General features: G+C 45.2%; 1 protein-coding gene across 1 annotated transcript; it reads right to left on the bottom strand.

Annotated features, from left to right (window-relative positions):
• Positions 1 to 2,043: 2,043 nt before the first annotated feature.
• Positions 2,044 to 48,168, bottom strand: LOC120028022 (collectin-12-like). The gene is made up of 10 exons (XM_038973142.1): positions 47,687 to 48,168; positions 41,897 to 41,947; positions 14,993 to 15,115; positions 5,010 to 5,096; positions 3,745 to 4,788; positions 3,132 to 3,629; positions 2,866 to 3,002; positions 2,654 to 2,763; positions 2,341 to 2,486; positions 2,044 to 2,198 (listed from the first exon to the last, which is right to left on the bottom strand). The coding sequence occupies exons 1-10, from the start codon at positions 47,691 to 47,693 to the stop codon at positions 2,179 to 2,181; spliced, it is 2,223 nt and encodes a 740-aa protein (XP_038829070.1). The 5' UTR covers positions 47,694 to 48,168; the 3' UTR covers positions 2,044 to 2,178.
• Between the last annotated feature and the right edge of the window lie 6,134 nt (positions 48,169 to 54,302).

Here is a 54,302-nt window from a genome sequence, read left to right as displayed (position 1 = left end):
TGTTGCTTTAATGTTTACCAAGAGCTCAGTCAAATGTATTTACAAGTGTACATCTAAAACAAGGTTGAATCTTTGCAGACAAGCGCTTTCTTTTGAAAGTTCAAGACAACATAGGAGACACGCAGAAAAGATACGAGATACATTACATCTGAGCACTCACAGTCTTCAGTTAGTCAGTGTTTTGTTCTTTAAGTTTAAAAATCTGTGTTCAGGATCCATTGTCCTTGTTGGTAATGTGCTGGTAGTTAGCGTTAGATTCCCTCTACTAAAAGGTGCCACTGTGTCAGATCGTTTCAATCTTCTGTGCAGCTGAAAGGATAGATTGGGATTGGGGTCATCTAATTGTATGCACTGCGATACCTAGCCCTGTGCTACAGTGTGCTGAATGAATCAACATCATGCTATGAATCAGGGCTAGACAAGAAGGAAAGAAACAATCAAATTCAATGTCAAAAATGACTGGACTATTATTGTTTTTCCAGTCACAAATGTACGTGTGAAGATACAGTACAGTATCATGGATCCGAGGATGGAATCATCTTCCTGGCACCATAAAGGCAAATGAGACCTCTGGTAAGAGCTACAGTAAAACAGACGTGCTGCGTTCCAGGCGGACTACATTGCACTGCCAGAACTCACAACACCCGGATAGGTTTTCAGCAGCCACGTCATAACCATATCATGTGATGTAGCAACCTGACTGCTCAGTCGATGACGTGGCATTGGTTGATGTAACGCAATGCCTGCAATGTAGTCATCCTGGAACACGACCAGTAGGGTTGTGATGGTCATGGAATTGTGGGATGCTGTAATGGCCAGGCAAATGACCACGGTCTCCGTAATAACCATTAGAATAGTAACAACATTTTTATTTTAAAAAATTTAGACCCACATTTTCTCCTCACCATCGTTACTCCTGATCACATGTGCTGCCATATAAATACAACGACTAGAACGGGGTGTCCTCGATCAAGTCAATGATGGCATAATGGGTGGACTGGCGGCCATTGTGAGTGTACAATAGGAGCAGAGCAGGAAGTAAAAGCAGGAAGTGCTGTGATTTGCTGATTCAAACTAAACTGACGTTACAAAAAAATACATTCCATCGCATGAGCCACATCAGTTAACATCATTTGAATTAACATTTTAAATTACCATGACAATTATTGCATCACAATACCAGGCGGCCATTGCGAGTTTACCCATGAGTTCATCAGTCAAATTGCCAGGGTTAAAGGTTCCAAGCCCGTTCTATTCTTCCTATTTCTATATGTGCTGCTGCTGCATTTTGGGGGGCGTCGCGCGCAACCATTGGTTGATGCAATGCAACGTTTGCAATGTAGTCAGCCTGGAACGTGACCACAGACTATTGCTACTTTGTGGAAAGTTCACACTCATACAACGACACAGGCGCCATAAGCAAACATACAGTACCGTAAAGAAACACTAACACGTACACTTGTGCAATCTTGACTTATACAACCAAGCAGACTTTCTGACTGTTATGTGTAAATACATCATTTATTCAAATCCATGTGTATAATAACGTAGTTATATATATATAGCTAGACAGTTCTTGAGGTTTTGAGAAAGGACTGGTGTTCCTCAAGGATAGCATATCAGCGACATTTCCTAGCTTTTTTTGCGCATCATTTTGCACCTCACATAATTGTGGAACTAGACTTTAAACCGTGAAAGGCACCGTGGTGATTCCCATTGGCACTGCTAAAATAATGATCTACATTGGAAAAAAAAAATGAAATACGAAAATATACATTCAGATAATCAGATATAAATGGACTTAAAGTCGTACAAAAAAAAACAGCATTAAAAAACAACGAGACCAATCTATGAGTCAATTACTTGGGTCGTTATGTAAAAACAATATGGATCCTCTCAACTCTTGATTGTCATGTTGTTGTAATGCAAATGGTGGAAGTAATGGTCTGGATTCACTTTGGAGGATAGCTGAATCTGGCCACTAGAGGGTGAAAGCTCAGTGAATGCAGCCTTAGTCCCGATTCAGGCATGTGCAGTTTGTCCCTCGTCTCTCTCCATACAGCATATCCATGCAAACGTGTGTCAGAGGGCTAGTTACACTTGTGGGTGGAACATAATGCTGCTCACCACACCGCCTCTGACTCAACCGTGCTTCTTTTTCTTCTTCCCCAGAGGGTGCTATAACCCTGGAGTTTTTGCTGTAGAAAATGATATTACGTATAGATTATACAAATATTTTTGAATGCAAACAATATAACTTAGACAGAAAAACCGATGCGGACAGAAAACTTCAGAGACAGACAAACAGACACACGACGAGACAGACAGACGGATACTCACAGCTCTCCATGGCTTTCTCGCAGATGTAGCTGATGAGATCTTCACAGAAGAAATCATTCCACAGTCCTTCGTGGATGAGGCCTGCGCAGTCCTCTCCTCTCTCATGCCCGTGGCTCCAGTTGTCTGGCTGGCCCGGCTTCCACTTCCTACAACCACACAGCAGAGGGCACTCACACACTGAATTCCTTCCAACTATAGATACAAATTCAGTGAGGACTGAAACCGAACTTCAGACACCTTCCCTTCAGTCACACATTGATGTCAATGCGAGGTCTCACATGGATCAGTCTGGTCACTGAGGTACTATACTCACGTGAAGGCAGGTTCAGTTCCATCCAGCCAGTGCCAAACATTCTCCTTCTCCCTATCTGTCAGACCCATCCAGAAGTAGCCCTTTCCAGAGGTCTGCTTCTGCAGCCATTTCTGAGGGGGAAAAAAGTAAACATGATGTCAGTAATGTCACTCATTTTATGACTGTTCAAACAGATGTGCATTGTATTACAAAAGGCTTATAAGCACTGTCACCTGTTCAGCTATGTCGTTAATGATCACCATTGACGCAGTCTGGGCATCACAGCTTTTCTTTGCATCGTCAAAGTTGTGCAGCTCCCTGGAGAAGTGGTAGCATTTGTCTCTGAAGCCAACCCACTCATGAGGACAACCTGAAGTTAATATGGTTATATTGTCAAACTATCACCAATTAGCTCATGTCCTGTCAACTCATAGATGGTGTTGACAGAGTGATACAGAGATATTAATGGTGTATAAAGAGTATTATGAGTGAGTCTTACCTGGGGCCAACACTGTAGGGGCGGGGAAGTCACTCTTCAGAGAGACATAGGCCAAAGGCACTGCTGCTACTGCTGCAGGTCGGGCAGGATGTCCTGGTAGTCCAGGTGGCCCTGGGGCCCCCACAGGCCCCATCGCTCCCCTGGGTCCCTGTACCCCAGCTGGCCCCACCTGTCCTAGGTCTCCCGGCGGGCCCTGGGGCCCCTGAGGACCGGGCTGTCCGTCTCTCCCAAGGAGCCCAGCCGTTCCTGGCTCACCCTTCGCCCCCGGAGGTCCTGCCCTGCCGCCTGACCCTCGGGAGCCCTTTGAACCTGGGTTGCCCCGTGAGCCTTGTTGACCTCTGGAACCTGTTAGTCCCAGTGGTCCTGGAGATCCCTTCTCTCCACGGAGCCCCTGCACCCCAGGCCCACCTTTATCCCCTTTCTCCCCCTTCTGACCAGCCTGACCGGCCGCTCCCTGGGGTCCTTTGTCTCCCCGCGGGCCTCTGGGACCAGGTGGACCTGAAACAAGAACCAATATGTGTTCTTTTGAAACGTGTCTGTTCAACGGCATACTGTTTACAACACACTTCTACGTGAACAAAATAAAAAGCTACTATTTAGTGTGTGCCCTCACCCTGGAGAATGGTGAAGTTGGTGATTAGCTGTGAGTGCTTGCTGTCCACCAGTTTCATCTCCTCCATGACTATGGAGAGGCTGGTGACCTCCTTGTCGAGGCGGGCCGCCAGGTCGTCCTGCTGCGACCTCAGTGTGGTGGTGTCCGACCTCACGTCCAAAACCGTGGAGTTCAGGTCAGCCAGGTAGTCGGAGTGGCGTCCCACTGTTTCAGCGCAGGTGCGCAGCTCGTTGAGGTTGAGATTGATGGCGCCCAGGAGTTGGGTTGTAAAGCTGATGTTGCCCGTCACACGGTCGATGCTCCCCTCCGACTCGTCCAGGCGTATCTCCAGCTGGTCGAACTTGGAGGAGGTGAGGTTGTCATGGTCCCTCTGCTGGTCCATGATCTCCCTGAGGGTCTGGTCGTGGTTCTCCGCCAGGCTGGAGGTGTTCTGCAGCTGTCCGGACAGCGAGGCCAGCTGAGAACCCACGTCCTCCAGAATGTCGTTGTTGGCCTTGGCCAGGACAGAGGCGTTGGAGGCCAGCACCTGGAGGTTCTGCACCTTCTCCCGCAGCCAATCAGCGTCCGACTTAGTCTGCCTGGCCGTCTGCTCTATGCTCTGGAAGTCATTGCGGATCTTCTGGATGGCCTGGCTGGTGTCGTCCACTGACCTCTGCAAAGCCAAGATCAGGCCCCTTTGTTGGGCCTGGGTGAGGTTGAGATTCCCGATGCTGAACTTGGCCTGGCTCTGCTGCCGAACCTGCTCCTGAAGCTCCGTCTGCAGCCGAGCCGTGTCGTCCTGAAGACCCTCCATGGTGCCGCCGTAGGCCCGCAAGGTGCCGTTGACGGACCTCAGCATGGCTGTGTTGGCATCCAGCAGACCCTGGATGGAGCCCTGGCTGCCTTGCATGTCCTGGCCAGCATCCTGCAGACGACCCAGGGCTGCCCGGTTACTACTGCTCCTTTCAGCCACCTCGGACAGCTGCCTCTGCAGAGCCCAGATGTTGTTCTTAAAGGCCTGGATTTCTGTGGTGGTGTTCTCCGACTTCTCGCCAGTCTGGTCATCTGGGAACATGGGATGAAATTGACGTGGACTTTGTAACTGAGAGTTGGATGAAGTTACACTTCTCTCAATGATGAATGTTTCTAAAAACAGCTATTCTGATTCATTTGATGTATTCAAGATAATGCATAGCCCCATAGTACAAGGGATACTGTATGGTCAACTGGCTAGCGTATATGCTCCATACTGCTGTGACCATGTGGTAGGTAGGGGTGAAACTCACCTAGCTTTTTCAAGTCTGTTTCCACAGCAATGATCTTCCCTCCATAGCTCTCAATACCTTCGGACACATTGTCAACCTTTTGCACCACTGCAAAACAAACAAAACAACAGAGCACAACACAGAAAAGATCAGGGTTAGGTCTTCAGCACAGTGGTTGGCTCCATACAATATTAACAGTCTGAGAAGGATGGGCAGAATAGCCTGAAACTATACAAAAGGGATCAGAAAGGATACTTATGAAAACTCACTCAGACACAATATATCATATATCATATAAGATGTATATTTATCTGGCGGGTATGTAATAATGGTTGCCTCAGCAATCACAAGCTCTAAGATTAGGAAATGGTCATGTGATACACAATAATGTCTCAATGACTTGGTGTGTCCATGAAGACCGGGCACGAGACACTGAAGACACTGGAAGATGAGTGCAGATGGGGTGGGTGGTCAGAGGGAGTAGGATCTGGAGATGATCAAAGTGGGACAGGGGGACCCTGTGGGACAGGAAGCGACCCAAGTGGGGGTCCTCAGTAAACAGGGGGTTCAAAGCGTACCCTCAGGAGACAGACGCTGTGTCAGGCATGGTCTTTACGCCCCCACAGGCGACAGGACCCTTCATTTCCTATGGAATGTGTCTGGGAATCATCCCACCACCACCACCACCACCACAGGCTATGGAGGCATCTCGAACCATCTAATTGGAGACCACAGGGGTTCCAACCAGTGGTGAAAACTGCACACCATGCTATTTCTGTTATTTCTATCCTCCACAGGTAAAGACCAACCAACCCATCAAGCTCAAAGAACCCACCAAGCTCAACCTTTAATGGGTATAATCATCTATTTTCTATCATCTATTCAAGGGCCAAATCATCGTAAAGACACAGGATGAGAAGATTTAGCACTACCTCATTCATTCCCTCCCTCTGACTGAGAGCATGGGAGGACATGGATAGATAGATCCCACTGTTATGACTGGGTGTATTTCCCTGGGCACGCTGTATGTGCTTATGATCTTCGTAGCTTTCAATGTGTACGGTGTAGTTGCAGAGTACTTTACATCTACTGTATGCCAGTCACAGACAGTGATGGGGTGAGGAAGCTTTCCAGCAGAGTCCCGCCTGTTTTTCATGTTATTTTGGCATAAATACGTATCACATATCAGTTTGCAAACAATGTAAAAATAAAAAAAATAAAAAAAATGTAATCTTTGAGTTAATAAAGCCGCAAACAAACACAATCTCTTTTTTGCTTTCTTGAGTAAAGTATCTCCAAATGGAGGCGTTTCAGCCTAGCTCAGTGCTTTCTGTGGTGGTGGGGCTGCCAGAGGAAAATACGGAGCGTAGGGGTTGGTAATGTTCTTTAGTTGTGCCGTAATTGGCTCAGTGTTCTGTCACTCATGGGGACACTATGTCATTGCAAAATCTATGGGTAGAGCTCGAAAACTCAAGCCCCTTGGGTGCTGCCATAGACTTACATTAGAAGTGCCCATCCAAGAAGGCTCAAGGTCATTGGCCACAGATAAAATTAAATCAAATCACGTTATATCTACCGTAGCTTTGATTGGACTGATCATGTCAACATCATACTTTCAAAATCTTAGCTAGCAAGCTAGACAAGCAGTCGTCGTCATGCATGAAGTCAGCAATCTACTGGCAAATCCTTTTCAATCATTGTCACATGAAGAGAAATGATAGATAAAACGTATCGGTGCTCATCGGCCATTGGACATAAACATTACACAACAAGTTGGAAATCGCTAATTCAAAAATGAGTGGTAAGGCGCCACTTCAGCCACAGGTTCGATCCCAGGCCGTGTTACAGCCGGCTGTGACCGGGAGACCCATGAGGCGACGCACATTTGGCCCATCGTCATCTGGGTTAGGGAAGGGTTTGGCCGGCCGAGATGTCCTTGTCTCATCGTGCTCTAGCGACTCCTTTTGGCGGGCCGGGTGCGTGTTTCCTCTGACACATCGGTGCGGCTGGCTTCCGGGTTAAGCAAGAACTAGTGCGGCTCTCGACCTTCTCCAAGTCCGTAGGAGAGTTGCAACGATAAGACAAGATTGTAACGACCAATTGGATATCACGAAAAAAAGGGTGACGCCATGGGCCAGAAAAGTTTGAATACATTGGCCATGCTGTCAATCCAGCATGACTTCTGCCGTGTTCAAAACTACTGGAAACATTTCAAGTCGTGATTTCGGTCCTCTTTCTAGAGCCCAAAAGAAGGACCGTCGCGCCACCGTCCTGTTTAAGTGAGCACAGCACAACAAGGTGAGTCCAGAAATGTCTTGTATGCTGCTGCATAAATGATGTAATATGCCAGGGTGATGCTGTATGTATACTTGTAGCCAAGAAAATAATACTAAGTGTATGTTGTGTAGTAAGCTGTTCGTAGACCATGTGCCTCACCCTAATCATTTGGTAGAAACCACATTTGTTTAAGCTAGTCAGCCATATCAGCTATGTTCTTTTTAAGGCAGTAAATGAGGCTGAATGAACTGTTTTGTTTCCAGACAAGGCTCCGCTGATAGCCAGGTTTTGCAGTGGTAAGGTGTTGGGACTGTTGTTGGGACTCTGCTGTTGGGACAGCTTTCTGTAGGCCCTAACAGTTTGTGGGTGTCAACGTTATAGTCCAATGAATTTATTGTTTGGTGTTGTGTTGTGTAGTGGCTTTGCTGGCATGCATCTAAAAAAAGTTTGCCCGAACAAGATTTATGCTAAAATCCCCACTGAATCGTACATGTCTCTATGGCACAGTTGTAATAAAAGGAAAAACAAATACGCTACAACATTGCAAGTTAAACGTTGTGATAGCCACAACAACGTAGAAGAGGGCTCCGCAATTAAGGAAGTATAGTGATGATAGAGCGTCTAACTGACAATGAAAGGCGACTTCGACTGGAAATGAGAGACGAGAGACAGAGAAGCATTCTTCAAACCGCCGAGGATGAGTGCGCTTTTCTCATTGTCAACAAACAATAGGGGGGAAAAAAATGCCTTCTGAAAATAGAAACCCAGAAGTTTCATGCAAGCTTTTAATGACTTGCATGTGTTCCATCTGTAATTATGGTAAACAAACATTCAAGTAGACTGAATCTCTCAATCTGTGCCATATTCGCTTGCATGCATAGCAGGGAATTCATCCCAACAGTACAGTATGTACATTTAGATGTGATTTGTTTCAGGTGAGTGTCCTGTGTTAGAATCATTCCGACTGTAGCTGATAGCGTTGACTGGAGTCCATATTCACAAAGCGGCAGATCAGTAGCAGTGCTGATCTTGTTCATAATGATTAAAGGCAAAACTGATCCTAGATCAGCATTCCTACTCTGAGACGCTTTCTGAACACGGGCCTGGTATGGGTAGCCTCATAGACGTGTGTAGTAGTGTGTGTGGAACGCAGGAGTAAATGCTTCCACATGTTTGAGAAACCGTTTACTACATGCACTCACTGAACGTCTAATTCTCCCAGCATCCCTCTCTTTCCAGTACAGGAAACAAGGGATCAAAACAACATTCCCTACCATTCACAGACATGTATCCAGACTTGAAACAGAGAGAATGTAATTCTGATGGAAAATGGTTTTGTACGGAGTAGACGTCCTAATGGTTTGGGAAACTCAAGATGCCTGTATACGGAAAACAAATGCCACTAGGGATGTACAGTAGCCTTTTCATGGTGGAAAGATGTTTAAAATGTTTACCCTCATAGATGACTATCCGTCCCCCAAATACTCTCAAAATAAAAAAAAATAAAAACATATGAACTAGAAAAACGCCCTCTCGATTGAAAGAGTAGTATTAGCTCAGAGTGGAGAGGCATGGCCAGTCTGAAATGAAACGTTCCACTGCAAACTAAATGAGACACATTTCCAGACACCACAAACTACTGTACCACACAGAGCACAAAAGACGCATTCAGCTCAGGTCTGCAGACCAAACCGTACATCTACTGCACATTGTTTCTCTCTATAACAATTACACACACACACACACACACACACACACACACACACACACACACACACACACACACACACACACACACACACACACACACACACACACACTTTTACTGTTGTTTGTTTTGACTTGTTTCTATGTCTGGGGGACAAGCCATGGGGGACGAGACTCAACGCTGTGTTTTTAATTGCACTCATCCTCTCTGTTAAACTTTAATCACTTCGGTGTGATGCTCTCTGTACTAATGTATTACTTCCTCTCTGTCTAGATGTTGGATTCAAATAGATGTTAATGCAGAATGCTGTGGATAAAAACACAACTTTGGGAAACTTTCTTCCAAGTTATGAAACAATTAGCATCCTAAATGGCCCACATACGCTGCTAGCCTGCTACTCTGGAACAACAGTGATGCTTTACATGGTTTAGCTGAACGCTGGAGAATCACAGGGAGAGTACACACACACACACGCACACGCACACACACACACACACACACACACACACACACACACACACACACACACACACACACAGATGGATGCTCTTCGTGGTTGGAATCCATTTTATCCTGCTCAATTATATAATTAAATATTTAAATATCTTTAATACTATGTTGATAGACGCATGCACATACACACATGCGCTCACACACACATGCGCTCACACACACATGCACACACACACATGCTCTCACACACGTATAAACATGCGTATGCACGCACGCACGCACACCCACACACACACACACACACACTGTATAATATCTGGTCCCCAGAGCTATGCCCTAGGCCAGCTGTGCTGCAGCTGTGGTTTCTGGGTGTCATCCCTTCCTCACAATACACACAACACACGCAAGCACACGACAAACTCACACACACACACCCTGACACCTCTGCTTATTTTTGCTAAAGCTCAATATTATAGCCCAGAATGTAGTGACAGATTCCATGTACACAGCTGGAGCAGAGGGAGAGAGAGGGAGAACGCAGCATGAGTGCTGAGTGAGGCCAAAGAGAGGGCGAGACTCTCCCTACACCCTCTTATTCTCTTCTATGATTCCTCTCCCTCCTCATATTCACCTGTGTCTAATCCCTCCCTCATATAGCCTGGGTCGTGTCTCAAATGACACCCCATTTCCTATACAGTGCGCTACTTTTGTCCAGGGCCCCCATAGGGGACGCAACCCTAGTCTTTCCTGCCAGGACAATGTCCGAGAGCTGGAGAAGAGGTTTTACCAGCCTATCATGGAGGTTCTATACTGTAGCTCAGAAGAGATCACATACGCACCATAAAGAGATCAAGTGATGAAGCGAGGACATTGCTATGGGTAAGAGTAGAGAGCATAGGGTGGGCTAGATGTTAAGATATCTGTCCACACTTCATCATACACTGCATCCTACAGTACAGAATATAGATGTGAAGTGAATAGAACATTGGGGTCTCACTTGCGGCTGTTGCGGTGACTGTATTACCGCCACACGGGCAGTCCCGAGTCATGAAGGCGGTCAAATTCCACGTGACTGTTTAGTCAGTGTAATTAGGCTTCTCCAAACTCTGATGCTGCTGATGGTCATTAGTAGCCTATCAAACTTGCTAACTGCCTGGTACTCAGCACTCTATTGTCCCTCTAATCACTCTGACATCAATGCAAATGTAATCGAAAATCTAATCAAACACTTCATGAGAGCCCATGACCTCTAGTCGCGCAACATTTATATAGCCTATGCAATTGAGCGATAAAACAGAGTGATGGCCTCTATTAAAAAGAGGCGGATCGCATCAGCTTTCTATAGGTTAGGCCTACTATATTTATTTCTCAACTTTCTTAATAATCAGCACACCTGGCTGGCTTGAAAATGAACCACAGGAAAACCGTCCTCCATTCTCTATTTAAGTGCATAGATGACATGTATTTTTTCCCGCTGCCCCGGTTTTGAGACAGGTCATGATAATAGTCCATTTTAAATCAAAACAAATTTCACACATGTGTTATTTGGTATACAGTTGAAGTTGGAAGTTTACATACACCTTAGCCAAATACATTTAAACTCAGTTTTTCACAATTCCTGACATTTAATCCTAGTAAATCCCTGTCTTAGGTCAGTTAGGATCACCACTTTATTTGAAGAATGTGAAGTGTCAGAATAATAGTAGAGAGAATTATTTATTTCAGCTTTATTTCTTTCATCACATTCCCAGTGGGTCAGAAGTTTACATACACTCAATTAGTATTTGGTAGCATTGCCTTTATATTGTTTAACTTGGGTCAAATGTTTCAAGTAGCCTTCCACAAGCTTCCCAAAATAAGTTGGGTGAATTTTGGCCCATTCCTCCTGACAGAGCTGGTGTAACTGAGTCAGGTTTGTAGGCCTCCTTGCTCGCACAAGCTTTTTCAGTTCTGCCCACAAATTTTCTATAGGATTGAAGTCAGGGCTTTGCGATGGCCACTACACTACCTTGACTTTGTTGTCCTTAAGCCATTTTGCCACAACTTTGGAAGTATGCTTGTGGTCATTGTCCATTTGGAAGACCCATTTGCGACCAAGCTTTAACTTCCTGACTGATGTCTTGAGATGTTGCTTCAATATATCCACATAATTTTCCTCCCTCATGATGCCATCTATTTAGTGACGTGCACCAGTCCCTCCTGCAGCAAAGCAACCCCACAACATGATGCTGCCACCCCCTTGCTTCACGGTTGGGATGGTGTTCTTCGGCTTGCAAGCCTCCCCCTTTTTCCTCCAAACATAACGATGGTCATTATGGCCAAACAGTTCTATTTTTGTTTCATCAGACCATTCAACATTTCTCCACAAAGTACGATCTTTGTCCCCATGTGCAGTTGCAAACCATAGTCTGGCTTTGTTTATGGAGGTTTTGGAGCAGTGGCTTCTTCCTTGCTGAGAGGCCTTTCAGGTTATGTCGATATAGGACTCGTTTTCCTGTGGATATAGATACTTTTGTACCTGTTTCCTCCAGCATCTTCACAAGGTCCTTTGCTGTTGTTCTGGGATTGATTTACACTTTTTGCACCAAGGTACGTTAATCTCTAGGAGACAGAACGCGTCTCCTTCCTGAGCGGTATGAGGGTTGCGTGGTCCCATGGTGTTTATACTTGCGTACTATTGTTTGTACAGATGAACGTGGTACCTTCAGGTGTTTGCAAATTGCTCCCAAGGATGAACCAGACTTGTGGAGGTCTACAGTTTTTTTCTGAGGTCTTGGCTGATTTCTTTTGATTTTCCCATGATGTCAAGCAAAGAGGTACTGAGTTTGAAGGTAGGCCTTGAAACACATCCACAGGTACACCTCCAATTTACTCAAATTATGTCAATTAGCCTATCAGAAGCTTCTAAAGCCATGACATCATTTTCTGGAATTTTCCATGTGTGCATTGCTGCGCTATAATGTGAAGAAACAGCCTAATAGCCTAAACAGCCTAAACAGCCTAATAGTTGATCAACATTTAAAGCTAAACATTCTGATCTGCTGCGTTAGCCACATTGCGTTAACATATTTTGGGGATGCTAGTGTTTGTATTAATTTGGGATCTATCGCATCCCACAACTGTCCCAGACTATGTTTGGAATATTTATTCTCGCACAGAATAGGTCAACTGTTGTACTATGGGGGATAGTAGATTGGCATTGGCTAGTGCTTTTGCTGTTCGTTAGGCCTACTCAGCTTGCTGGCTGCCGAAAAGTAAATGTGGACAGTTCTTTCAATATCTTCACTATGTACCTCGGGATTAGATAAGGATGCGCGCAGTTGCGTCCCCGATGTGTCTGTCTTCACTTGTAGCCTGTGAGAAAGACCCGATCCCGTGATGGAGAGCCATGTGAGTGAGAGGTGCTTCGGAGCATGCAGCACTCAGGGAGAAGGGAACAACGCAGCACTCCAGTCCAAGGACACAACGGCTACTGGCCGCAAAAGGTATGAATTTTTGGGGGGGTGCATTACGGCCACACAAAGGGATGTCGCCGTGAAATTCGAGCCATTATCAAGTACTTGCCAAAATGTGAATGAGAGACTGATAAAGTGTGTGCAGCCTGCGCAAAAAAACTCATGCCTTTCAAGCGACTTTTTTCAAATCACCATTAGAGTCGCATCATGCAGCATTACAATGTCTTAAAAATCTAAACATATAGACTAGAACAACTTAAGTTACACGAATAACTCTTAATTAAGCATATAGGAGTACATACACTACCAGTCCAGAGTTTTAGAACATCTAGGACCTAACATAAGGATCAGGACCTAACATAAGGACAACTCGGAGTATGCTATTCTGTTCTTCTGAAATAGACTTAAATAATGGATCTTTTGTGAACGTGTAGGCTATATTACATGGATTTATTCAACTTTTTAAAATGTAGATGTTCCAAAGGTCTGCATCAGTGTATGTGGAAGCCAGGAGATGCTAAATGTGTTTATGTTAATTAACGTCAATTACCGTGAGACCAACAGATATTTGCTTGACAATCACCGGCTGACGTATTTTCGTGACCGCCACAACCCTAGTCTTACTTCACATAACCATCTAGACCTGACTGCATGGTTAGGCTGTGGAGCTGTGGTTCCCTGGACAGCCCACTACTACAGCTCTGCCAGTAAAGACCAATTTTAGTGGGTTTTGCTAGAGTTACAGTGAGTTTACCGCTTATCTGGTCTTAATTAGGGCTGCATGAAATTGTGCAGTGTGGAACAAGGATGAGGATTGACTACTGACTGACTGAACCCAATTGTGAGTGTAAAGGACATCACTTTTAATTTAGTCGAAAATCCACAACAACCACGAGCGATGATAAAACGGTTATTTGTGCACACATATGAGAACGGTTAGCGTAATTATCACAGGAACAGTCTAAGTTCGGCCTTTGGACCGTTGCGGAAAAAGCTGGAAAAATCGGAACACAGACCAGGAAGTGGAGCTCCACAACCGCGGGCCGGTTCCTTGAGGTGTGAGCGTGGGGGTGTTGGTAAAATAAGCGGAGAGTAAGTCCTTGGGTCCCGAGAGAGGGGGAACGGGGGTGTGCAGGGGTGCAGGAAGGGTGCAAGGGGGAGAACATACAACAGTGCTGAGGTTTTCAAAGAAAAGCAAAAAAGGGGGAGGGTTGCGGCTGAGTTAATGTCACTTTGGAGAGAACAGGGCTTGTTTTGGTTTCAGAGAGTGTGATGGTCTTACAGTCAGTGGGATCGCTCAGAGTTTCCATGACTCTTCCACTAGCCTGAATTAATAACAATGAAACATTGCCCAACAGCATCTATGTCATGTTTGGGCAGACCGTAAGGAGTCACTGGGGACATTAGCCCACACAAACACACACGCCCATACGTACACACGTACACACGTACACACACACACACACACACACACACACACACACACACACACACAAACATACACAAACATACACCAAACACACACACACACACACACACACACACACACACACACACACACACACACACACACACACACACACACACACACACACACACACACACACACACACACACACACACACACACACACAGCCTCACACTCCAAAGCAAACAAACACACTGTGCTCATGGTGATCAAACAGGTGTGATCTTATTTCCTGGCAGGATGTGGAGAAGGACCTCACGCACAGTTTGGACACTCACTTTCTCAATGTGAAGGCGTAATAAGGTTTGGTTGAGCAATGCTGGTCACCACGGTCCCAGTCAGCTCACACAGTGACATAGCTAGACTTTCCATTCTATGTCTCTAAAGTAGCAACCACTTTGACAGATACACAAGCATGAAGAGATGTCTCCCCCTACCTTACAAGTTGTAGAGCCTTAGTTTTATTATGACTTTTGTTTTATGCATAATGTATTGAGTCATTGTAATTGTCTGTACCCTGGGGACTTTTGTTTTGAAAGCAATATTATGTCCATAGACACCAGTGAAGGTAGTGTAAACTATCTACAGTCAGAAATACAGTTTACAGAAGCATGCACTTTGACTGACAGGTGTCCTTGCTTACCTTTATACCCGAGGACAGCAACAGCGATGGTGAGTAGAGTGCACAGCACGTAGAGCAGTGCTATGGAGATCTTCAGTGCCCACTCATTCTTACACTTAGTACACTGGGTACCCTCCTGGATACCTACACAAGCGAGAGAAATGCAGACGAATAAAAATGTGTATGTAAAAACATATTAAAATGAGTTCTCGACAGCATCATAGTTAGTTTGTTCACACTATTCAAACTGTAACCACACACACACACACACACACACACACACGCAACAGGTGGCCCGCCGACAAAAACAGGCCCCCAAGTGGGGGAGGTATTCCCACAAAAAAAAAAGATATTTGATCATGTCTCAATGTAATCAAGGTATACAATTATTGTTATTTTCAAATACAATTTATTTTTGGAATTGTGGCCAGTTGTGGCCAATTTGCAGTGTACAAATCATAATTATTATTTTCCGGCCCCCAGACAATTCGCTCCAACAAAAAACAGCCTGCAGCTGAATCTAGTTGACTACCCTTGCCATAGGAAGTGAAAGGATTTTAAGTGCCTTTAAACAGTGTATGGTAGTAGGTGCCAGGCGCACCGGTTTGTGTCAAGAACTGCAACAATGCTGGGTTTTTCACGCTCAAAAGTTTCCCGTGTGTATCAAGAATGGTCCACCACCCAAGGGACATCCAGCCGACTTGACACAACTGTGGGAAGCATTGGAGTCAACATGGGCCAGCATCCGTGTGGAACACTTTCTACACCTTGTAGAGTGCAACTCAATATTAGTGTTCTTAATGTTTTATACACTTAGTGTATATTCAATATATTATATCCTATGACTGTATATCCTGCATCTCTGCACTCTACCTAGGGGTGCGTCCCAAATGGCACCTATTCCCTATATAGTGCAAGTGCACTACTTTTGACCAGAGTCCTATGAGCCCTCGTCAAAAGTAGGGCACTATAAGGGATTAGGGTGCATTTGGGTATATTATGGCTCAGGTGGCTACAGTCAGGCTATGTGGAGACAGCAGAGAGCCTGGTCAAAGTGTGGCCTGGCTGGCCCTATGTGGGCCGAGGTCTGGGCTTCTCCAGGCCCTGGGTCTGAATCTCCAGGTCCCCACATCTGGACAAACAGCCTGGAGGCCACATTAAAGGGCCCAGTTGTTCCCTGAGGCCCCGGGTGGTGAGGGGGTGAGGGACACCATAACAAGACCCCCCCAAACTGTTTACACTGTGCCACAGGCTTATTTTCCTGGGAAAGCCTTCACTTGGCAGACTCTATGACACACACACACACACACACACAGACACACACACTCTCCTCATAATGAAACATAAACAGACAGTTCCTGGATTCAATAATCAACATCAATATGTAGGAGTATGTATTCGCACCAGGGACCTTCAAGTGCCTCCAACCAGCGGGGAAAGTCATGGAGGAATGTTGGCATTCTCTTACATTTTCCTGGAATATTTCTTTCCAAGGATATCTTTCCTGACAGATGAGTGGCGAGATCCACAGTGCTGACGGGAACACAGCTGCATTACATTTGAATTCAGGAAGTGGGTGAAAAAAAGAAAGGTCCAGCGTTTCATGTACCTGAAACAAAACGTATTTGCATGCCCAGCTCAAGGAAAGCCACTTCCAACATTTCCATGGCAACACAAAGATGGCCTGTGCCAATGCAATCTTTGTGTTAAAACTTCTTGACCTATGGCTGATAAATGCCTGTAGGGCTTGCTGTCTCATGTAATATGATTATGATAATGAATTATATAAGTGATAATGCCCGAGAAGCCGTTGTTTGGAGGATATATTGGCACGGTTGTTGTTAGGCCCAAGACCCCGTGCCAATATATCCTCCAAACAACGGCTTCGAGGGCATTATTACTTTTCTACAACGGGTTACCAACATATTCAAATAATGATTGACATATTTTCATATGTTTTTTTTATTTTGATGAATTTATTCATACTATTTCATCTTTCCACGAGATATAGTCACACCACGAATCTAGGGTTGCTACCCAAGCCGGCTGGTCAGTCGTTCTATCGGTTCCTTTGCCAGAGACCCGACCCAGTCGTTCTGTTCTAATTCTATGGATGCCACCCAGTCAAATGTTTCATTGCCATGACAGCTGGCAATGTTCTTATCCCTTGCTTGCTAACACAGCCTCGTCCAACAGTGCAGTCAGAATAACAGCGAAAGGAGCTTCATTTGCGTTTGTTTTAAGCTGTTTGTTTGGGGATACATCCATAACAATGAGCTAATGATGCACGATTTCACCTGGCATAGAACATTTAATATCTCGCCAGGACACACAGCTAACACAATCACTTCAAACTGAAGTGGCATTTCGTGTTTTTCCTTTGACATTTCTTTGTATATATCCATAAAAATGATGCTGATTCATGATTTCGCCTGGCAGAGAAAAGCTGCCTGCCTGTCTGTCTCGTCCTGACTCCTGACAGGTTCATTACCGTAGGACAGCTGGAGATCGAATTTCAATATTGAAACAATATTGCAAATGTCAGTTGCAAATCTCCGCTGTTGAAAACCAAATGCCAGTCTAAACAAAATGGTAGATAATGTCTAGATGCTTTTTACATAGTATATCTAGTATATAAATGAGCTGGCTGAGCTGATGAGACAGTCGATTGTGCCGTATCAGATGGAACAGAGTAAACAGGCATTTTAACGTCATAGATTTAGCCGATGGTAATTTGTGGAATAGACACCGGCTGGAATGCGGTGTTAACCAAACAGCATTCAGGATTAGACCCACCAGTTGTATAAAGCCTAATCATTTCCATTGTAGAAAAGCATTGGTGTAGAATAGACTCTGGCACTCAAGTTCTCTGGCACCAAATAGATTTTCTAATTGGCTAAAGTTATCCCTCGCTAGCTATACTGCTCTTCAACTGCATAGGTGGCGACTCAAGTGCTCTGGCACCAAATGTGGCACCACAAATGTGGCACCACTCAAGTGCTCTGGCACCACTTGAGTGCCAGAGCACTTGAGTCGCCACCCATGCAGTTGAAGAGCTAGCGAGGGATAACTTTAGCCAATTAGAAAATACTGAAGTGACCAGCTAGTCAGGTTGCTCTGCTGCTATAGGGCCGCAGTGGGACTTTGACCAGGATACCAGGCCTCCTCTTTCTATAGCTGTCCTGGGACCTGTAATGATCATTGGCAAGCAGACCTCAGTTCAACACCCTTTCCAGCTGGAAGATGTATTCTGTCCACTCAGCCAAGTCAAAGTGAAAAGGAGATTTACCGGAAGGAGTGTTGAGGCATTGAGCTGCCAAGAATATCTCTTAATATCACTGTGCCGGTTCTTTGTGTGCAGCCAGTCATACAGAATCACCTCAGACAGGCCTTATAGCAGCTGACCAAAGTATTGGTCGGTGAGATGTAGTGGCCAGTGACAAAGCTCCTCTTCAATTTGCCTCTGTGCATGGATCATTGTAGAACATGGCAATGGTTATTCAGTTTGTTAGGGCGAAACAAAATGGATTTCAAAGCTTCAAGAACATTTATAACGACTGACGTGTTTGGAGTGCAAACCCAATGCCGGCTTCCACTGCTAAAAAAGAACATGATAACATGCATCACTTCTAAGTGATCAAAAAGACTTGGGCCAGAAACTGCAGACCTATCTAAATATGTTGACAGATATTTTATAAATCTATTGTGCTAAAAGTAAATCAAACACGACAAAAGGAATGTTTTACAATACACAGACAAGGCGTTCCAACTCCATCATCACTAGAGAATGTCGACAGGATCAACTAAGCTCTCAGGGTTAGCTGTCCGAGTATCCAAAATGGAGGACAGCTGTCAAAACACAAACATGGCCGCCACCAACAACAAACAACAACAAAGCAAACTCGCTACCCCCTCCATTTCCTGCACTCCCCCCCCCCCCCCCCCCCCCCCTCCCATTGATTGTCAGATTCAGAGTCAAGGGGGCAGACTAGGCCGGAGGTTTCAGATGAAGCAGCTGTTCTGTTGGACCTGTGTTTTTTCCTCAGTCCAGAGACCGTCTCAGTCCACGGTCATGATCCATATGTCATGGCTTAATTGTTGGTCTCCCAGTGGGTGACTTCCTGGATGGGCCCTGGGGTCTGGCAACAGGACAACAGACACAGACCCATAGGGCTCTATATCACTGGGAAAGCATCTGTATGTTTACTACTATAGGCGCCTGGGATACATACAAGGCCTCTAGATTCTCTGGTTGATTAGAGTGATCGCCATCTGATAGATGGACATTGGACAATTCAAACAAACAAAGTGAAACAAAAAACTGTCTGTTCTCATATCAGATCACAGAAGCAAATCCTCAAAACAGACCGCAAAACACTGAGGACAGAACCTCTGGATAGCTGATACTATTTAGACATTAAGGTTTGGGTGTACTGGACTGCAGCTAAATGTCTTCTAGTCTATGCATATCTGGACTGAAGACTGAGACAATTTTCTCAGTGAAAATCATTAAATGGATTTCATTATAAACATTTCCGAGGAAGGATCTGAGAGAAATCAGAGCAGACTCCAGATAAATGGAGACAAGAGTGAAATCGGCGCTTCCTTGTTCACAGTTTGACGATAACGCGTTGTCTATATGTGGAGTTTCATGGTTCCTTCAGACTGGCTGCTGCTCATTCAACTGGACAGTGGTTTGTCATCACTTCCCTCAGCTGCGAGGTCAAACCTAGTTGAGCCTGGCCAACCACAACCACAAAACAACAGGCTGACAAAAAAAAAAAACTTTTACTGCTCGTAGCAAAACACAATGTTGCTCCAAACACAAATAACTTTTCCATGACAAGTAATGAACAACCATCGTTTTTCAACACTACAGTAGCTGGTTTTCCTGACCGTGGACGTTTGGGATAAACAACGTATGCTATTGGTCTCCTAATGCTATTGAGTTGATATGACATCCTGACAATGTCTACCTTGATCACATTGGATTACGCTTTTATGTCCCAGAGCTTTCTCTTTGACCAATGTTTGGTACATATACTGGAACTGTATCATCAACTTGTTCTCTTCTTCAAACTGACCATTAAAGGGGCACTCTGGGATTTTAAAAACATCCAACTGGTCAGGTGGTATCATTCATTTAACTGTCCAAAAACGGATCTAACAAATCCCAGATTTCCCCCTTTAATTCTTGCCTAGGAGGGCAACCGGGTGTCCATGGTGCAAACGTCCGAGCAGAACTGATACGGCCTTGCTCATTAGAAGACAGTGTTTATTTACAGTAAATATGAGGAGGGAAGCTATAGTAACCGATGAGAACAGAGTGCTGTGAGCTGAGGTCAGTCCGAGAGTGTTCTGGAACTGTGCCCTGCCTAAAACACACTCAACCCTTGGAATCAGCACAAATCAGCTCCAAGAAAGCAACCATTGCGTTGTTATGTGAAAGTGAATTTCTGGTTCTCTATTTCTCAACCATGGTTTAGATGGTTGAGAAATGGACTAGTTCAGGATAGACTCAGGAAGACAATGGGCAGTCATGGATAACCTCGTCGTGCCAAAAATACCAAAATGGTGTCCAATATGGTTGGATGTTAAATTTGTTTTTGTAACTCATGCTAAACGCTGGACTTGTTCAAAGCAGGTTTAACATATCTGAAATCCAGCAGCCCATCTGTGGCTCGTTACTCCAAACAGAAATTAGAAGTTTAATAAGATCATTTGATATACTGTAAAACAAGCCAAGATCTTTTTACAATTTGGAAGGGGAGGATGGCTCAATGAATGACTCTGATTTCCTCAATAGCATAAAGAAGTAGTACAGAGTAGGAGACAAAGTGTGTGTGTGTGTGTGTGTGTGTGTGTGTGTCCGTCCATGTGAGTGTGTACAAGTGGGCGTGCGTGCTTACAGTATGCGTATGTATCTGTGTGTGAATGAATAAACATGAATAAATGGCTTACACCAATGTGAAATCCTGTCATTAAATGAAAATGCAATAAAAGACTCAGCCAATGTATCTGTGTGTGACTGACTGGGAGGTATCACTGGGGTTGGCACAGCAGAGACTCAGCTCTGCTTCCCATTACCAGGATGCTGCTCTGTGGGCAGGGGGAGGTGACCCACCGTGCCTTAGGTTTATGCCCAGGCTCCAAACTGAGCCTTCAAGCTAAATGAGCTTAATGTGCTCAAAATACAATTCAGTCCAGCTCTCCCTACTACAGGGGAGGTCCTGGCAGTACGGCCTGCCTAATGACGGACTGTTTAACAGCTTGGATTGAATGTGATCCAAAACATGCCCCCTGTGTTCACTTAGTTTCTACCTGTGAATTACGTAATACATAGGGAGTGGAGAAACCAAGCGGCCAGAGGGCTCTGAGTTCATGCGGTGTCTCTTGGGGGCCCTAGGAAACTGACAACATCTCTGACACCATGTGTGGCCTGATTTAGGCTCCATCTCTTTTATTGCATGTGATGGAAACCATTCGCATCCACCACACGAGACAGGCGGACGTGATGCGAGTGGTTATGTGTGGAGAGGAGGGAGGGAGGGAGGGAGGGAGGGAGGGAGGGAGGGATTGACATACAGACGCTGAGGGAAGAGAAAGAATTGGACAGGGAGAGAAATGGGGAATGAGACATGTGGAGAGGGAGGATAGAGGGGAACAGAGAGGGAGGAACATGGAGAGAGGTGGAGAGAAAGCAGAGCGGCTGTAGCAGTGACAGTAAAGAACACAGACAGTAACTCCTGCCACACCAAAGGACAGTACGAGGAGCCAAGCAGGAAGTTTGACAACGTGTGACACTGTGACAGAAAGCTTAGGAGAGTCTGAGACAGGGATTTGCCACGTCCCCATAGATGAAACCACTGCTCCTCCTATCAACCCACAAAGCCATTCTATCACATATCTACTGGTTTCTACTGGTCACATACTGGCCACATACTGGTCTACTGGTCTCTACTGGTCACATACTGGCCTCTAATGGTCGAATGGTCTCTACTGGTCCAGACTGGTCATATACTGGTCTTTACTGGTCTACTGCTCACCTACTGCTCTATACTGATTTCTACTGGTCACATACTGGTTTCTTCTGGTCTCTACTGTTTACCTACTCGTCTCTACTGGTCAACTACTGGTCTCTTCTGGTTTCTACTGTTTACCTACTGGTCTCTACTGGTCACATACTGGTGACCACATAAATGGTGCCTCTACTGTAGATATAAAGGTGGTCAAATTCTTCACTCTTTACCATGCCTAATTATCCAGTAGAGGTAAATAAACATGTACAAAATGGTTCTCAGATGAGTTCATTAAGCCATGCAGGCAGAGAGGAAGGGAGGCAGGAAGGCATGCAAGGAGGCAGGCAGGCAGAGAGGAAGGGAGGCAGGAAGGCAGGCAGCAGTATATACTGGGTTCCTGCTTAGCCAACCCCCTCCCCACCCCCAACCCCATCAGAGGCCCTCCCTGGGTCTGTACAGACTCAAACTTTTTGCAGCAGTTACAAAAACAGGTCATCTTTCCATAAAACTACATCAACAAAGGTGTGGAGGGAGGGGGTGGAAAGGCCCCTTTCAGCTTTGGGATTTGAGATCCAAAGGATGACTTGGATTTAAGACCTGTGTGTGAGTGTGTGTGTGTGTGTGTGTGTGTGTGTGTGTGTGTGTGTGTGTGTGTGTGTGTGTGTGTGTGTGTGTGTGTGTGTGTGTGTGTGTGTGTGTGTGTGTGTGTGATATTAAACTCCTGTCACCATCACTTGTAGGAGTTTAATATCATACTCTCTAAGAAACAGAAATACCTAACATTAGCAGAAAGAACGAGTGGAAGTAGTGTTGATGACAATAACATGACATAGCCAGAGGTAACATGGACTGAAGCACAGAAACTTGCCATGAATTTCATCAGAAAAGTTAAGAAGTCCTTGGCTTAGCCTAAAAGAATGTCTTGCCATACAACTGTGGTCTAAAAAGACGTCTGCTAAACGGCAAAAAATGTCAAATTTATATGTCCACACTTGATTCAGCATCTTCTTCAATAAAGGCCTCGAGAGAAAAAGCTCAATCTGAAAAAGTGAGAATCAGTGATCCACTTAAAGTCATCGTTTTCAACAGTAATATTTGGCAGAAATGTGTCTCTTTCCCCTTCTCTTTCGTAACCATCACACTGAGTTCCATGCCTTCCTGCAGTGTCTCTATGCTCCGCTTAGTGTTGTTGTAATGCTTGGAACCGGGTCTATGTCTCTGCCTCTTTAAAATGGACTCATCTCATTGGTCTCCGTCCCCCTGGGCCTCATCTCGTACTGGGTCCTTCAAGGGCCAATCAAAATGAACCGAGATGCCACAAAGACCCCAAGTGACGATAGAGAAAAGCCAGAACGTCAAACAGAAACAAACAAGCTAAATGTAACTAGAAAGGAAAGAAAACAAACAAGAGGACATTTTTTCCTCTGATGCACACAGCTGGAAAAATAAACCATGACCTGGTATTTGAGGCATGACATTTTCTGACTGGCTCCTTTTGTTGTCGTTGCTGGACCTTCTGTAATGGCTACACTAGGAATAGCACCTTCCAGTGTGCTCTCTCCCACCTCTGTTTCTCTTGCTCTCGGTCTCTCTCTCTCTCTCTCTCATTCTCTCTGTCGCCTCCTCTCCTAACTACCTGCCCTTCTCCTGACAGTAACCATGGTAGTATCCAGAGGCCTTGTTAGCCATGAACTATGCGCTCTGTGTCCAACAGTTCACGTTTACTTCCTAATACACCATAAACAAGACGCCGGTGGTCGTAAAGCATGTTTTATTGAGTAGCGCAAATAAACTCCCCCCTGTGCAAGATGACAACATTCACATGTCCAGGCTGAGCTCATACCTCATAAAGAGGAAACGCATGCTACTCTCTCTCCCAGCCCTCCTGACCCAACCCCACTCAATCTTAGTCCCGGTTCAACTCTCGACCCACTGTTACACTGTGTGTCTATCTATCATGGAGCACGTTCTATTGAACCATGGTTGCACCCCAAATGGTCTACGGGGTCGTGGTCAAGAGTAGTGCGCTACATAGGGAATAGAGGGTCCCATTTGGGACACAGCCCATGAAAATGGCATACAGTATCTCACACTGCCCCAGTCAAACCCAACACTCATTACATGAATGGTTATGTCATAAGGTAATTAAATGGGTGAGTGTTTGACTTTAAGACATGTACAGTATGTGCGTGACCCAGGGAAATGGATGGAGAATAAACTCCTAACACAGCTCTGCCAGAAGTGAATTAACTTCAGAAAGAGCCATGAGGTTCTACTTAAATCACCCCAGTCACACACACACACACACACACATTCACGCACACATTTTTTGGTTATTTTCTTTAAACTGCATTGTTGGTTAAGGGCTTGTAAGCAAGCATTTCATTGTTGTATTCGGCGCATGTGACAAATAAAACGTGATTTAATTTGATTTGACACACACACACACACACACACACACACACACACACACACACACACACACACACACACACACACACACACACACACACACACACACACACACACACACACACACACACACACACACACACACACACACACACGCTGCTGTGGATAGTAGCCATTTTATGGGCTCCTGACCAATTCTGCTAATTTGTGTGTTTTTTTACGCTGATCTTAACTTTTTTTGTACATAATGTCTCCCCCATCATTTCCTATGAACGAAAACAGCTTCTGGACATCAGAACAATGATCAGTAAACTCGATTTGAATGAACATTTCTACTTCAACGAGTTGGCAGCTCTGGACGTTCTGCTTACTCCAGACCAGGCCCTAATCCATGTGACTTGAAAGAGGAAGCAGCGGCGAAAGAGAGGCAGGTGAGGCGGCACCCTGATGAGACTACCTCGGCAAGCAAATATACTGCCATTGCCCTCTGTTCTTTTGGCGAACGTGCAGTCACTGGAGAACAAACTAGATGAGCTCCGTTTGAGACTATCCTATCAACGGGACCTGAAAAACTGTAATAGTATATGTTTCTCAGAGTCATAATATACATCTAGCTGGTTTTCTATGCATTGTCAAGACCGGACGGCAGACGAGGGTAAGACAAAGGGAGGTTGTGTCTCTTTGTTAACAACAGCTGGTGCGCAATCTCAAATTTTATTAGATTTTTATTTAACCTTTATTTAACTAATGTTAAGAAAGTCTTGAGTTTTTGCTTGCCTGAGTTAGAATACTTCATGATAAGCTGCAGACCATACTATTTACCAAGAGAGTTTCATCTATATTTTCGTGGCTGTCTATTTACCACCACAACCGATGCTGGCACGGGGCCAGTGATTTTAATACAGGGAAACTAAAATCCGTTTTACCTAATATTTACAAACATGTAACCTGTGCAACTAGAGGCGACACAACTCTAGATCACTTTAACTCCACACACAGAAACGCATACAAGGCCGTTCCTCGCCCTCCCTTAGACAAATCAGACCATAATTCTATCCTCCTGCTTCCTGCTTACAATTCAAAATTCAAAAAGGAAGTACCAGTGAATCGCTCAATATGGAACTGGTCCGATGAAGCAGATGCTAAGCTACATGAATGTTTTACTGTTTTTCATCCGCTAACATTGAGGAGTTTACCACATCAGTCACGGGGTTCATTAATAAAAGTATTGGCGATGACGTCCCCAAAGTGACCGTACAGATATAGTTGAAGTCGGAAGTTTACATACACCTTAGCCAAAAACATTTAAACTCAGTTTTTCACAATTCCTGACTCCTTAAAAAAATTCCCTGTCTTAGGTCAGTTAGGATCACCACTTTATTTTAAGAATGTGAAATGTCTGAATAATAGTAGAGAGAATGATTTATTTCAGCTTTATTTCTTTCATCACATCCCCAGTGGGTCAGAGGTTTGCATACACTCAATTAGTATTTGGTAGCATTGCCTTTAAATTGTTTAACTTCAGTCAAACATTTCAGGTAGCCTTCCACAAGCTTCCCACAATAAGTTGGGTGAATTTTGGCCCATTCCTCCTGACAGAGCTGGTGTAACTGAGTCAGGTTTGTAGGCCTCCTTGCTCGCACATCCCTTTTCAGTTCTGCTCACACATTTTCTTTAGGATTGAGGTCAGAGCTTTGTGATAGCCACTCCAATATCCTGACTTTGTTGTCCTTAAGCCATTTTTCCACAACTTTGGAAGTATGCTTGGGGTCATTGTCCATTTGGAAGACCCATTTGCGACCAAGCTTTAACTTCCTGACTGATGTCTTGAGATGTTGCTTCAATATATCCACATCATTTTCCTGCCTCATGATGCCATCTATTTTGTGAAGTGCACCAGTCCCTCCTGCAGCAAAGCAACCCCACAACATGATGCTGCCACCCCCGTGCTTCACGGTTGGGATGGTGTTCTTTGGCTTGCACGCCTCCCCCTTTTTCCTCCAAACATAACGATGGTCATTATGGCCAAACAGTTCTATTTTTGTTTCATAAGACCATTCGACATTTCTCCAAAAAGTACGATCTTTGTCCCCATGTGCAGTTGCAAACCGTAGTCTGGCTTTTTTATGGAGGTTTTGGAGCAGCGGCTTCTTCTTTGCTGAGCGGCCTTTCAGGTTATGTTGATATAGGACTCATTTTACTGTGGATATAGATACTTTTGTACCTGTTTCCTCTAGCATCTTTTTTGATGTTGTTCTGGGATTGATTTGCACTTTTCGCACCAAAGTACGTTCATCTCTAGGAGACAGAATGCGTCTCCTTCCTGAGCGGTATGACGGCTGCGTGGTCCCATGGTGTTTATACTTGCGTACTATTGTTTGTACAGATGAACGTGGTACCTTCAGGCATTTGGAAATTGCTCCCAAGGATGAACCAGAATTGTGGAGGTCTACAATTTTTTTTCTCAGGTCTTAGCTGATTTCTTTTGATTTTCCCATGATGTCAAGCAAAGAGGCACTGAGTTTGAAGGTAGGCCTTGAAATACATCCACAGTTCCCCCACCAATTTACTCAAATTATGTCAATTAGCCTATCAAAAGCTTCTAAAGCCATGACATCATTTTCTGGAATTTTACAAGCTGTTTAAAGGCACAGTCAACTTAGTGTAATTAAACTTCTGACCCACTGGAATTGTGATACAGTAAATTATAAGTAAAATAATTTGTCTGTAAACAATTGTTGGAAAAATTACTTGTGTCATGCACAAAGTAGATGTCCTAACCGACTTGCCAAAACTATAGTTTGTTAACAAGAAATGTGTGGAATGGTTGAAAAACACAAAGTGTATGTAAACTTTCGACTTCAACTGTATACCCCAACCAGAAGTCATGGATTACTGGTAACATCCACACTGAGCTAAAGGCTAGAGCTGCCTCTTTCAATAATTTGAACGCTTATAAGAAATCCCGCTACGACATCTGACGAGCCACCAAACAGGCAGAGCGTCAATACAGGACTAAGATCGAATACTATAACGCCGGCTCTGACACTCGATGGACGTGGCAGGGCTTGCAAACTATCACGGATTACAAAGGGAAATCCAGCCGAGAGTTGCCAAGCAACGCAAGTCTACCAGATGAGCTAAATGCCTTCTATGCTCGCTTCAAGGCAAGCAAAACTGAACCGTGCATGAGAGCACCAGTTGTTCTGGACGATTGTGTGATGTGTAGTCGATGTGAGTAAGACCTTTAAACAAGTTAACATTCACATACGGAATACCAGGACGCGTTCTCAGAGCATGAGCTGACCAGCTTGTAAAAGACTCCAGTCACCCAAGCCATAGACTGTTCTCTCTGCTACCAAACAACAAGCAGTACCAGTGCACCAAGATTGGAACCAACAGGAACCTGAACATCTTCCACCCCCAACCCATAAGACTGCTAAACAAGACTATTAAATACTGTAGCTATGGCTACCCGGACTACGTGCATTGACACTTTTTTTTGCACTGGACTCTACCCACACACTCACACATACTTACACTGACACACACACACACACACACACACACACACACACACACACACACACACACACACACACACACACACACACACACACACACACACACACACACACACACACACACACACACACACACACACACACATTCCTACTTCACACCACATATGCTACTGCTACTATCTATACTGTTGTCTAGTCACTTTACCCCTACCTATATGTACATAGCTCAATGACCTCATAACCCTGCACATCGACTCGGTTCTGGTAATCCCTGTATATATATTATTTTTACTTGTTATTGTTATTGGTTATTCACTGTGTACTTATTCCTCATGTCACTATTTCTATTTTTTATTTCAAATTGTGTATTTTTATTTAATCTTTAATTCTGCATTGTTGGAAAAGTAGCATTTCACTCTTAGTCTACACTTGTTTTTTACGAAGCATGTGACAAATACAATTTGTTTTGACACACAAATACTGTATACAGTAAATATCCTTGGTAACAAAGTGTAATGTTTTGAGTACACTGTTGGGACTAAAAGTGTGCTACACTTCAGCCAAAACAGCTCCAACAACGTAATGTCAACATATACAGGCACTGTGTACTGTACAGTTGATGTATTGTTCTGAAAGACTGTAACATAGTCCAAAAACACAGAAGGTCTGTGTTGTGTTCTGCTGCACTACCCAAGTTGACCACTAGAGACATACAGCTAATGTATTATATGTATTCTGACACAGAATGGAAGATTTCAGATATGGAGAAGAAGAGTATGCATGTGCTGATGATGTCTGCTGTGATGGAGTGCTAAGCTTGCTGAGTAAACCTACCCTTAATTATATCCATTGTATCCTCATGTTACCGAGCCTACTACAGGACAAAACTGACGACGAGGATGGCGGCAGCATTAGCATCATCACCTACTCCGTTCCTGCCCTTCCCTGGTCAACCTACGATGCCGTTGGCCATGTGGTTAAAAATCTTCAACAACTACTTGGTTGCTACAGGAGATGACTGGCCAGATGCTAGGAAGAGTGCAATTCTACTACATTGCCTTGGTACTGAAGGTCAAAGGATATTTTACACCTTACCAGATACAGCTACTAGGTTTGCAACATCTGTCCCAGCTCTCCAGGGGCATTTCATTACGGCTACCAATGTCGTGGTCACGCGCCATAAATTACGACAAAGAGCACAGAGACCTGATGAGTCCATAGCAGATTACGTTGCTGCCCTGAGAGACTTACTTGTGAACTGTGACTTTGGTGACAGAGGAGATGAGATGCCGAGAGATCAACTTGTTGAAAAAACCTCATCCTCCCATGTCAAAGAAAGGCTTTTACTGCAGGCTAATCTCACACTGCACACTGCTGTTGCGCTCGCCACTCAAGTGGAAAATGTCCAAGCCCACATCCAGTCCATTAATAATCCACTGCCAGTACAGAAAAGCCCCAAAAGAAGAATAAACAGAGATACAAGGCCCGTGCTGACTCCAATCCGCCTGATGATACAAGAAAGTTAGGTCGCTGCTGTTACAGCTGGGGATCTAATACTCACTTAGCTAACGCTACAGACTGCCCCATCGCCAAGGCTAAATGCAAGGCCTGTGAAAAAAACGGTCATTACGTACAGGTGTACAAGAGGTCGAGGTACCGGAGCGTATAATACTATGCATACTAAAACAAGATATGTACAGACTGAAAATACATGTCTCTGTCAGTACCCCTGAGGTTACTCCTCACCCCATTGGACTGTTGGTTGATACAAGATCCTTAGTCTCTATCCTGCCCAAGCATTTCTAAATGCGCTTCTTTGATGAATGCCCCCAGACACCACCACATGTGAAATTGGTTACCTACTCTAAACAAGACTTACTTGTTTTAGGGTGCCTCTCTGCTGACGTCCGGCATGATACAGTTACTACTACAGTATAGCCCATTGTAGAAAAGGGAATGCCTTTGCTAGGCATGGACTTAGTTACGGCCTTTAATCTGCACATCGCTGGTAATTCTGTGGTATCCTCTCCTACGCCTGTTAAGGAACAGCACCTGGCGACTCCCAGCGCGCCAAAGAGTTCATTCACCGCGTGAAAGTCAAAGATGGCGTTACTCCTGTGCAACAACAACTAAGTCGACTACCACTGTCTGTTAAAAAAAGCGGTCTCTGCTGACCTGTTTCCGCTTACTAAACTCTGATGTCATTGTGAAAATGTATGCCTCCCCATGGGGTCCCCTATAGTGGTTACTAAAAATAAACATGGAGATACGAGCCAAACAAAGCAGTGATCATTGACAGTTAGCCACTTCCTCACATGGAAGATCTCTTCGCTGAGCTGCAAGGCGCTACTATGTTCTCAACCATTGCTTTGGCTAGTGCCAACCTTCAGGTCCTCCTTCATGATGAGAACCGAGACTTGACAGCGTTCATTACTCACAACTGCCTTTTCAGATTCCGTCGGGTCCTCTACGGTTTGACCTCAGCCCCGGCTGGCCAAAATATGATGTTGTCCCAATCACTGAACCTGAGTTAGTGGCCCTGAGTTCTCTTCCAAATCTGCTACATGCCCAGAGCTGTGTGTTTTACGCGGCCAGATTGAAAAAGGCTGGCCCAAAACAAGATTTTTTTTCCCCCCAGATCTGGTATCTTACTTTCCCATTCGGGAGGAACTCTCTGTACAAAACTGTTCAGTGTAACATGGTCCAAACCGTTTTGCTAGTGCCCATTAAGCTGCGTCACAGACTGGTTTCACAAGCTCATGACAACCACCAGGGAGTCGTCCGAACAAAACAACGGCTCTGTAAGCTCTACTGGTGGCCTGGAATGGACACGTCTGTACAAACTACAATATCAACATGTTAACTCTGTCAGACAAATGACAAAACTGCAAAGACGCATGTCGCGCCTCTCCAGCCTGTTTCCCTTCCTGAAGGCCCATGGCAAAAATGTGGAATTGACAATGTTGGTCTGTTTGAAACTACCCCAGCAGATTGTCGTTACGCGATCACCCTCGTGGATTACTACAGTAAATGGCCTGAGGCTGTGTTTACCAGTAATGTAACTACCCAGACTATCATTAAATTCTTAACTGTCGTGTTCAGACGCCACGGAAATTGCTACGAAATCGTAAACGATAATGGTGCCCAATTCACTTCGAAGGAATGGACTTCATTCCTCCATGACAGAGACATTAAACACTCCAAAGTGTCTACGTACTACCCATGGGAAAATGGCGCGGTGGAACGCTGGACCCGAGTTCTAAAAGACTGTTTGCAAATGGCAATCCGAGATGGAAAGCCTTGGAAAGCATATGTCCAACACTTCCTCATGCACTACAGGACGACAGCTCATGCCACTACAGGAGTTGCGCCATGATTGCTGCTCGCACAAAACATGAACATTCTCCCACGACAGAGTCCCTCCGTCTCTGACAATGCCGTGCGTACTAGAGTGCGTGCCACACAAGAAAAAGTGAAATCCTATACGGACGCCAAAACGGGGGAGTGAAACGATCGCCCATCAAAGAGGGAGATCATGTGCGGGTAAAACGTCCCTTTCATGTCAAAAAGGGTGCACCAAATTACAGTGCGCCACGCAAAGTTATCCAAACAAAAGGACCAAGCACATACGTCCTTGACGACGGAAAGACATGGAATGCGTTGCATCTCTCTCTGTGTCCTGAGCAGGCCACGCTATAAAACGGTGCCGCTGATCCCCAAGTGTCCTTGCACTCACAACAGATTATTCAAAAGGAGAGTCAGAAGATGCCCGGCTCAGCTAAAGCACTACATTCAGTAAAACCTGAAAGATTGCGAGTACAGTAAATTGACTGCTAAAGTGTCAATGGGATATTCTGATGTTACTGTCGTTATGGTTACTATAGTGTGCGTTTTAACAGTGTTATTATTCTGTGCTTTGTATAAAAATAACTGTTAACTTGAAGAATTGTGGAATGTTTTAGTTGGGTTATTCTTAGAGAGAGCTTTACTTTCTTAGCGAGAGCTTTACTTTCTGTACCAGCCTGCATCCCACTGCTGACTTGCTTCTGAAGCTCAGCAGGGTTGGTTCTGTTTGGTCCATGGATGGGAGACCAGATGCTGCTGGAAGTGGTGTTGGAGGGCCAGTCGGAGGCAGTGATTGGGGAGATTTCCCTTTGTAGGGTGCTGTTTTTTGGATGGGATGATAAACAGGTGTCCTGTCTCTCTGTGGTCACTAAAGATTGCATGGCACTTATTGTAAGAGTAGGGGTGTTAACCTTGGTGTTCTTGATAAATTCCCAATCTGGCCCTCATATGGTCACTTAATCATCCCCAGCTTACAATTGGCTCCTTCATCCTCACTCCTGTAACTATTCCCCAGGCTGTTGCTGTAAATGAGAATGTGCTCTGAGTCAACTTACCTGGTAAAATAAAAAAATGTGAGGGCCAGGTAGAACCATGAGGTCATAAAAGTGTTGAGCAGAGTCTTGGGCTAGTTCATAGGAAGCAGGTTGAGAAAGTCACAATGGACCAACTCTTTTACTGCCCAGGCTAACACACATCAGCCAAAGTCATCACTACCTTGGCCATATCGCTCAGTAACAGAGCCATATGGAGAGCTGACCTAATATACCTCTTTTACTATGGCATCACTGTAGTCATGTCCTCACAGCTTTGCCAATTACAGACAACTTCCTGCTTCTGGCAGCATCCCAAATGGCACCCCTATTCCCTTTATAGTGCACTACTTTTGAACTGGGCAATGAGCAGAGGCTTGCATTCCCATGTGACCTCATGTTCTGTTACTTTACTCTCCCACTATGGTGTTGGTTGTGGTTTGGTTTTGATGGTTTCTGGTCAATCTGGAAGAAGACACTTTTTGATTTGGGGGTTTAAAGGTTAGGTTGTAATAAGTAGCTCTGTCATTCAGTGGAATAATGACTTTTACACAACATTGTGGTTTGCATAGTGACACTAAAACCAGTGTGGTCTGTATTATTGGATGGATCAATACTGTAGCTACTCAAGTGGTTAATGTCGTTTTCAGTCAAATGTCTCTTTAGGCAATGCACAAACCAGAGAGAAAGAATTGTGTTTCAGTGTCTCTTGGTGTGAAAGTAAGGAAGTGAGATTCATTCAATGGCATATAAGTGGTATTAAACTCTAACCCCTAAAGAGGCAAAGAAACTTCCATTATAAATACAGCGTTGCCTTGGACACAAATGACATCTGAAAGATGAAAAGCCAGATTAGAATAACTCCTGAGTTGTGAGTGGGAGTACAATTCCACACAGACACATTTGAGTGACAGGAAACCACATGCACGATGATATATGACCAAAATAGATGTTTTTCTCCCAAAATCCTGAGAAATGTACATCAACAGATGAACATGCACAGGAAAGCAGGCACGGCCATAAAAGCGATGAGCTGAATTCTGAGGGCTCCAACAATAGAGTCTCTCCTGTCTGCCTTGCTGTATCGTGGGTGATGGAAGTTTGATAGAGTTCACCTGGGTGGCCTACCACATCTGTGGCTGGAAGCGGGGGAGTGGCCTGTCAGTTGCCATGACAGCAAGCCATCCACTGCAGCTAGTTGGACAGGAAGAGCATCTGCACGAAGGGATTCCAAAACCTGCGCAGACAGACAAACGCCATTCTGGAGAGTGGTCGGCTCTCCGCTGTCAAACATTTGTTTAACCAATTAGAGACAAGGGATTCAGAGCAGACATCTGACTGTCAGACATTTGGGCTTATGATCTGCCAAGTAAATACCACTTACTGGGACAAACACTAATCAACAACAGACAATATGCTTTTCAAATTAGATCCCTCACTATGGAGTAGTTTGGTATCCGTGAGGACTTATAAATTGTCTTAAAAACAATGTCCAAGCCTTATGTACAGTGGGGCAAAAAAGTATTTAGTCAGCCACCAATTGTGCAAGTTCTCCCACTTAAAAAGATGAGAGAGGCCTGTAATTTTCATCATAGGTACACTTCAACTATGACAGACAAAATGAGAAAAAAAAATCCAGAAAATCACATTGTAGGATTTTTAATGAATTTATTTGCAAATTATGGTGGAAAATAAGTATTTGGTCAATAACAAAAGTTTATCTCAATACTTTGTTATATACCCTTTGTTGGCAATGACAGAGGTCAAACGTTTTCTGTAAGTCACGGTTTTCACACACTGTTGCTGGTATTTTGGCCCATTCCTCCATGCAGATCTCCTCTAAAGCAGTGATGTTTTGGGGCTGTTGCTGGGCAACACGGACTTTCAACTCCCTCCAAAGATTTTCTATGGGGTTGAGATCTGGAGACTGGCTAGGCCACTCCAGGACCTTGAAATGCTTCTTACGAAGCCACTCCTTCGTTGCCCGGGCGGTGTGTTTGGGATCATTGTCATGCTGAAAGACCCAGCCACGTTTCATCTTCAATGCCCTTGCTGATGGAAGGAGGTTTTCACTCAAAATCTCATGATACATGGCCCAATTCATTCTTTCCTTTACACGGATCAGTCGTCCTGGTCCCTTTGCAGAAAAACAGCCCCAAAGCATGATGTTTCCACCCCCATGCTTCACAGTAGGTATGGTGTTCTTTGGATGCAACTCAGCATTCTTTGTCCTCCAAACACGACGAGTTGAGTTTTTACCAAAAAGTTCTATTTTGGTTTCATCTGACCATATGACATTCTCCCAATCTTCTTCTGGATCATCCAAATGCTCTCTAGCAAACTTCGACGGGCCTGGACATGTACTGGCTTAAGCAGGGGGACACGTCTGGCACTGCAGGATTTGAGTCCCTGGCAGCGTAGTGTGTTACTGATGGTAAGCTTTGTTACTTTGGTCCCAGCTCTCTGCAGGTCATTCACTAGGTCCCCCCGTGTGGTTCTGGGATTTTTGCTCACCGTTCTTGTGATCATTTTGACCCCACGGGGTGAGATCTTGCGTGGAGCCCCAGATCGAGGGAGATTATCAGTGGTCTTGTATGTCTTCCATTTCCTAATAATTGCTCCCACAGTTGATTTCTTCAAACCAAGCTGCTTACCTATTGCAGATTCAGTCTTCCCAGCCTGGTGCAGGTCTACAATTTTGTTTCTGGTGTCCTTTGACAGCTCTTTGGTCTTGGCCATAGTGGAGTTTGGAGTGTGACTGTTTGAGGTTGTGGACAGGTGTCTTTTATACTGATAACAAGTTCAAACAGGTGCCATTAATACAGGTAACGAGTGGAGGACAGAGGAGCCTCTTAAAGAAGAAGTTACGGATCTGTGAGAGCCAGAAATCTTGCTTGTTTGTAGGTGACCAAATACTTATTTTCCACCATAATTTGCAAATAAATTCATTAAAAATCCTACAATGTGATTTTCTGGATTTTTTTTCTCATTTTGTCTGTCATAGTTGAAGTGTACCTATGATGAAAATTACAGGCCTCTCTCATCTTTTTAAGTGGGAGAACTTGCACAATTGGTGGCTGACTAAATACTTTTTTGCCCCACTGTATACAGTCCAGGGCAATGACCATTTAGGATAATATTTGCTGAAAAAGACAGAACAAAACTAACCTCACAAGTCTGTGAGGTGGAGAGCTGCTCTGTGTGCGTAAGGGGTCTTCTCCTAGCCAATGACAAAGCCGATGATGCCTGACCAGACTGGGCTCTCTTGTTGTTGAGGCTGGCATGGTTGAGTTATGGTCAGAGTCTTACAAGTGGCTGACCACGTTAGTGTGAGGTCCAGATGTTGAGAGCTCTGACTAAGACGAGGAAAACAATCCCAGCTCATGCCAAACTTTCTGTCTTATGCCAACTCTTATTATGAAAATGGTGTTTCCTGTCATCATTGCTGTAAACCCACCCTTTTGCATTAGCAGTGGTGGGATAAGCAGATTAAGCAAAAGTAGGTATACTGGGTTCAGAAAAATGCCCTCGAAAACAAAATATAACACCACGTTCTCTGCGTCTCAGTCTTGGCAACATCTGAAAATGTGATAGTCATTATGGGTTTGACTGGGATTTGGACCAGAATGCATCTGTTCTCCACTACAGCTCCGCTTTTCTAAACCAGGAAGCAGTAGGTTGATCTTGGCAGCTGGCTGGGTCAATTTCTTTCTTTCATTAAAGTTTCAGACTTCCAAAAACAGACTCAGGATTTTTATTGGTAGGCTATACTAAACGAGTAGAAATTAGAATCCCCAAATTCATCATTAACATGTGTGGGGTTTAGAGAACCTGGGGTCTCTAGAACTTTCCAAACAAACACACACATACGTACGCACGCACGCACGCACAGACACACACACACAACCCCCCTCAACCCCAACACACACACCTTTAGCATGAAATCCTTTTAAAGAGGCATGGTTGTCCCCAGTACAGCAAGCGTGGTCTCTGGAACAAATTACTGCCTGCTTGCCAAGTGTAATATACTCCTTTTCATAGGAGATATTAAAGGTACACAGGTGGCCTGGCATGGACTCTACTTAGTCTGTTATTTTAAAGTTCATATTTGACCAGAGAAAAACCTCTTGAAATGCTCTCAAGAGGAGGCCATTTTGAACCTAATTCAAACATGAGGAAGTCTACTACAGCAAAAACGTGGGTCAGCCCAAGGACATGGTGGGGATATTATGGTGTGTTATGTGTGTGTGTGTGGAGGTTGGTGGGAAGAGCGATTAGGAAAACGGAGAATATACATTTTGGCAACAAACAAAAGAAACAAGGTTGACAGGTTTTCAGAGATGTGGCACCCTTTCTCGTCCGACACAAATGGACGCCAAAAGCATTGGAGAAAAAGAGAAGCTTCTTCCTCTCCGTCAGAATTAAACAGTAAATATTGTGAATTTAGGCGTCTAAGTGGGGGTTTGGAACACGGATGAACAGTGATGTTTTTGCCAGAGTAACACATGTGCTGGTGCTTAAACCTTCTTTTCATTTCATTCAATATTTCAGTGACTCTGGTTCACCTGTGTGTGAGGAAAAACAGCCTCCCACTAGACACGCACACATGCCTGAGGAGGCTGGTGGGAGGAGCTATAGGAGGACAGGTTCATTGTAATAGCTGGAATGGAATGCATGGAACAAAGTCAAGCATGTGGTTGTGTATCAGAATCAAAACATATGGAAACCACATGCGTGACTTTGTTCCATTTATCCCATTCCAGCTATTACAATGAGCATGTCCTCCTATAGCTCCTCCCACCAGCCTCCTCAGGCGTGTGTGTGTGTGCGTGTCTAGTGGGAGGCTGTTTTTCCTCACACACAGGTGAACCAGAGTCACTGAAATATTGAATGAAATGAAAAGAAGGTTTAAGCACCAGCACATGTGTTACTCTGGCAAAAACATCACTGTTCACCCGTGTTCCAAACCCCCACTTTGACGCCTAAATTCACAATATTTAGTGCAAGAATGTGAACAACATTGTATAGGTTGCTTTGTTGCATGGTTGTGCAATATTTTCGTAATGCAATGAACATAAATAGAATAAAGCCATCTCCAAGCTGCCTGAAAAGAACCAAAGTGCAATTACACCGTATTACAGGCCAAAAGCATGCAAACGAAAAGAGAAAGGAAACAACAGAGAGGGAGAGAAAACGAACACATCCCTCTCCCTCTACTCCTTATATAGCCCAAACAAACCTCGCAAATGCAGAAAAGGTGGTAAGCACATTTAAGACATTCCTTCACAACAATAATGGGTAAACGAAAATCAACCATAGGCTCTTAACAGAGAGAGAGAGAGAGCAATATGGGGACTGGGATGTGTTACTGGAACACCACAACTTCCGTAACAGAAGAACCACATAAAAGTGCATTCCACTCCTTTTGCCTAACACGACATAGCATCGGCAGATAATTAATGGCACAGCTTAATTCATTGGGATCGGTGGGAAAGATCCAGTGGCATACTATGTCTCATTTAATGTCAATGTCATTCGATATTGATTTAACTTATTTTCCCGACCTCACCAAGCATGGGGCTGGGACACTCATACATGTTCTGTGGTGGGTGAGGATAGGAGGAGCGTGAGTCAGAGGGGTGAGCGTGGGTAGGGGGAGGGTCGCGTGAGGTGCGTCCCATGCCAGCCAAACCCATTGGAGCGAAACCACCAGTATGGCTGGTTATGCTGATGCTGCTGACAAAGCTGGGCCCGGATCCCGACTCCAGCACCACACCGCAGCGCTCTCCTGGAATATACCTGGCCGTGCCGACCGGAAGTGAAACCATTACAAGTGCAGGAAACTGATCAGCACACTCTGGGTTTAACGCCGTTAGCAGGATGCCTGGCCCGACTCCTCAAACCAAGAGGTTTGAGAGAAGCAGAAGAAGTCTGCATCAAAATGGCACTCTAGTCCCTTTATAGTGCACTACATAGGGAATTAGGGTGCCATTTGGGACTCAGCTGAAGAGAAACCCTCAAACCTCAAGCCTCAGATCTCAGGAGTCCACCCACCATGACAAAAATGACCTCTCTACATGTGCTCCTCTGACTGTTCCAAGCCTCTACCTGGACTGGAGAGACAGAGCTCACTCATCCACATCACTAACTGACAACAGAAGATATGAAGGTAATGATGCCCAGGTCGGTGGTTGAAGTCCAAGATGGCTGACGGCTACTCAGGCCCATGACAGATCCTTCTTTATTCCAGCTTTAAAAGAGTATGTGGGGGTTCGGCCGAACAACAGAGTCCATTTTTTCCATCCTTCTAATGACTTTCCTATGTCAACCCGCCACAGAAAAAAATAAATATGTCAGAACCTTTGAGGACTGGGGAGGTAATTTTGAGCTGGCTTCAATTTGGCAGAAGAGAGACTGATGGGAATACCATATGAATTCACTCAGCCCATATGTGCGTGTGTGTGTGTGAGAGAGAGAGAGAGAGAAAATACGGCAAAAGGAGAAACAGTGAAACAGGACTATATCTGTTGAATATGTATCTGTGCCTAAACCCAAGGCCATATCCTCTCAGCTTCTTCTGACACAGAGAGAAAGAGAGAGAGAGAGTTAAAATGGTGACTCCACACATATGTCACCAATTGGGTCAAGACTTCACCAAAAGCACATAAACACATTTCAACATGTGGTCACAAAGTGTTAGTAGGTCATGTGTGTTGATATTACACCTTCTAGCTTTTTAATACCACGATCCCAAGTTCTTTGTGCCGGAAAGAACGCCAGAGGTAAGCCTGAGTTCACTCTGCTCTGTCTCACTCTGAAAATGCAGCCATCTTGTCCTGAGAGAGTTAGGATATGCTGAGAAAAAGAAGAAAAAGTATTTTTGCTCGATGCTCTGCGAATTCTCTACCTGCCTTACGGATCAGCCTGCTTTCATAAGAACATTGGGACTACTAGCACCCGCCGCTGTCTGGAATTCCCAAGCGAGGTTAAACGGAAGGACATACTAGAGCAGGAACGTCTGATAAACAACTTGAGACAGATGAGGTAAACAAAAGGGACAGAAGAACTTTCATAACCATCCGTTTTAATTTTCAGTAAAATAACCACTAAAACTGTCACATCTACATGACACTAATAGTCAAGATCAGGATTGTCCTAAAATAACATGTTACCCACATTTCCCATATTTACAGTAACACCACCCCTCATCCCCACCTCTGGTCCTACAATTTTGAGGACATTGTCCCCAGTTTCACCAGTGCAGCAAGTGGAAACACCCTATTTAGGTATTTGTTGGGCTAGTGTAGACAGTTTAGACAGTGTAGACCAAGAATCATAGCTGAAATCACAAAACTCTGTGTCTTTCGGCCAAACACCGGGGTAAAGTCTTATAGTGGAAATGCGGCAAAATGCCCTATGCTGGTTGAGACACCTCGACACCCCTCTCCATTGAGTCTCCATGGTGGCATCTCTACACAGGGTAGCACTGGTACCATGTAGCAGTGAACAAGCCTTTTCATTAAAACACATTGCACTACGGGGCATTAATACTAAAGCTAGGCATAGAGAAAAAAAAATGGGTTCATAGTTCAAAGGTTACAAACGTTGCACTTAAAAAAACAAGGCTATACACTTTGTTATGATCCTGGACAATAACAACTCCAGAGTGAGGAGGCGGGTCCAATAAGAGCAGAGCAGGCCAGGACAACAGCTGCCTTTGGCTGCGTCCGAAATAGATCCCTATTCCCTTTCATAGGGCTCTGGTGAAAAGGAGTGCACTATATAGGGTGCCATATGGAACGCAAGCCCATGAGTGGAGGGCTGGCGGCTCGCGGCGCAGGGTACTCACACGAAGACAAACAGGATGCTTCCTCTCGGGTGACACTGTGATGAGAGAGATTGTGGTAAAGCACAGTTTGAGTTTGTCTCCGCTGGTGCTGGGGTAAACATCGGGGACCACTCCCACCAAGTCACTCTGGATTGGAGTAACTCTCTCCAGAGTGACAGAGAGGCTCCCAAATCCCTCCTTGGGTCAACAGTACAATGGTGCAGTACTCTCGCTCTCTCGTTCTCTCGTTCTCCATCGTAGGGTGTGTGTTTCTGTCTTTCCCATTTCTTCTCTTTCCCTCTCTCGCGTTGTCTTTATGTGTATGTGAGTTTGAGAGTGTGAGTGTGTAAGTATGTGTGTGTGTGTGTGTATGCATGTCTATCAGTGAATGAGTGTATGTGTTTATGAACTGGTGACCTCCTGACCCCATCAAGCTGTGAGTGCTGCTTTTGGTACGGGCTAAACGGCTAAGGCTGTAACCCAGAAAAAGCTGTTATGTTTAACCCTGCACGGTCCCAAAGGCAGTGAGTAGACACAGCTCATACTGCCTTGTGTCTGTCCTGTCATGTAAACAATGGCTACATAACAGCTGATCCTCAACACGGGGGCCCCTCAGGGGTGCGTGCTCAGTCCTCTCCTGTACTCCCTGTACTCCCTGTTCACCCACAACTGCGTGGCCAGGCACGACTCCACCACCATCATTAAGTTTGCAGACGACACAACAGTGGTGGGCCTGATCACCGACAACGACGAGACAGCCTATAAGGAGGAGGTCAGAGACCTGGCCGGGTGGTGCCAGGACAACAACCTCTCCCTCAACATAACCAAGACTAAGGAGATTATTGTGGACTACAGGAAAAGGAGGACCGACCACGCCCCCATTCTCATCGACAGGGCTGTAGTGGAGCAGGTTGAGAGCTTCAAGTTCCTTGGTGTCCACATCACCAACAAACTAAAATGGTCCAAACACACCAAGACAGTCGTGAAGAGGGCACGACAAAGCCTATTCCCCCTCAGGAAACTAAAAAGATTTGGCATGGGTCCTCAGATCCTCAAAAGGTTCTACAGCTGCAACATCGAGAGCATCCTGACTGGTTGCATCACTGCCCAGTATGGCAACTGCTCAGCCTCCAACCGCAAGGCACTACAGAGAATGGGGGGACGGCCCAGAATATCACTGGGGCTGAGCTGACTGCCATCCAGGACTTCTACACCAGGCAGTGTCAGAGGAAGGCCCTAAAAATGGTCAAAGACCCCAGCCACCCCAGTCATAGACTGTTCTCTCTACTACCGCATGGCAAGCAGTACCGGAGCACCAAGTCTAGGACCAAAAGGCTTCTCAACAGTTTTTACACCCGAGCCATAAGACTCCTGAACAGGTAATCAAATGGCTACTCGAACTATTTTCATTGTCTTTTTTACTGTTGTTTTTATTTATTAACTTATCTATTGTTCACCTAATACCTTTTTTTAACTTAAGAATTGCACTGTTGGTTAGAGCCTGTAAGTAAGCATTTCACTGTAAGGTCTACCTACACCTGTTGTATTCGGCGCGTGTGACAAATACAATTTGATTTGATTTACATCGCAAAAGAGACCCTACAGTATTCCCTATATAATGGCACTGCTTTCGACCAGGGCCCATAGAGAATATGGCGCCATTTAGGACGCATGCAAACTATCACTTGATGGTGATGAGGAAGATCGATATTTATCTCAGTTGGGAGTGGGAGTAAAGCGAGTGAAGAGAGTTGTGTTGTACTCACCGAACCGCTTGTATCCAAAAGACTGTACTTCCTCCTCGTCTGCAAAATCGTCTGTGGGAATAACAACAGACACACGTGTGTTAGAATGAGGTCCAAGAGAAAAATCACACACAAACACGGCAACAAAAGAACAAATGCAATCGATATTTATCTAGAATATAGTGCCGCAGGCACACACTGAAATCCACTGCATGGAGTAATAAGCGTGTCACGAAACCTTCGTACACTGTATGTCTGCATCCCAAATGGCAGCCTATTCTGTGTATATTGCACTACTTTTGGCCAGTCCTATGAGGAATAGGGTACCATTTGGGACGCAGGCCATACGTATATTAACTCCCCAGCCACCACAGTTAATGATACCTCATTGTACTGCGGGAGGAGTGAGTACCCCACCCCCACCTCAGCAGAGGTCAGGACAGAATGTTCTCCCAACAACTGTTCTGTTACTACTCTGGCTAAGAGACCTTATTATATAAATCAAGCCTTTAAAGCCTCAACTATCACACAAAATAAATCGCAAGATCCTGAAGGGACTGTTTCCATAATTATTGGCACCCTTGATGAAGATGAACAAAAAATAATGTATAAAACAAATAATACAAATACTAGGGAAATTATATTATTTACAAGTCATTTAAAAAAATCTAAAAAAGATAGGTGTCAAAATTATTGGCACCCTGTTTTCAATTCTCTAGCACCCTCCTGTGCGAGGATAAAGACACTGAGACTTTTTATACAATGATTTATGAGATTGGAGCACATGTTGGGAGGGATCTTAGACCATTCCTTCATACAGAATCTTCCCAGATCCTTGATATCCTTCATCCGCTCTTATGGACTGCCCTCTTCATTTCAAACCACAAACCACATGTTTTCAATGGGGTTCAAGTTCAAAGACTTAGACGGCCATTGCAAAATGTTTATTTTGTGGTCAATTAACCATTTAGCTCTATTTCCATGTCATCTGACCATAGCACCTCCTGGAGTTTGATAAACGGCATTGGCACTTGGATTGGAACCGGTGCTATGGCCACGCACACCAGTAGAAGGTTTGGCGTTGAAAAACAGAAGCATATGCAGAAAAGTACCTCATACCTACAGTTAAATATGGAGGTGGATCTTTGATGTTATGGGGCTATTTTGCTTTCACTGGTCCTGGGGCCCCTGTTAAGGTCAACGGCATCATGAACTTTACCAAGTACCAGGACATTTTAGACAAAAACCTGGTTGCCTCTGACAGGAGGCTGATACTTGGCCGCAAGTGGATTTTCCAGCAAGACAATAACCCCAAGCACTAATCAAAATCCACAAAGAAATGGTTATTTGACCACAAAATCAACATTAGGGCTCTGGTCAAATGTAGTGCACTATAGCGAATAGGGTGCCATTTGAGACACAGCCTAGGTAACCAAATGGATACGGGACACCAACAGGCATTTGGGGCAGCCAGTATACTACACAAATGCTTTTCTCTATAGGAAGGATAAATAGGCTTTACTCAGCACATAGCTTTATCATCATGGTATGTCATGGAGGCTGTAACTCCCCATCAAGTGCCTCTCTCTGTGTGGAAAGGAGACAGGAGGACTCAAGCCTGTATAAGCCACACGCTGCGGTTTCTCTGGGTTGTTGACTGTAAACCCTAATTAAACCTCGTTACACTACACGAGAACCCAGCGCAGGTCGGCTGCAGAGAAAGAAGAACATCACTCATAATGGCTAGCAGATGTACACTCTTAGAAAAAAAAGGTGCTATCTAGAACCTTAAAGGGTTATTTGGCTGTCCCTTTAGGAGAACCTGTTGAAGAACCCCTTTTGGCTCCAAGTAGAAACCTTTTGGCTCCAAGTAGAAACCTTTTGGTTCCAGGTAGAAACTTTTGGGGTTCTACATGTAACCCAAAAGGGGTCGGTGTCAGTGAGTCACAAACCAGTGAAATACGTAGAGCCAGGTCGCTCTCTTTCATGGTCCTTCGAGTATGATTCCGGGGGATCCAGTGGAGCTACTACTACCCTCTCTGGAGCCTATGTGAACCCCACGCCTGCCGAGGTTCAGCATGGACCCAATGTTCCCTCTCCTCCACCTGTGGGATACTATTCAGCACCAGGTGGGGCCGCATCCCCAGCAACCCAGCACATGGATTGTGCTTCTGCGTTGGAGTGCCGGGGAGTTGCAGCGCCGTGGACATCGCTGCATTTGTCATAGGGTGTGCATAGAGTCCCGTTTTGCCCATGTTGAGCAGAATATACAGTCTTCTCAAGTGATACTTTGCATTGTGCAGCAGAGGACCAGATCCCGGGCTTCCTCCTGTCAGGGGAGCCATTTCCAGCGGTTTGCAGTGGAGAGCATGGGACAGTCATACGGAGGACAGCAGCAAGGGGTTGTCTTTTCAGGCCTGTCACCGTTGCCAGATGTGACTGTGACCATCTGGTGTGACTATAATGCCTCTCCAGCCCCGGCTACAACTGAGAATATGTCCTCGGCTCCCGCTGGTCCTCATGAGTTGCCTGCTACGGAGACTAAGCCCACATCAGATGTAATTCCCCATCCCCCCTCCGCTGCTGTGGAGTCTCGGGGAGTCCTCTCCTGGGCTCGGGTGGCCTATGCGCTTCCAGTAGCATTGCCACACTGTAGTAAATCCTATGTTGCTGACTGGACCCTAGTCCTCACAGCCACCAGATCATCAACAGCCAAAGCTACCCGGAAAGCCATCGCCAGCGGCAGTGGCCCTGTCTGCCTCTGACTCTCTGCCTGTCCCTGCACTAGGGGACCCTCCAGCAGCACCGGACCTGTCTGCTGCTACCTGGGCCCATGGGGGGACCCAGCCACAGCACTGTCACCATCTACTGACAGTACAGCTTCACCTGACAGAACCACAGCCCTGGGTCCGGTTCTGTGTGTTCAGGATTCCCCTGCCTAGCGTGTACTACCTGACCCAGCTACAGTCCTGGTCCTGCTGCCTCTGCACTCAACCCCCAACGTGACTGTGGGGGGGGGGACCAGACCTCACCGGGGCCGGCCATCCAGACTTCACCCTCCAGTGTCCTATCCCAGGGGAACTACCTATTCCTACTCCTGGTTGTGATCTTATTCACCATCTGCCCTGGTCTCACCAGCACTGCCTCCTGATCTGACCCTGTGTCTACCTTTGGGGCCTGCTCCGGGGCTTGCCCTGGACACTCCTCTGGTTCCTGCACTTGGGTACTTGCCTGCCTCAGTTGGGGAACCTCCGCCTCCATGCCTGCTCTCCTCTGCTGGGGCACAGCCCACCTCTGTGGGGGAACCACCGCCGCACCTACTCTCCACTACTGGGGCATGGCCCGCCTCTGTGAGGAAAACCCCCCCAGCACCTGGACTTGTTACAGTGGGCTGGCCATACTCCAAAGTGCCACCCGCATGGATGCTTTAAACCCTCTGTTCCCTGGCAGCTCCTGACCTGCAGCTGATGGAGTGACTGCATGGAATAACTACACGGGGCGGCGGGGAGCACCACTACTGACATTCCGGCAGGGGAATCCTTCCCTTTTGTGAATATGCTGCACATATTTTAGGGGTGGCTGTTACAGAACCCCCCTGCCGCGGGCGTTACATATCACTGTTTGTGTGAGCATTTGTTGATTTGCTTTCTGGAGCCACGCTGTCTGACTCACCCACCCTCAGCCTTTCAACCCCTCATGTGAGAGATCGATTTCTCCTACAGCTCATGGCTTCAGCCAATCAAACAATAGCCATGTGTCTCACCCCAATGCGTGCTCTAGCCTTGCAGTCTCTCCAGGCCCTGATTGGCTAGCCAGCCTGACCCACGCTCTCCAGGAGAGTAAATATTGCCCGTATCTGAACGGTGTTATTCCAGTCTGTGAGTGTGGGTGGATATAACACAGGAACTTGAATCACACACAGGGATGCGTGAACACAGAAAACATACCCATGTCCATCTTCTTCTGCCTGTGATTAAAGTGACTTAGTGTGTTACCTGGGGTGGCAGGTAGCCTAGTGGTTAGAGCGTCGGGCCAGTAACCGAAAGGTTGCTAGATTGAATCTCAGAGCCGACAAGGTAAAAAGCTGTTGTTCTGCCCCTGAATAAGGCAGTTAACCCAGACTAGGCTGTCATTGAAAATAATAATTTGTTCTTAACTGACTTGCCTAGTTAAATAAAGGTAAAAAAAAATAACTCTTGGACTGCTTTATTCCCCTCTAACCGGGGAGGGTGTCAGTGAGTCACAAACCAGTAAAATATGTGGAGCCGGATTGCTCTCGTTCAACTACTTTTGACCAGAGCCCTAGGTGCCCTGGTCAAAAGTAGTGCACTTCATAGGGAAAGGTGTGCCATTTGGGACTCAGCCTGTGTCCATGATAGAGAGAAGGCCACACACTAAAAAACGAGGGTTGTTTGGGAAGGTTGATGGTTCTATGTGGAACCATAATGACTCAAAGGACCGTTTGAGCTCTTCAGCGGTTCTATACAGTTCCCAAAAGGGTTCTTTGCTCTTTTAGTGGTAGTTCAAATGTAGGGGCTGTGGCTCATTCGAATATTTTGGTGGGCGTGGTTTGCTCACAGCTCTTTTTGTGCAACCGTGAGTGAGAGTGTCATTACAGTTTATTTCATGTGTTGTGTTAAGACACCATATATTTTCTATGATCGTGGCAAGTGATTGTGTCTTGTAAAAGACTCATATATGGCCTTGTGTCAATTGGGAATTGTTTCATAAATCAGTCTGTGGTTCTCAATCTAAATTCTCTCCTCAGGGACCTGCAGGTGTTCCAGAGGTAGCTCACTTGATTAAATGGGTCAGTTAACACAATAATAACACCTATGGAATTTGAACAATATAATATGGCTGACCAGAATCAAAAACCCTGTATGGTTATTCTATAGGATCTACAAAGAACATTTCAGATTGAGAAAGGTTCCTTATAGAACTAAAGGTTCTGTGAAGAACAATAAAAAAGGGTTCTATATAGCCCCAACAAGGGTTGTAACCATAGCGGAACCCTTTTTTGGTGCAATATAGAACCTTTGTTAATGGTCCTTTATAGAACCTCGGGAAAAGGGTTCTATATAACACCATACAGGTTCCATTTAGAACCTAATGACCATTGTTCTTTATTGAACTTTCAAAACAGGGTTCTATATAGCTATATAGCACCAAAAGGGTTCCGCTATGGTTACAAGACAAATAACCTCTATCCGGTACTATTTAGAACCATTCTTTTTAAAGTGCATATGAACATACTGAATGATGTGTTCCATTGTTCCTCGATCACTTCTGAATTTGAGAGACATACGAGATGAGTCCCCGTCTATGGTGTCATTAGGTCATGTGTCACACGGTAAAAAAACATTGAGGTTCCACAGGGGAGTTAACTGTTTGTAAATATGCAAATGGGTATATTAGGTCTATACATGGAATCAAATCAATGCTATACACCTCCCTGCATAAAATATGGTTAACATTTCCCTTTGAATAACAATTGAGCACACTGTCTTATTGTTAGTACAGGCTCGAACAAAAGCATCACTGATATACAGTATATCACAAAGGACCTATAAGTAGCCAAACAAAAACGGTTACTCAATCAATGCACCACTATAGAGAATGATGCGACTGGCGGAGAAAGGCCAAGTCATTTCACAATACAGCTGAATTCCACAACACAGGCACTTAATCTCATCCAGATGTGCAACACTCAGATACAAAAAATCGTGAATTTAAATTTTTGGGCTACCACTTCAAACTTCTCAAAACAATTTTAAAGATGAACAGCACCTTGCATAACACATACTGTACCTTTCATGGCGTTGTATAAATCTGTTAGGAGTGCAGAAGAGATGAGAGTCGCTATGTCACTTTTTGTTCATCTCAAAATTCAGTCCAACCGAGCAGGTTTGAATCAGTTGCTGGGAGAACAGCAAACTAAACGCTCGCACAAAAAGTTCCGATCCTCCAATTTCAAAATGTGAGGACTGCGCACGACCGTAAAATGTTAATCTCGAACATCCCGTTAGAATCCCATTGTTCCGTTATTTGCCGACACTGTTCGATAAAATCTGGTTAGAGAAAGTTACATTTCTCTGTATTCGTAATATTTTGTGTTGCGCTGGAAAATGCACCCGTGGCTTGTGTTAGGTTATTTTAAATATGTCTCTTTCCAGTGTGCAGCGCTGCCCACAATCACAAACTCACAAACATTTTAGAACCGAAGGATGTCCCGCGTCTGCAGCCCGGTTCTAAACACCCCACACACTCCTCGCTCTCCTTAAAGGTGAGGATGCCTTTCAGCGCAAACTGTGGGATGCCTTGAGAAACTGCTGGCAAGAGATGAGATTGGATTACTGGGTGAAAAATCTGGTACCCATTAAAGACCATTTCAAAGGGGTTGGGCAGGGGGGCTAAACCAACGTCACTGGACCTGCCAGCGACTTTAATGCATTGTGTTTTAGATTTCGCATTCTTTCTCACTTCAAGTAGGATTTTGATAGGCTATTAGACAACATATTTGGAATGTTGAATCTCCATCCATGCTCTCTCTTTTATGCCTTACAAAAAAAGATTGCAGTTTTGAAACTGCCGTAAAAGTGCATTAACTGCAGTCTACTGTGGTATTTTGAAACAGTACTTGCAGAATAACTGCAGTGACTATTATCAAAATTGGGTGAACTTATCACATACTGCACTCTAACTGCGCTTACACTGCAAAATTACTGCAGTAAAAAAACTGTTCTTTTTGGATGCAGTATTTGTACCATACTGCAGTTATACTGCATTCTAAATGCAAACTTTTTTCGTAAGGGATGAAGTTCTAAAATGTCTCCACTACTACCAATGACTATTATCACATTTGGGAGAAGTTATCACAGCTGGGGGTGTGGAATGCCATACCATTTCATTCAGCCTAATGGGAACCCACGCATAGAACATGCCCTCTCTGGTTTGTGGCCCCTGAAACCTCTTTGCCCTGGAGAAGCAGTCCACTGATCAAAGACACATGGTTTTCTCAGGCTAATTAGCACATGAATGCAATATGACCCCCTTTTATCTTACGTTAAAGCCGCATGTTTTACTGAGTGTCTAATGGAATACTATTTTTGGGGCGGCAGGTAGCCTAGTGGTTAGAGTGGCGGGCTAGTAACCGACAGGTTGCTAGATCGAATCCCCGAGCTGAGAAGGTAAAAATCTGTCGTTCCGCTGTCATTGTAAATAAGAATTTGTTCTTAACTGACTTGCCTAGCTAAATAAAGGTGCTTTTTTTTTTTTTTAAACACAGAGCTTTTCTGGTTGTCCCAAAACCACAGACAGTCACCTACACTTGGCTCTTATGTCCACATTGAACAAAGCTGTGTGTGTGTGCAGTACGCTCCCTTGGTGTTCACCCTCAAGCTGATCCTGATCCAGATCAAGCTGATCCTCTGGTACGCACTAAGTCGCAATCTGATTCTACAAACAGATCGATCTCTGACAAAACAGGCAAGGTTGACTCGACTCTGAGCCCTGTAGAGCTCTGATCAAAAGTAGTGCACTGTATAAGGAATAGAGTGAGATTTGGGACTCATCCTTCTTCTCTTTGGATAACGGAGCCCATAACCCAGGCTCAGTGTTAAGGGCTTGGCTTATGACAGTCCGGAGTGTATCAGATTCCAGACCTGTCTGAAATAATTTTCGGGGTCATCCAGTGTTTTTCTTATGGCTGAAACTGTTGTTTTACCATCGGCCATAATTGCAGCTGCAGGCTGGTATTAGGGCCCAGGTAAAGATCACAGTGGCAGGCAGTCTGTAGACCAGGCTCCTGCTGGGCCTCTTTCAGAGGTTGGGACCTACTTTGCTGGGTCAGGGCTCTTAGCAGTACAGAGGGTTCATATGAACCTGGCTGGAGATAGATACCACATAGGTGGTATCGAACTACAAGTTCCACATTCTTCACTAAGTTAGTCAAGGAACGTGCTCTAACGCCCTGGACCAGCGCTAGATGGTCACATGATCAGAGCCTTTGGTGGCTCGGCATCCATGTTGTAAATTTGGGTCCTGGTATCGGTTGTAAGTTTGGGTCCTGGTATCGTTTTTTTTGTGTTTGCTAAACGCTAACTACTTTCTGCTCTGCTTGTGTAGCTAATGCTTCCTTGCTTGGGTAGGATTTGTATTTGCTAAAAACCCACTACTTTCTGCTCTGCTTGTGTAGCCAGTGCTTCCTTGCTTGGGCCAGTAGTAAGAGTAAATTCAAAACGGCTAAGGGTACCTGACGGTGGCCTAGGGTACCTGACGGTGCCCTAGGCCATGTGGCTTCACAATGAAAGTGAAAGATACTCAATGAAAATGAAAGTGCTGTCCTGAGAAGGCTTTGGCTTGGACCAGTTCATGTGACCATCGTCTCTGGCTGGGTTTGACTTCCATTGGGCGTCAGGTTGACTTTGTGAGAAAGATTGTGGCTGTTGGCGAAGGGTCTTCCGGTGAAGCGACCTCGGGAAAAGGGGTTGTCTGAGGCCGGGAGAGAGCAGCAGCGGTGGTTGGAGTTGATATGAGGCTCATTCCGGTTTCTCTGGCAGTGTTCAGAGTCCGGATTCCAGGAAGGATATACAGCACTATCCCTGGTTGGCTCTGGAGGGTTTTCAGAGTGTGAATCGGATGACAGCCCATGGTAGCCTTAAGCCCCTGCTTTGGATTCGGGGGGAGAGTGAACCGTTGGTGGTTAATGTGCCTTTGATGGAGCTGTGTTGTAGGGCGGCAGATCACCTGGGGGTCGATTGGTCGTCTTCTCACCTGCAGTGGAGTTCCTCCAGGTTTGGGGGAAGGTATTTACCTCTTGTCCCTGCAGGGGTGAAGCGTCACTTACCCATGTTTAAAGATTTTGCCGATGAGCTAAAGGCAACCTGGGATTCCCCTCATTCAGCCAAGCTGGTGCTACCAGGTCATGACGAGTTCATGAATGTAAAGGGTATGTATGAAGGCGGAGCTCGTTTGCACACCACTGATGGATGGAAAGCTGGCGAGTTACATAGCTCCAGAGGCTAACAAAGGGGCTGATCTAAACACAATGCTTTAGAATAAACAGTGCCGGTTCTTGGTGGATCAGCCAGACTAAGTGTACAAGGTTGAGGATGTGGCAGCCCGGTCGTTGAATGTGGTCACGATGCTTCAGATGTATCATATCGATTTGCTGTAGGAGCAACATGGGTGCGGCTCTACTTTCTCTACTCTATCTCCACGAAGTGTAGAATGCACCCCTCTGTGGGTGCCCAGATATGGGACCGGTTCGGCAGGTCCAACGTAGATCTTTATGCGTCGCGAAAAAAAAAATGTGCATTGTCGTCTGTTCTTCTCAATGAGGGATCTGGGTGCTTCGTTGGGAACGGATGCTTTGGCGTGTCAATGGCCTTTGGAGAGGGTCCGTGGAGGCCACCGTGGAGAAGGTCCGTCAGGAAGGTCTGTTGTTGATTCTGGTGGCCACCCGTTGGCCCAGACAACCCTGGCTCCCGAGGATCATCCACCTGTTGGGCGGGGAACCGTAGAGGGTTCCGTGTCGTCGGGGTCTATTGAATTAGCACGTGCACCCTCTACGAGAGGGTTGTCTACGTATAGGTTGCGCGCGTTTGAGGGTTGGTGTCCGATTAAAGGAGTTTCTCCTTTTCAAACGCTCTTCTGGAGGACATTTTGATGATTTTGCAAGAGATTTTTTGAGCAGGGTCTTTCTTTTTCCACATTGAAGGTTTATGTGGCAGCTATCTCGACGTCTCATGTAGGGATTGACGGCGCTACCCCGAGGTATCATCCTCTGGTGGTGCGGTTCCTGAAAGGCCTGCGTCAGCTCAGACCAGTGTCTAAGCCTATTGCACCGACCTGGGACCTGGCTTTGGTCCTGAACGCTCTGTGTGAGCCTCCGTTTGAACCAATGGAGTCTGTGGACCTGAAGGTCCGTTCCTACAAAATTGCCCTACTCATGGCCTTGTCGTCGGCCAAGACAGTTAGGGATCTCCACATGCTATCAGTACACCCTTCTTGTTTGGAGTTAGTGCCCGGCGACTTCAAAGTGATGTTACATCCTAATGCAACTTTTTCTCCCAAGGTTATGCTTATGGCTTACAGGTCCCTGGCTTTTGAGCTGTTCCCTTTTTCACCTCCTCCGTTTGCTTCCAGTGGAGAACTGAGGTTGCATGGCCTGTGTTTACACATGTAAACTGAGTCTACAAAACATCTTTCCATGCCATAGACTGATCAGGTGAATCCAGATGAAAGCTATGATCCCTTATTGATCTCACTTGTTAAAGGGGAGGAGACAGGTTAAAGAGCTCCCGGGTGGCACAGCGGTCTAAGGCACTGCATCTCAGTGCTAGAGGCGTCCCTACAGACACTGGTTAGATTCCAGGCTGTATCACAACCGGTCGTGATTGGAAGTCCCATAGGGCGGCACACAATTGGCCCAGTGTCGTCTGGGTTAGGGTTCAGCCGGGGTAGGCCGTCATTGTAAATAAGAATTTGTTCTTAACTGACATGCTGACATGCTTAACAGACATAAAGGTTAAATAAATAAGGATTTTTAAGCCTTCAGACAATTGAGATTTTTTTTTAACCTTTATTTAACTAGGCAAGTCAGTTACGAACAAATTCTTATTTTCAATGACGGCCTAGGAACAGTGCGTTAAGTGCCTTGTTCAGGGGTAGAATGACAGATTTTTACCTTGTCAGCTCTGGGATTTGATCTTGCAACCTTTCGGTTATTGGCCCAATGCTCTAACCACTAGGCCACCTGCCACCCCGCCACATGGATTGTGGTTGGATTCAGAGGTTGAATGGGTAAGACAAAATATGTAAGTGCCTTGAAGGGGGGAGGGGGTGTTCTTAATGTTTTGTACACTCAGTGTATATGAATATGAACAAGGTTATCCACAATTGTGACCAGCTTTTTGTCTTTTTCGCTAATCCAGCGTGGGGTAGGGCGCTTTCTAAGCAGGGTCTTTCTCATTGGATTGTGGATCTCCCTGGCATATGACAGCAAAAGTACAAGGGTTGCCTAGCGGTGTGCGTGCTCACTCTCTCCACTAGGGGTGTGGTGGCTTCTTGGGCATTATTCAGGGAAATGACAATTGGTGAGATCTGTGCTGCAGCAAGTTGGGGTTCCCCACATACCTTGGTGAGGTTTTATCGCTTGGATGTAACTGCTGTCAATGTGTTCTTATGATGGGTCCGGGAGTGGGTGTTAGGCAGCACGCAGGTTGCGCATTTATCCGGGTTATCCACAGTTCCCTGTGGGTTTGAGCCTTGAGCTGCTGTGTCTGTCCCTGTACTATAGCCAGGGAGGCGGGGCTTCCGAGGGTGGGCTCGTCATCCATTGGGCATGATTTCAGTTTTCTTCAGGTGAATATGATTGGTTGTGGACTCCCCATAGTATGTTATACCTTGTTCCCTCCTTCAGGGAATAGTAGTTATATTCATGCCATGGTGTTTGGGTGTCTCTGGCATGGAGCCACCCTGAGCCCCATGGATGTGAGTGAGTGTTTGTCTGGTGTTTGGGTGCTGGCAGACATTTTAGATTAAGAGTAGAGCCAATTCTCAGACTCCAGTGCCATTGTCTGTCCTATGGGTCCTATGGGTCTCTCTCGCCCTCTCTCTGCAGTGTGAATAAGGGGGATACATGTAGATAGTTTCACTAGGACACTTAGCCTATGGAGAAAGGACTCTCTGGAGCCCTATGGAAAAGATCAACAGGCTGCTATTGTTGTTTTTGTGTACGCACTGAAAGTGTAGTCACTCGTCAGCGGTGCAGGTAAGGTGCTGATGATGGCAGGCTTAATGGTGAATATTGCAAATATGCTATAGGATCTAAGCTGACTGCTGAGAACAGTAATATAAATAGAACAATCCTTGGGTAATGCGCACACCTTACTCTCAAGAGCAAGCCACTACAAAGTCTGCTGCTTCTGTTTTGGAGGATGCTATTCTCTCATCTCTTAAGGAGTTTTTCGTCATTCATCCCAAAGCATGTTCCCATGTTGCTCTCTGATTGGTTTGTGGTATGTAATACGTTTTTTTTTAAAGTAATTAGGCATGTATGTAGGCTTCTATGAAGTATACAGTTGAAGTCGGAAGTTACCATACACTTATGTTGGAGTCATTAAAACTCATTTTTCAACCACTCCACACATTTTTTGTTAAACAAACTATAGTTTTGGCAAGTCAGTTAAGACATCTCCTTTGTGCATAACACAAGTAATTTTTCCAGCAATTGTTTACAGACAGATTATTTCACTTATAACGCACTGTATCACAATTCCAGTGGGTCAGAAGTTTACATATACTAAGTTGACTGTGCCTTTAAACAGCTTGGAAAATTCCAGAAAATGATGTCATGGCTTTAGAAGCTTCTGATAGGCTAATTGACATCATTTGAGTCAATTGGAGGTATACCTGTGGATGT

This window comes from Salvelinus namaycush, chromosome 33 (assembly GCF_016432855.1).
Source record: "Salvelinus namaycush isolate Seneca chromosome 33, SaNama_1.0, whole genome shotgun sequence".
Taxonomy (NCBI): Eukaryota; Metazoa; Chordata; class Actinopteri; order Salmoniformes; family Salmonidae; genus Salvelinus; species Salvelinus namaycush.
Note: the sequence above shows the minus strand (reverse complement) of the source record. Positions and strands in the feature narration are given on the sequence as shown.

Excerpts from the sequence above, each read along its gene's own strand:
- LOC120028022 (XM_038973142.1), bottom strand. Across the intron at positions 3,003-3,131 it reads CCCTACAGTGTTGGCCCCAG|GTTGTCCTCATGAGTGGGTT; the intron begins GTAAGACTCACT and ends TATTAACTTCAG. Across the intron at positions 2,199-2,340 it reads CGAGAAAGCCATGGAGAGCT|CAAAAACTCCAGGGTTATAG; the intron begins GTGAGTATCCGT and ends CATTTTCTACAG.